Below are 72,089 nucleotides of genomic sequence, written 5' to 3'. Positions count from 1 at the left end.
ACAAGCTCATTTACTTTGTCTGAGAAGGCCGCAACCCTTTGTGATGTGACAGGCAGAGCGTGGAACCTTGGATCTTTTGACTGTACAGCAGGAATTATTTTCTTTAAATGAACAGAGGATGAAGGCAAATAAAATAATATGTGCAAGAATTAAGCCAGATTTAGTTCTATGCTACAGTTGAATAACTTATAGCAATAATAATGTAATACAACAATAAAGGAAAGCCACAATTATACTCCATATGTTTGAGCTCATACCATTCAAGCGCATATAAACTTGCTGAAGAACAGAAACAATGCAGCAAAACATATCATCAAATGACCAAGAACAGAAATTTTGCCATGTGCTAAAACATAGGAATATGCTGACTAACTGCGACAAGAATATGCAATCTGGACCATCAGATAAAAAGTCAAAGAACTCAGGACTTCAAGTGCTACCTAAATAAGAGCAGGGTAGTTGAATTCAGTGATGACTGCAGAACTTGCATCATCGTGCAAGTTCAATCATTAGCGTATTCAGATCTACAGTTGCAATAAGAGAGACAATTGAAGACTCCTGTGTTGCAACCTTAAATGCAAGAAATTTAGAAGCTTGTAACTTGCCTGTTCTAGAACGGCGAAGAGTTTCTTAGACTTGTCTGGTAGATTAGTGAGACGAATGGTTGCAATATCAAGTGCTGCCCTCCCACCCAGGGGTACTCCCGAATTCTCATCAGCAGCCCCTGAGGGTGATTTATCCATGCTAGAACCAAATCCAGAAACAGAGAAGTTTGTTCCAATCCTCGCAAGAGTAGCCCTTAAAGAAGCTTCAAAAACTGAGGTTCTGCTAGTTAAGCAATCAGCAACTGTAAGAACCTGCAAAGCACCCTGGACAATAGACCATTCTTCCTCTTCAGAAACATCCACCGGTCGTGGTGCTTCCTTTTTCTCCAATCCTGAATCTCTTTTTGAGGAATCACTATGTGCGGTATTATCCAGCCCACATACTGTTCTCAGGGACTTTAAAGTTTCTTGTAGATTAGATATGTACTGCAGCATGGTGTCGTCAAGAGCCAGTACCAATTCATCTGCCTCTGATCCGCCAGTGAGACTAATGCATCTCTCAACAGCTGCTTCAAGAAGTACTATCATTTGTGGGATGGATTCCTCCATTCTACGGACAGTTTCACTTAGCTCTATACCCTGTGCACCTACACCACGGGAGATAGCCCCACGGATATCTATGCCTGTCATCGCAGCAGCAAGTACAGCACGCTCCATCTGCCCGTACCTAATGACATGAAAATGGTATGCAGAAAGCGTTATACATCAAAAGCAACAAGTTGTCATAAATACAGGTGCTGACAAGATGCACATAACTTTATTTTCCCTCTCCGTCTTTATTTGATAAAACAACTCAAGCGCTTACCTCACTTTGAAGGTTTCATATGGGGTATAAATAGCTTTTAATGTATTCAGCACAACTCCAAGATCTGATTCTGAAAATAAGTGCTGAATGTTCCTAGCAAAAGTGCCAGTCATGTTGTGCAATTCGATTAGTGCGACAAGATGTTTATTCTGCAACTTGGTGCTTTTTGGTAGGTCACCAGATATAACATCCAGTACACCTGGAGATAGAGAAGATAAATCAATTATCTAAGGAACAAAAATAATACTATGACAAATAAGAAAAAGACTACTGACTTATCAAATAAACAAACAAATATGCAACACATACCTTTTCCAACAGATCTGGTTTCAGGAACAGCATCTCCAGTTGCTACATTAACACGAGAGACAAAACTTGAATTCAACTCACTCATGGTCTCAACAAGTACTTTTGGGACTAGTGATCTGTATTCTTCAGGGAAAGCAGTCGAGCACCTGTGAGTATTAGCATTTTAGAAGACTCGGTTTAAAGACAGAGTTCAGTGGTGCAAGCATTTTTTTTGTGGCCCAGCTTTGTTCAACTAATGTACAAGCACAAGTATTTGTGAACTAAGAACAAAAAAAAAAAGCAGGATCCCGTTGACATACCACTTCCACTCTTGTTCAAGGTAAAGTAGTGTCTCATCATAGAAACTTGGCAGCCAGCTCGAGAATGGGGTACTAGAGATTTCACCACCACGCTTTTCCATCTCTATCCTGTTGGCTCTTTGCTTTAGGTCAAAATCTTCCCAAAGTTTCTTCAGAGGCTTGACATGGATCTTAGTGTATTGCACCTCCAGTGACTTAAACCTCCCAATACGCGTCAATATACCACGAAGATCTTGTACAGCATCAACCTTTCCACCAAAATTGCACAGGGACAGGTTCAAAATAAAATAAAGATGTTTCATGCAGTGCTAACATAAATGAGCTAATTTGCGGAATAGAAACCTTGCGGTTAGAAAGGGCATCCAACAAACGGGGCTGAACCATTTCATCCAGCCTTTCTTCCAATACTTCAAGTTGCTTTCTCACGTTAGCAAACTCTGCAACCTGAAAGCAACACTTACTAAGCTAAATGAATAGGTACTGTAATATGCTTGATTAGGCAGAGACAGGGGAGAGTACAGTACCTCCCCAACTGCTGACAAGCAATGTCTCATGGTTGCCAGGGTTTCTGCAGCTTTTGGAAGATCACCACTCGAAAACACATCCTCAACACTTTGGCTCAACTGAGCTAGTCCAGCTGCATCCTGTCATTCCATCCAACACTCTTATTATAATATCAGAACTCACCACTGAGTAAAACAGGTACTCCAGTGGCATGTGACATGCATGGTCCAAATATACCATTATAACATACCTGCAATGTCGTGTATGCAGCTTCCATGCGTTGTTTCACTGTATCAATTCGTGCTAGCGCAGTTATTGACTCAGCAGATGAGCCCTCAGCCTAGTTTGAGAAATCATCATAACTACTTGGTTAACAACCATATTTCTGAAATGAAGCTGCAACTGCGTATCAAATTTGTTTATGATACATGCACATTTGACGTAATTCTGTTGACATATACTTCTCAACGCTGCCATTAGAAATTACTGAATCAATAATATCAAATTAATTTAGCATGAACTAAATCCAATTGTATTCAACATGAGGCCAAATAAAACGTTGTTGTGGTCATAGAGAGAGATAGATGGATGCATTACAGTCAGAAGTATACACTGCATAGGTGAGTCCACGTTAGGTCATGGAGAAGTTTGACAAAAATCAGCAATCATCTAAGATATTAATCATTCAATTTTGTCTTCAGGTGTGAAAAAATTGTACTTTATTTTTTCTCTATGCTAGACCTTAATGTTTTAAGATAAGAAATATTTTGCCAATTTGAAGCTTCAATTGTGGATTTGGCACTATTTTGTGTACTTTTATCTTCTAACACTACGTTATGAACATACCACATCAACAAAATGGTGTGTATAAGGCGAAGACCACACGGTTGCAAAGATAAAACTGGCTTGACTTGATACAGAATTTGAGATCTAGATCCGACTGTACAAATGGTGCGGATAGCGGAGACCGAATTATCAGCATAACCAAATCATATAACACTATCATGCTCAAAGTGAACCATAGCTAAATCATTCCCAAACCGAATCACAGCATGTGAATTAGCGCATCCGCATGGATGAACTACTCCCTAAACCACTCCAAATTCATCTCGACTTCGCGACAGTACATGCGGTGGCGACGCGTGAGATCCAGATCCGACTAGGAACAGCAGCGAGGGGTAGGGAATGGCGGTCAGGCGGGCACCTACCTGGGAGAGGGACTGGAGGACGGACGCGACGTGGGCGCGCAGCGCGACGGCGTCCTCGCGGAGCCTGAGCGCGTCGCGGCACGCGAGCGGGACGCGGCGGAGCGCGTCGGCGCTGTCCCGCTCGAGCGCGGCCCCGGCGTCGTCGGCGGCGGCGCGGAGCCGCTCCTCGGCGTCGGCGAGGAAGCGGTCGAGCGGCTCCGACGGGTGCCGCGCGTCCAGCGCCGCGTTGATCCACCGCTTCGGGTCGAACCCCTCCGCCCCGAACTCCGACGCGTCCACCACCACCATTCTCGGCGCCGCGCACCGAGCCGCGCGGGTCTCCCGCTGGGCCGCTAGGACGGCCGCTCCGCCTTCCTCCCCGGCGCGCGGTGGCTCGTCGGCGATTTGAACGGGATTCGTGCTCCGGGAGTTTGCTGCTGCTCGGCTCCGCGCGCCCTCACTTGTCACCGAAGTAACGACCACGATGGCACGGGGACATTTCACTTGCGTTTTCTCATGGGGAAAACGGATTCCTTGGGCGTCTTGTGCACAATTCGCAGGCAGAGTCGTGCAGTCCGTTTTCCCTCAGGGAAAGCAGAAATTAAAAACGATAAGACATGTCCAATATTTGTTTTTTCTCTTTATATGATGCAAAATTATCTCATGCTCAATTCATGAATTTCAATTTTAAATTCATCCCATCTAACTTTCTAAGAGGTCCATTTTGTCGCGCCACCAATATTTTTAGGATGAACCGGTGTCATGGCCCACCTACTAGTGGCACTGAGCCTTTACTAGTGGTGTGGCAACATAAAGGAAGCCACCAAGATAATATGATCTACAGGCTATTTTCTACCAGTGTTAAATGCCGCTATAATATGGAGTTTGAAATGCTATCCTTCACATTGAATTGAACTAGACCAACTTTGTCTCGGTGAAAGATTGGTGGCTCTCCACTGTCAACGCCTACGACACTAGGCGAACGGCCATGGCGTCCCTCCTTGTGTTGGTATCTTGAGAAATTTGAAATTAATGGAATAAGGGTTTTTGGCAATGTGCACTCCATACTGACCGATGTTTCCAGGATGATCAAATCCGAGGCCACCATCTGGTGCAAAATAATTGTAAACCTCAACAGCTATATTAGAAATCGATAAGCCTCGCAACCCTTTTCCGCCTTGTTATTTTACAGTTGTAACACCTTGTTATGTTTGCCTTCTTGGCTTGTTCTTGCAAACTCTTGAGGCAAAGCTTTTACCTCCGTTTAGAAAAACAAAGAAACATCCACACATCACTGTTCAAACAGCAAGTTCAGAGGTAGAGAGCGAGTTGCAGATTTCACGGTGCACCAGCGGTGAACAGAAGGAAATCAAAACAACAAACGACAGGGACACTGAACTGTATAAACCGGTGAACTTCAAAATGACCACGCCTCAGGTGAAATTTCAACAAGATATGGCCAATAATGTTAAGGCAGATCCACATTTCAGAACTCGCATTGCATAAGGTGCATTACATTACAGTGAATTGTACACCCGGCTGGATTATCCAGCTTATTATTGCCGAAACAACTCACCAGTATCTTAAGCATTACACGATAATACATATTTACATCAACGCACACATATCGATGTATACACAAAAACCATCTTGAGCTATTATGCCCCACCCTAGGGAAAAGAATTGCTTGGAGCACACAAAACTGGCTACCTACACCAACTTGATGAGCAAAACTAGCCTAGGGTTAGAGCATATCACTGCAAGCTATACAAATGTCACTGAAACAACACACCAAACATCCATAGAAGTCCCAGACCAGCCGTCTGTGAGTCCATTACAAGGAGAGCACAGGTGTCTTGCGAAACGAACAACTGAAGCTTCTATGGCGAGCAGGCTGATGCTCACTCACTTGTTACCCTGAAAATGTGAAGGCTCTTTGTTGAGATGCAGTATATAATATGTCACAACACATATATATGTAGAGGGACTGAAGTGTTACATGGATGGCAGATGGTGACTCTGAGATCCAAGACTTCCCATGCTTCCGGACTTGGTATCGTCTTCATCACAACCATACGACGAGAGCAAATTCCGCTACAATCAGAGGTGAATGAATCAATCAGATTTTCAGAACAGCACATCAGAACAAATCCATCGATGGTTCGATTTTCAAAGTGTATCAACATGTGGTGTATAACGAGGGTATCGTTGGAGACCAAAAAAAGTAACATGTTTTCAGAGTTATCTAGTAATATATGTTCTGTGTATTGCTTAAATGATCATACAGTATTACAAAATTATGGCAATCAATCATCACTCATCAATGTGGTCCGACCCCTCCCCGGACCCCACGCAAAGCAGGAGCTTCATGCACCGGGCTGCCCAATCATCACTCATCAATGAAATGCTAGAGAACAGATGGACGTTCTTCAGCACAAGTTAATAGTTCACAAGTTAATAGTCTACAGTCTAATGAATTACCTAGTTAATTAACATTTTTGAAAAAATTATCTACTACAAACATGGAACAAAATTTCAGCTAAAGAAACATGGAACACTGGCTAGAAGACCATTTCAATTATTTCTGTGAAGTGCAGAAATAGAATACCAAAGAGTTACACGGTAACAAGATGGTGATATTAATATCTGAAAACACTATTATCACCGGAATCACTGAGCTGACTAAAAGGAATGGCAAACCATAATTACAGTACTGTAGAAGCATTTGAACACACCATAAGATGCTGAAAGAGAAGACAAAGCTTACATGGGCCTCAAAGTCTGGGCTAGTCAAGTTCATCGATAGATTTCTCATCAGCAGCAGTACCTGCAGATTAGTCCACTCAACAGATCAATATTTATCACCAGTGAAACAACAAAGTTAGTGCAAACAAATACAATAATCATATTCATAGTGATGAGATACATGAATGGGTAACAATGAAATGCAGTAAACGTGAAACTAAACCAAAAGGGAAGAAATGACTCAGGAGTCAGGACTCAGGACAGTGTAAAAAATAAGGCAAGGAGAACAGAGGTCAAACACAAATGCATGCAGTCAAAAAACAATATTGTGTATCTGGATGATTTTATCAACTGGTTTTTTATCAACGAAATTGGGTTGATATTTCTTAAATCTGCAAGAGCACTGTGAAATGTTAGAACCATGACACTTATCTAACATCATCACTGCAAGATTTTGTGAACTCTAGAACATTGTAAGTGATATTTTATGTTCAAACCATGCTCTCAAAGAGAGTTGCAAAGTTCACAACAGCACCTCAACATTGCACTCTATTTACTATCATTATCATATATAATCAAAAGGCATGACTACTGACTCTTCTTTGAGTCAACAACTGTTTCATACACAATAACGAAAGTAGCAAAAGGAGACTGTAATAAGACATAAGAGGCATAGAGAAGATAGTGCCATTTAAATAGGAAGGCATATAATTGTGAAATGGCAAAGCTTTTTAAAAGTAGACACTCCAGAAGACATACCGTTTCCACATCAATTGGATCCATCGCCTTTAACCTCTGCAAATGTCCACTCTTATCTGGATCGAATACGCTTCCAAGGAAGTTGTATACTTGTGCAAAATCTGGCATAGCTGGGTGTGTAACCACGGAGCAACAAAAGTAAGGATACAGTGATAGAAGCCGACTCTAGTTTCCCAACGATATCTCTACTACAGGGGATATTTATCATTGCATTAAAGTACTCCCTCCGATCCCAAAAAAGTGTCCCATGGCTATTATAATTTCGTTTTACAATTAAGCCCTTCCGAAATCACAAAAACCTGTTCCTCATGAAAGTCGTTCCTCCACGCACGCTAGCTTCCACGTTCTGGCCGGTTCGATCTACTCCAGCTCGCTGCCGCCGGATCTGGTCCAGCTCGATTCTGGCCGGATCGGTCAAACAGAAGTGCTAGCTCCTCCTCCGGCCAGTTCCCACGCCACCTCCTCCAGCCAAGACGAGATGTGGTCGGGATCTGGCTAACCGTGGAGAGGCGAGCGAGCTCGACATGGATGGTATCGGGAACTCGAGCGCCGGATTAAGCTGCTGCTTCGGCTCCCTGCCGGCACGTACGGGTCCGCCACGGCGAGGAAGGCGCAGCTGCGGGGGGAGCGAAGATGCAGCCTCACGGCCACTGGATCCAGCGTGTCCGGTCTCACAGCAATCGGATCCAACCTCGCCGACGCCGGATCTGGTGATTTGTCATCGGGTTGGACCATGAAGTCAGCCGCTTCGCGGTGTGGAGCTCGGCGAGCCGAAGCCCGAAGGTGGAGGAGAGCAGAGAGGGAGAGCAAGAGCGGAGGGTGGTGGGGCGAATGCGGGGAGCGGGTGCGGGTTACGACGAGAGCTGAGGTTGGATTGCGGGATGACGACAGAATAAATTTAAGGGCCTGTTTTGCAAAATGAACCGACCGACATTTTTTTCGGATCGGAGGGAGTATCATATATGTTGAGAACTAAGCTGATGGCCTAGATAACTGTTGCCAGGATGGATTTGCATAGTGTACGCTGCATAATTGAAAACTCACCACGGAGTGGAGGAGGCGCATTTTCTTGTTCAACTGCTTCAGAAGTTGGCCAGGTCCCAGATTGGCTCTCTATGCTACTAGAGCAGTTATTTGTTGCAGCAGCACCTGGACATATCAAAATTGCAGACCTTAGCATTTCCTCCACGAGCCATTAGTATTCAATCAAGAAAATGACAATAGTACATAACAGACCTTGCGTATGACTTCCACTCAAAGGTTGAACAAGAGCATTGTCCCAGGAAGGTGCCACAGCATTTGCATTGTTGTTTGGAACAACCATAGATGCATCCATAGACATAACAGCATCCTGATCCTGATGATGATGAGGAGGAGGAGGAGGTAGTTGTTGTGACACAGCAGCTTGCGATGCTGCAGGGGTTACATAAATTTTAGTCTTCTCAAAAACAAAAAGTTACGCTTGAGATGCAAATGGCAAGTACCACCTTTAGAGGCTTTCTGTGGATATGGGTGGGCCGCCTTACGCTTCGGCCGGGGTGGGGGCAAATGCTCCCCTGTACCATTCTTCTGAACCTTTAAGAAGTACTTCTGCGCATGACTCCTTATCTGCAACAGGGAATGCGCAGTATGTCAAGAGGATTTAGCTCAATGATATTATTAAATATTCTACTTCGTATTATAGTAAGTTTGTCATCTAGTACTCAACACTTCAAATAGAACTCAACTCGTTTCACTTAAAGGTGTGTGTTGCACTGAAGGGCATAACTAGAAGTCTAAAACATTCAATATTGATCAAATTGTGCAGTAAACATTTGGAACGGCAGGTAAAAGGAAATACTATGATAGCTACTACAAACTATACCTGTATCACAGTTTTTGAGCCAACAAATGCTTCTATCTTTTTCCAATCACGATCAAACCTATAGCAGAAAAAAAGGGAGAGGCAGAATTTTAAGTTAGTTATATGCTCGCTCACTTCTATAACTAACAGGACTAAACAGACAAAAAAGAAGAGGCCATTTTGAGTTAGTCATATGCTCGCTTACTCCTATAACTAACGGGACATAAACTACTGCAGCTGAATCCAGGTTTTTCTGCTGTTTCCAGCTGCGCAGATACAGCATCTACTCCAAACAAACCCAAAAGTAGCTAAAATATGGCAGTGCGAGTAAATAATCAAGCACCCGCATCCCATAACCCTGGGTTGGGGTGACAACAATTGGACATTAATCACATCCATCTCAAATCCCTTGAAACAACAAGCAGCCAATGGAGCACGCATATATCAGACTAAACGGCGCACCTACTGCTTCCCCTTACCTAGCTCCAACATTGTTACCACATTTCAGCCTGAAAGTGAATCTAAACCCAAGACCCTGTGAACTACCCAAAACGCTAGTCATGGATGGAAGTGCCGGGGCAAGTTTAACGAAAAATCCCACCATTCAATTCGGCCAATAAGCCAGCCAAACCAGCAATCGAATCGCTCCACTGGAGAAAAAAAGTTTCAAGATGGTAGAAAAAGGGAGAGGCAGATTTTAAGTTAGTTATATGCTCACTCACTCCTATAACTAACAGGGCTAAAGACAGCTAGTAACAGAAAAAAAGAAGGAAGAGACTATTCTAAGTTAGTTATATGCTCACTCACTCCTATAACTAACGGGACTAAAGACAGCTAACAGCAAAAAAGAAGGAAGAGACCATTCTAAGTTAGTTATACGCTCGCAAACTCCTATAACTAACGGGACTAAAGACAGCTAACAGCAAAAAAGAAGGAAGAAACCATTCTAAGTTAGTTATATGCTCGCTCACTCCTATTACTAACAGGACTAAAGACAGCTAAGAGCAACAAAGAAGGAAGAGACCATTCTAAGTTAGTTATATGCTCGCTCACTCCTATTACTAACCGGACTAAAGACAGCTACCAGAAAAAAAGAAGGAAGAGGCCATTCTAAGCAACAGGACTAAACACAAACTATTGAAGCTGAACCCCTTAATCAGATAGATACAGTATTCCTGCTCTTGGTAGCTGTAGACATACATCATCTACTCTAAACAGACGGAGAAGTAGCTAAAATCATTATGCCATAACGTGGGGTCACAGTAAATAACCAAGCGCCCGCATCCCGTAATCCCGGGTTTACAGCAATTGGGCATTGATCAGATCTGAAATCCGTTGAAACCGCAAGCAAGGCAATGGAGCGCGCATATGGCAGACTGAACGGCGCACCTGCTGCTGCTTCCCCTTGCCTAGCTGCGTCATTCTTCCTACCACATTTCAGCCAGGAAATGAATGTAAACCCACGATTTTGTGAAGTACCCAAAATGATGGAAGTGCCCGGGGCAAGTTCAACGGGTTGTGCGAAAATCCCGCCGTTCGATTCGGCCAACTAGCAAGCCGTGCCAGCAATCGAATCGCAAGTTTGGAGATACTGGTAAAAATTCGACCTTGAGCTGAGCAGATGCACGGACCGAATAAATCCCCACGGCCGACACACACGAGACGCGCGGAGAAACGTAACCGCCGAATCCCAATCCGACGGAAGACCAGCGGACTCACTGAACGCTGAGCAAGAGTAGAGGGAAGATTTGGGGAACTCACAGCTGCAGCGCCTCGAGGAACTTGTCGTGCTCGGGCTCCGTCCAGCTCTCCCTGGACTTGGTGATGGTGTATGGCTTCCTCACCTTGGTGGCCTCCGCCGCCGCCGACGCGGTCGGCACGGCCATCGGCGCCGCCAGCTGCTCCTGCTTCTGCTTCTTCCCTCCCCCTCCGCCCCCGTCCCCGCCGCCGCCCCCGACGGACACCGCGGCCGCGGCCTCGAGCGGGTTGGGAGCGGTGCTCATCGACACCATCCGCCGGCGGGCCGCGAATCCGAGTCGGAGCTGCGGGTAGGAGTAGCTAGGGTTTCCGCGCGCGACGAGATGCGGCTGCTGGTGGTGGTGGTGGGGAGATGGAATGGAATGGGTGGGGTCTGGAGCGGGACGGGTCACACTTTGCTGGTGTGGTGTGGCGCGCGTGTCAGAGAGAAATGGGCCTGGATAGTACGATGCGATGCGGGTCGACGGCTGCCTCTGTACGCTTCGGGGTTGTTCGGCTGCGGTCCGTAGGGTGGCCCGTGGCCACAAGCGTGTCCTGGTCGGTCGGCTCGCGTTCCCCGATGCTACACGTGTACCGGTGGCGTGCGGCCGCGGCGCCGGGAATGGTCCGCCTCCGAAAGTCTCTTGGGAGCCTCTTCGTTTCCGTCTGCGCGCGGTGGCCAGCCGTAAGAGCATCTCCAGCGGCGCGATGCATCCGAAATGTCCGTGGGCGTCCGTTTGTGTCGCCTGGCGGACGGGGAAATGGTCATGTGTCCGTTTGCGTTCGGGGTTGGCTCCAGCGGGACGACGTATTTTCGGGCGTAGGCCAGAATTCAACAAAGATGAAATACCGTCGACGTTGCACGAAAATACAGCCGCAAATTGAGGGCTGAAACAAGTTCATCACACTTTGCAGCTCGTACGGCGCAAAGTGGAGCAAAAGGGGCACAACAAGGTCTGAACAGCAATTAAAAAAAGTCCAAAAGGAGGCCAAGGTGTTGGGCGCATGGCGCCGGCGATCAGGCGTATCGCGCGCGGATTTCGGCGCGCCTCTTCATGAACCATGCCCTGGTGTCGTCGTCGACGCCGCTCAAGTCGGCAAGCATGATCCTTGTGTCTTCTACACGTAATTTGGCCTTAGCGTCTGCCTTTTTGGCCTCGATGTCCAGCCTTTGGACATCGAGGACCTCCTTGGCGAGGTTCTGGTAGATGGCAGTTGCGGCCTCTTTTACCAAACGACTCTTATCGTCCCTAGCAGCCAAGGCGGCAAGATTCCCATCCATTATCTTCTCCATGCTCTAGGTGAACGCAATGGCCTGCGCCTCCCGGACAAGATCGGCCTTGGTAGCCTTATGGCCTCGTGGACGAGGTGGAAGGGTTGGACATCCTTGATCGTCGTCTTTGCCATCGAGGTTGATCGCTGTCCCATTCCTCACAGCTTCGTTGTAGAACGCAAAGTTTGTCATCCACTTGTTGGCGTCCTTGAGAACGTCCCGGCAATGGACCATATGGAAGCCCTTCTTATGCGTCGCCCTGAACTTCTCCAAGGCGCGGGATACCTGCAATCATAGCCGCCAATGATGTGCATAAAAGGATGCAAATTGTGTAGAATGATGATGGTTGTATCGTGTTCACCACTGTCAGGACGCCAATGCCGCTTACGGGGTTGTTAATAGCATGTTCGACCGCCGAGCAGAACCTGCTTATCTCTTGTTTGATGTAGTTCCATCTTTTCCGGAGGGACTCTTCCGTCCGAGGGCCTGTGATATGATAGGGCGGGTGCATCCTGGTCTCGTTGTACTGCTGCAAGACCTTGGCCCAATAGACCTTGCCCTTTTGTTGGGCGCCATTGATACAATCATGGGTCGTAGCCAGCCACGCTTCACACAAACACTTATCCTCGTCGTCGACGAAGCCTTGTGTCCTCAAGCTCTTGCCCTTCTTCTTCGTCGCAATGTCCGTGGGGATAGGCTGTGTTGGCGCGTCGTCGAAGTCGTCGACGGACACGGGTGTTGGCTGCGTCTGCTGGGTGGCGAACAGGCGTGCGGTCTCGATGTCCTCCGCATCTTGCGTTGTTGGCCAGTCATCATGCTCGCCTATCCCGGCCCGATCATCGCGAACGAAGCCGCCGCCGTAGATAATTTTCTGCATGTCTGAATCATGGTGGTCCTTCCAATAGTCCTACGAACGATCGGACATCAGACGCATGATACACGACACTCGCACACATTGACAGAGCTCACGTACCGGGTCGTCCATTGTAACAACCCAAATTTTCAAACAAAGAAGAAATTCAATTTCCCTTTTTCCAAATTTTGGAACCAACAAAAAACTTTTATTAATTTAAGTTTGATACCTAGTGATCATACTTATATGTTGTGATCTTGCCATAATTGTTTGTTGAAGTATTTTTGAAATAACCTAAAACCCTAAACCCTAACTTTCTCAAAACCAAATAAGAACCAATAGTAAGAAACAAAAAGAAAACAAAAAGACCTATGTGGGCATATAGCCCTAATATGCAAACTTTGACTAGTACCCCTCTTACCCTTCTAAATGATGGGGAAACTTTGCTAAACCCCACTAAACCCTAAACCTCACCCCTCTTTTCACCATCTAAGCTAAAACAAAATAAAAAGAAATAAAATAAGAAAAGGGCCTATGTGCCTATGGCTATTTTGGTAAAACTTTTACCTAGACCTTTCTACCTTGTGTAGATGTTTTGAAAACATTAAATCAACCCTACCTAGTGCCCAACAAATCAAATCCAAGGTGAAAAGAAAATATTGTAAAAGGAAAATAAAAATGCCATAGAGGCATATGAGAGTAAAGAGCCAATTTTTGAAATTAAGAACCTTGACCCTAAGGCTTGTTGTGAATGGTTGGATCACTCCTCTATACCATTTCAACAATCAACAACATCAATTGGGTCAAGAGAAATCAAATCAAATCAAAGAAAAATCAAAACCCATGTGACATGTGATAATGGTCACTTGTGTCATTTTTAACAACATACCCACTTTGAGCCTTTTTATTTAGAGATTCTTAAACCAAACCCTAACCACTCTTTGCACCTCATCCAAGACCTCATCAAGATGAACATTTTTGTTGTTGACCATCAGAGTTGACTCTGCCTACATTGACCAATATAAAGGTGACAAGTAGCAACCATGAAACAAAAACAAGATCTTACCCAATTTGGCTTTTTGCAAATCAACTCAATTTTGAGCACCACCACCACAATTATACTTCAAATATTATATGATAACACTCCACCAAAATTCTTTGAAAAAATTGAAAGTTGATTTCTTTCGGCCATATCATCAAACACCTTGTGTGCACACCCTAGATATATGCCCATGCTGGATTTTGGAGCTGGACCAAGTCCAACCTGACCACCTCTGCATCCCTGCACCTCTCCTCTACATCACCATCCACTTGCACCTTAGTCAAAGAAAAGAAATGATCAATGCCAAAACCATGCCGGCCACCATGACACCCACATGCTCACCTCCTCTCCTCTCCCATCTAGACTACATCAGCATGTCCTCTAGCTCGTCCTCACCTTGCTGATCATGACCATGCACGCGCTGACCCCAGGAGACGCTGGCACTGGCCATGATGCGACGTGCCCAGGACGACCAGTACACGCCAGAGCGTGCACGGACCTGCCTCGGAGCGCGCCAGAGTGTCGCTTGCCCCCGTCAGCGCTGACCTCTGCTCGCCCTGCCCTCTCTCACCCCCAACCACCACGGTCCCAGCTACCTCCAGGACATGGCCGTTTGGCCCAGAGCACACTGTATCCGTCGTAACGATCGACGACCATCCGCCGCAGTGACGACGGACGCGGACATCACACCACTATGCTTGACCACCATTTGTTGTTCCACGGCCTCAGTGACGATCGCCGTGACGCAGTGAGCACGCCCCTGCCCTCGCCCATGCTCCTCCCCCTCTGTAGCATCATCCCGATCGTCGACCCGGCCATGCCCGCTGCCCTCCTCGCTCCCCTATAAAATGTGACCTCCCCCGCTCCATTTGAGCACACTCTCCAGCTCTCCTCCTTCCTCTGCCCCTCCGCCACCAGTCCCCCGTCCCAATTCCTCCCTCCGTCGCCGGAATCGAGCCGGAGCTTGTCGCAACCCGCCGCAGAAGGAGACGATGACTCCGAGCCTCCCCCGACAAACCAAGGCCACCACTCGACTCCCCGTTCCACCCGGAGTCGTTTGCCCCCGTCGCCAGCCCCGGAGCACCCCTGCATCGCCGTCGCCCGACCCTCCTGCAGCCTAGGGTTCCGACGACTCGTCGGAGGAGGTGAGCCGCTCGATCCCGTTAACGCCTCAGATAGCGCCACGTAGCCCCACCTGTTTTTCCTTTTTTAAAACACAGCCCGCGTGTGCAAGACACACTGCTGGGCCGACCCTCTCCCTTTCTCTCCCGTTGGCCCGTTTAGTTTCCCGCCAAGGCCCACCTGTTTGAATTGCGTTTATTTGTTTAAAACCAAATTCAAATACCGGTGTCCTGTTCAAAAGTAAATAGAAAAATATCTACTTGGCCAAATTTCACAAACTTTATATCTCTGGAAAGCTGAGCAAATTATCTACACAACTACACTAGTCCCAACCCTAGATGTTGTGTAGAATTAAAGTGACAAAATAAACAAGGCAGGGCCTTTGGTGACTTCAAACAATTATTAAAAATCAACCAAAAATGCTATTAAGTTGTTTTCAACTCTCATAGCTCACATTTTACTTACACTAATTGTTTCTGCAAAAATATGGCATGGTTACTTTGAGTGATCATGGCCTAGTTTAATTAGAGGACTATATGGCTATTCTAGTCAAATGGTATGGTCCAAAACTATTTATAAATCATATGGGAGCTTTTCTCTCATTTTACACTTGTCACAAACATTTCAAAATGAGATAGAGACCCTGGTCTATTAGGTCTCATGTGAAATTGTTTGATGATCTTAAATCATTACTATGTTAGGATTAAATTGCATGAGGTGCTTCACCTCATTTAAATCATTTTCTTAAATGATGAGTATGAAGAGGTTGACTTTGGTCAACCTAGGTCATATATTATTCATGAAGGAAATTAAATTTTAATAAGATAATGAGAGGAAATTATTTCTCTAAAGAAGGAAAAGAAACACCTCAAGTAGTAGTTTTAATGAGAGGAAATTATTTTTCTTAAATAAGAAAACAAAGTCCACCAACCTAGTATTAATGTGTGATGCTAGCCTAAGTTTGTGTGACTCATGTGTGTGCCTAGTCTACTACTTAAGTTTGGTATGATGATTGTATACCTCGTATTCGATTTTAGACGCTCGTACCGAGGAGTATCAAGAGGAGTAGGAGGTCTACTTCCAAGGAGAAGAAGACCACTTTGACCAATTCCCCAACCAAGGCAAGATAATACTCTTGCAAAGTGCAAAGCTCACCAAGAGCAAGGCATCATCCCTTTTACTTTATGTTAATGATCCCATCCTAAGTTTTTACTTTACAAGCTTTATTACTTTTTGATTTATCAAAGTACTTTTTGCTTTATGATTCACTTGGTTAGTATTGGATTAGTACAAGAGTATCAAAGTAAGCCTATAAGCAAAGCAAACTACATAGCACCCCTCACCCCTAGTTGCTAGTGCTAAATTAAAAATGACTACTCTAGATGGGAACATGTGTTGGTGAAATGATGGTGAAAACGTTGGAATGATGAGTCATCTCCATTGAAAGATTTTGAAGGTGAATATGACTTGAATTTGACTTGGTGAATTTGATAAAAACTGATGATTGAGTTGGATGTGATACCATTCCAATTCTTGAGTACCCCCACAATACCTGATTATGGGTAAGGCTTAGCTGGAAATTTATGTGTCTTAGTATGGGTTCCCTCTAAACAAGCGTCATAGAGGTTATGCCGAGGCTGCCTCCGTTGAAAGTGAAATGACGTGAAATGAGGTCAATGTACGACCCAAGCCCTGTGCAGTTCTCGGGATAACAGTTGGCTATCACCGGGAGGCCAAGCTCATGGGGAGAGGTGCCTATACTAGGATGTGTAAGTGAAAGGTTAATGGTTGATGATCCGCGTACTGAGTTACGATGATTCGGGGTTATCCCTGACGGATGTAATCAAATGTTGTGGCACAAGTATGCAACCTCTGCAGAGTGTAAACCTATTCGAATAGTCGCGTCCGCGGTCATGGACAGTTGGAAAGGCCATACTGTTTCCGTCATCAGAAATTTATCTCTTTTTGACTTGTGAATTGAACTTGAAAGGTGACTTTGAATTTGAATCACAACAGAGTTGTGGGAATGACACTAATGTTCCCACTTGAGTTAGTTAGCACATGAGGTGCCTTTATTAAAAATGTTTATGAACTAAAATTGGCTTTATGCAAATAACCCTAGAGCTTAGAACACTCTCAATAGAAATGTTAGTGCTTTTACATCAGTATTAGTTTGTGAGTACTTGAAAGTACTCACGGCTGTGTCCCTGGCTATTCAAATGGCCAGACTATGAAGAGGAGCAGAACTACCAAGGTGACGACCAGCAGGACGCCTACGACAACTAGGGAATCTTCTGACGTCAGACGTTGGCCTGTGGATTAGATAGTCCACTTCCGTTACGCTTCCGCCATGCAATATGTTCGTTGATCATTAGATCAACTATTTGTGTAATATTGGATCATGTGATATCTATTTGTAAGACGACTATGGATGTAATGAATGATGACTTATGATATTCAACTATTATGTCTTGCAACAACAATATTCCTGGGATTGCGATGTATGGCATAATAGGCATCTGGACTTAAAAATCTAGGTGTTGACAAGTTGGTATCAGAGCCATTGTTTGACCTTAGGAGACCCTAGTTAGAATGGACGTCTGCAAAACTTAGTTTCAAAACCAAAGAAGTGAATATTTGTGAAAAACTTATTCTCACTCTTATCCTTGAGATCTTTTTCAAAATGAGAAATTCATGCTCTACTTTTCCTTGCCATCCTACATAAAATTTTGCACACTTGACTACTTCTCTAACTTACTCCTCCTCCTTGTTCATAGATGGAGCACAAATGGGATTTCTATCAGCTTGGTCATGGAGGAGACCTGATGTTCGAAAAGGATTTGAAGCAACTAGTGGAATATCTAGGACGCCCGTATCCCTAGTTCTTCGGAACACCCCTCAAAAATCACTTGGGAGGACCACCTCGGTGGGAAGTTTCTGCAGATCTACGAAGAAATCTTGGAGCCCCAATCTGGGAAACCATATGGTTTTCTATAACGGGAAACACTTGGAAGGAAGGACTAGTCAGAGCCATGCAAGAAGCAATTGCCCGTCTGTGCGGACAGAATATGAACATGCTCAAGAATACCCGCTTCATTTACTACCCAAGACATGATCCCATGGGAAGACCAATAACCATGCCCCCGCACCCGGAGATGAACCACTATGTTGCCTACCTCAACTTCATGTTGTACAAGACCCGCAAGGAGTTGGAAAACGCCCTCGCCTTTCGCCAAGCACATTACCCGTGAAGACGAAGAATCCCCCCCTGAAGAGTAGTATCATTAAAGCACTTTCGTAGGTGTGAGTTGTATCAGGATCCCCTTGTATCGTAGAACGATGAATGGTTCTTCAAACCAACGGTGTGTTAGCTTTGTAATATGTGATGCTTGGTATGAATGAAAAAGTGTTGTTGGTTTTACCCCCGCAACACTACTCAAATTTTCAAGTTATGAACTTTTTTAAACTTTAACAAAACAAACCATAGAAATTTCCCTCTTATCTTATCATCTACCTCACTGTTCAGATGGCCCCACCAACCCGCAGCACCAACCAAGACACAATGATGCAGATGCTGCAGATGATGATGGCAGACCGAGAAGCCGAGAGAGCTGAACGACAAGCCAATATTGTCGCACTGCAACAGATAGCCCAGAACAATCAAGGTCATGGAAACCACGATCACCCTGGATCGAAGCTGAAGAACTTTCAGAACACCAACCCTCCGATGTTCAGCAAGACAGAAGAGCCATTAGATGCTGATGACTGGTTCCAGACCATGGAGAACAACCTCGAAGTTGCGGGAGTAGAATCCGCAGAAAAAGTATTGTTCGCCACTCACTACCTGTCAGGACCTGCAAGAGCCTAGTGGACAGGTGCCCGCGCAATGAATGCCGGACAAATGATGACCTGGGAAGACTTCAAGCTGAAGTTTAGCAAGTATCACGTGCCCCAAGGATTGATCAAAAAGATGAGAGACGAGTTCCGGGAACTCAAACAAGGAAGGATGTCCGTGGTAGAATACCGCGACAGGTTTCTTACTCTGTCAAGGTACGCCCCGGATGAGACCGACACCAACGAGAAAAGGAAGGAGAGATTTCTGAACGGACTACACGACGAGATGCAAACTGTGTTAGTGAACATTCCGTTCGCTGACTTGGAAGCCCTGGTGGACTCATCCATACAGATGGAAGGAAAGCTGCATCAAGCCAACGAGAACCGCAAGAGAAGAATGATGAACCAGAATGGACCCCACCATACCCAGAAGTACCGCAACAACTCCTCTGGAGGATTCACCCCAAGACACAACAAGCCAACTACTCAGACTTATCGCCCCAACTACACCAACAACAACGGAGGACCCCCGAAGCCCGGAGGCAACAACACCAACAACCCCAGCAACAACAATAACAACCACAACAACAACAACAATGGGAACAACAACAACACCAACACTGGCCCGAGGACTGGAAGCAATGCCATTCCCGTCACTCCCAAAGACAAATCAACTGTAAACTGCTATGAATGTGGAGTGGTGGGTCACTACTCCAACGAGTGCCCCAAGAAGCTTGCCAAGATTGCCGCCAATACCGCAGCACCTGCTCAAAGCCGCCGCTTTGCGGTGAAGAAGAAACCGTAACAACAACAACGGCCATCTCTACCACATGATCGCCATCGAAGCCTGTGAAGCGCCTGTGCCGTGCCAAGTATGTTCTCCTGTTAATCTCATTGCTCAATCTCTCTTAGGAACCTAACTTTTCTTAAAATCTCGGGATGAGATTTGATTAAGGGGGAAGGGTTTGTAACATCCCAAATTTTCAAACAAAGAAGAAATTCAATTTCCCTTTTTCCAAATTTTGGAACCAACAAAAAACTTTTATTAATTTAAGTTTGATACCTAGTGATCATACTTATATGTTGTGATCTTGCCATAATTGTTTGTTGAAGTATTTTTGAAATAACCTAAAACCCTAAACCCTAACTTTCTCAAAACCAAATAAGAACCAATAGGAAGAAACAAAAAGAAAACAAAAAGACCTATGTGGGCATATAGCCCTAATATGCAAACTTTGACTAGTACCCCTCTTACCCTTCTAAATGATGTGGAAACTTTGCTAAACCCCACTAAACCCTAAACCTCACCCCTCTTTTCACCATCTAAGCTAAAACAAAATAAAAAGAAATAAAATAAGAAAAGGGCCTATGTGCCTATGGCTATTTTGGTAAAACTTTTACCTAGACCTTTCTACCTTGTGTAGATGTTTTGAAAACATTAAATCAACCCTACCTAGTGCCCAACAAATCAAATCCAAGGTGAAAAGAAAATATTGTAAAAGGAAAATAAAAATTCCATAGAGGCATACGAGAGTAAAGAGACAATTTGTGAAATTAAGAACCTTGACCCTAAGGCTTGTTGTGAATGGTTGGATCACTCCTCTATACCATTTCAACAATCAACAACATCAATTGGGTCAAGAAAAATCAAATCAAATCAAATAAAAGAAAAATCAAAACCCATGTGACATGTGATAATGGTCACTTGTGTCATTTTTAACAACATACCCACTTTGAGCCTTTTTATTTAGAGATTCTTAAACCAAACCCTAACCACTCTTTGCACCTCATCCAAGACCTCATCAAGATGAACATTTTTGTTGTTGACCATCAGAGTTGACTCTGCCTACATTGACCAATATAAAGGTGACAAGTAGCAACCATGAAACAAAAACAAGATCTTACCCAATTTGGCTTTTTGCAAATCAACTCAATTTTGAGCACCACCACCATAATTATACTTCAAATATTATATGATAACACTCCACCAAAATTCTTTGAAAAATTTGAAAGTTGATTTCTTTCGGCCATATCATCAAACACCTTGTGTGCACACCCTAGATATATGCCCATGCTGGATTTTGGAGGTGGACTGATACGTCTCCAACATATCGATAATTTCTTATGTTCCATGCTTGTTTTATGACAATACCTACATGTCTTATACATACTTTATGTCATATTTATGCATTTTCCGGTACTAACCTATTAACGAGATGCCGAAGAACCAGTTGCTGTCTTCTGCTGTTTTTGCTTTCAGAAATCCTAGTAAGGAAATATTCTTGGAATTGGACGAAATCAACGCCCAGGGTCTTATTTTTCCACGAAGCTTCCAGAAGTCCGAAAGGGAAACGAAGTGGGGCGACGAGGCGCCGACACAACAGGGCGGCGCGGCCAGGGCTTGGGCCGCGCGGCCCTGGCGTGTGGGGCCCTCGTGACGCCCCCTGACCTACCCTTCCGCCTACTCATTGCCTTCGTCGCGAATATCCCAGTACCGAGAGCCACGATACGGAAAACCTTCCAGAGACGCCGTCGCCGCCAATCCCATCTCGGGGGATTCAGGAGATCGCCTCCGGCACCCTGCCGGAGAGGGGAATCATCTCCCGGAGGACTCTTCACCGCCATGATCGCCTCCGGAGTGATGTGTGAGTAGTTCACCCCTGGACTATGGGTCCATAGCAGTAGCTAGATGGTTGTCTTCTCCTCATTGTGCTATCATTGTTCGATCTTGTGAGCTGCCTAACATGATCAAGATCATCTATTTGTAATGCTACATGTTGCGTTTGTTGGGATCCGATGAATATGGAATGCTATGTTATGTTGATTATCAATCTATCACCTATGTGTTGTTTATGATCTTGCATGCTCTCCGTTATTAGTAGAGGCTCTGGCCAAGTCGTTACTTGTAACTCCAAGAGGGAGTATTTATGTTCGATAGTGGGTTCATGCCTCCATTCAATCTGGGACAAGTGATGTAAAAGTTCTAAGGTTGTGGATGTGCTGTTGCCACTAGGGATAAAACATCAATGCTTTGTCTAAGGATATTTGTGTTGATTACATTACGCGCCATACTTAATGCAATTGTCTGTTGTTTGCAACTTAATACTTGAAGGGGTGCGGACGCTAACCCGAAGGTGGACTTTTTAGGCATAGATGCATGCTGGATAGCGGTCTATGTACTTTGTCGTAATGCCCAATTGAATTTCACACTACTCATCATAATATGTATGTGCATTGTCATGCCATCTTTATTTGTCAATTGCCCAACTGTAATTTGTTCACCCAACATGCTATTTCTTATCGGAGAGACACCACTAGTGATCTGTGGACCCCGGTCCATTCTTTACATCGAATACAATCTACTGCAATACTTGTTCTTACTGTTCTCTGCAAACATCATCATCCACACTATACATCTAATCCTTCGTTACAGCAAGCCGGTGAGATTGACAACCTCACTGTCACGTTGGGGCAAAGTATTTTGGTTGTGTTGTGCAGGTTCCACGTTGGCGCCGGAATCCCTGGTGTTGCGCCACACTACACTCCGCCACCATCAACCTTCAACGCGATAAACCTTGGTTTCTTACTGAGGGAAAACTTGCTGCTGTACGCATCACACCTTCCTCTTGGGGTTCCCAACGGACGCGTGTTGTACGCGTATCAAGCTCTTTTTCTGGCGCCGTTGCCGGGGAGATCAAGACACGCTGCAAGGGGAGTCTCCACTTCCAATCTCTTTACTTTGTTTTTGTCTTGATTTATTTTATTTACTGCTTTGTTTGCTACATTATATCAAAATACAAAAAAAATAGTTACTTGCTTTACTTTATTTACTATCTTGTTTGCGTTCTCCATATTAAAAACACAAAAAATAGTTACTTGCATTTATTTTATCTAGTTTGCTTTATTTACTATTGCTAAAATGGGTACTCCTGAAAATACTAAGTTGTGTGACTTCACAAACACAAATAATAATGATTTCTTATGCACACCTATTGCTCCACCTGCTACTACAACAGAATTCTTTGAAATTAAACCTGCTTTATTAAATCTTGTTATGAGAGAGCAATTTTCTGGTGTTAGTTCTGATGATCCTGCTGCCCATCTTAATAATTTTGTTGAACTATGTGAAATGCAAAAGTATAAAGATGTAGATGGTGACATTATAAAATTAAAATTGTTTCCTTTCTCGTTAAGAGGAAGAGCTAAAGATTGGTTGCTATCTTTGCCTAAGAATAGTATTGATTCATGGACTAAATGTACGGATGCTTTCATTGGTAGATATTATCCTCCTACTAAAATTATATCTTTGAGAAGTAGCATAATGGATTTTAAGAAATTGGATAATGAGCATGTTGCTCAAGCATGGGAAAGAATGAAATCTTTGGTTAAGAATTGCCCTACCCATGGACTGACTACTTGGATGATCATCAAAACATTTTATGCAGAATTGAATTTTTCTTCGAGGAACCTATTGGATTCAGCTGCTGGAGGTACTTTTATGTCCATCACTCTAGGCGCCGCAACAAAGGTTCTTGATAATATGATGATCAATTACTCTGAATGGCACACGGAAAGAGCTCCACAAGGTAAGAAGGTAAATTCTGTTGAAGAAACCTCTTCCTTGAGTGATAAGATTGATGCTATTATGTCTATGCTTGTGAATGGTAGATCAAATGTTGATCCTAATAATGTTCCTTTAGCTTCATTTTGGTTGCCCAAGAAGAACATATTGATGTGAACTTCATTAAAAATAATAATTTCAACAACAATGCTTATCGGAATAATTCTAGTAACAACTATAGGCCATATCCTTATAATAATGGTAAGGGTTATGGTAATTCTTATGGGAATTCTTACAACAATAATAGGAATTTAACCCCTGGACTTGAAGCCATGCTTAAAGAATTTATTAGTACACAAACTGCTTTTAACAAATCTGTTGAAGAAAAGCTTGGGAAAATTGATATTCTTGCTTCTAAAGTTGATAGTCTTGCTGCTGATGTTGACCTTTTGAAATTGAAAGTTATGCCTAATGAAAATAAAGATATTAAGTCATTTGCTACAGCAAACTCCATCCAAGTTCAAATTAATGAGAATATAAGATTGATGGCCGAATTGCGTGCTAGGTGGGAAAAAGAAGAAGATGCTAAAGAGAATAATATAGCTAAAGTTTGGACTATTACCACCACTAGCAATGCTAATTCTTCACATGTTGACACACCTCCTACTATCAATGGTAAACTAATTGGTGTTGGCAATGTTTCTACTCCTAATGCAAAGCTTGCAAAACTGCCTGAAACTGCTAAAACTGCCGAAACTGCTTGTGATAAAACTGCTGATTTTTTTTCAAATGTTGGGGAACATGATACCATTGCTTTAGATCATAATGGTTTAGATTTTGATGATTGTCACATCTATGAATTTATAAAGTTCTTACAAAAACTTGCTAAGAGTCCCAATGCTAGTGCTATAAATTTGGCCTTTACAAAATATATTACAAATGCTCTCATAAAAGCTAGAGAAGAGAAATTAAATCGTGAAACTTCTATTCCTAGGAAGTTAGAAGATGGTTGGGAGCCCATCATTAAGATGAAGGTCGATGATTTTGATTGTAATGCTTTATGTGATCTTGGTGCAAGTATTTCCGTTATGCCTAGGAAAATCTATAATATGCTTGACTTGCCACCATTGAAAAATTGTTATTTGGATGTGAATCTTGCTGATAATTCTACAAAGAAACCTTTGGGGAGGATTGATAATGTTCGCATTACGGTTAAAAATAACCTTGTCCCCATTGATTTTGTTGTGTTGGATATTGAATGCAATGCATCTTGTCCCATTATATTGGGAAGACCTTTTCTTCGAACTGTAGGTGTTATTATTGATATGAAAGAAGGTAATATTAAATATCAATTTCCTCTCAAGAAAGGTATGGAACACTTCCCTAGAAAGAGAATGAAGTTACCTTTTGATTCTACCATTAGAACAAATTATGATGTTGATGCTTCATCTCTTGATAACACTTGATTCACACTTTCTGCGCCTAGCTGAAAGGCGTTAAAGAAAAGCGCTTATGGGAGACAACCCATGATTTTACTTCTGCACTTTTGTTTTATATTTGAGTCTTGGAAGTTGTTACTACTGTAGCAATATCTCCTTATCTTTATTTTGTTGCATTGTTGTGCCAAGTAAAGTCTTTGATAGTAAGGTTCATACTAGATTTGGATTACTGCGCAGAAACAGATTTCTTGCTGTCACGAATTTGAGTAGTATTCTATGTAGGTAACTCAGAAAAATCTGCCAATTTACGTGAGTAATCCTCAGATACGTACGCAACTTTCATTAAATTTGAGCATTCTCATTTGAGCAAGTCTGGTACCTCTAAAAAATTCGTCTTTACGGACTATTCTGTTTTGACAGATTCTGCCTTTTATTTCGCATTGCCTGTTTTGCTATGTTTGATGGATTTGTTTATTCCATTAACTTTCAGTAGCTTTGTGCAATGTCCAGAAGTGTTAAGAATGATTATGTCACCTCTGAACATGTGAATTTTTGATTATGCACTAACCCTCTAATGAGTTTGTTTTGAGTTTGGTGTGGAGGAAGTTTTCAAGGATCAAGAGAGGAGGATGATACAATATGATCAAGGAGAGTGAAAGCTCTAAGCTTGGGGATGACCCCGTGGTTCATCCCTGCATATTTCAAGAAGACTCAAGCATCTAAGCTTGGGGATGCCCAAGGCATCCCCTTCTTCATCGACAACATTATCAGGTACCTCTAGTGAAACTATATTTTTATTTCATCACATCTTATGTGCTTTACTTGGAGCGTCTGTTTGTTTTTGTTTTGTTTGAATAAATTGGATCCTAGCATTCATTGTGTGGGAGAGAGACACGCTCCGCTGTTGCATATGAACACATATGTTCTTAGCTTTATTCTTAATGTTCATGGCGAAGGTTGAAACTGCTTCGTTAATTGTTGTATGGTTGGAAACAGAAAATGCTACATGTGGTAATTAGTATAATGTCTTGAATAATTTGATACTTGGCAATTGTTGTGCTCATATGGATCATGTTTAAGCTCTTGCATCATATACTTTGCACTTATTAGTGAAGAAATACATAGAGCTTGCTAAAATTTGGTTTGCATGATTGGTCTCTCTAAGGTCTAGATATTTTCTAGTAAGGGTTTGAACAACAAGGAAGACAGTGTAGAGTTTTATAATGCTTGCAATATGTTCTTATGTAAGTTTTGTTGTACCAGTTCATACTTGTGTTTGTTTCAAACAACTTTGCTAGCCTAAGCCTTGTATTGAGAGGGATTACTTCTCATGCATCCAAAATCCTTGAGCCAAAAACTATGTCATTTGTGTCCACCATACCTACCTACTACATGGTATTTCTCTGCCATTCCAAAGTAAATTGCTTGAGTGCTATCTTTAAACACTTCAAAAGTTATTACCTCTTATTTGTGTCAATGTTTTATAGCTCATGAGGAAGTATGTGGTGTTTATCTTTCAATCTTGTTGGGCAACTTTCACCAATGAACTAGTGGCTTCATCCGCTTATCCAATAATTTTGTAAAAAGAGCTGGCAATGGGGTTCCCAGCCCCAATTAATTAACCTTCATAATTTTACAAAAAAAGACACTCCTCCATGGTATGTGATTGTTGGACGGCACCCGAGGATTCGGTTAGCCATGGCTTGAGAAAGCAAAGGTGGGGATTAGTGTCATCTAAATAAAAATAAAATAAAAAGACACTCCTTCATGGTATGAGATTGTTGGCAGGCACCCGAGGATTCGGTTAGCCATGGTTTGTGAAATCAAAGGTTGGAAGGAGTGTCACCCAAAAATAAAAAAATTCATGGGAGCCGCTCTTTGAAGGTCTGTCTGGCAAGGGGGTTAGAGTGCCCACTACCATTCGTTGACAACAACAAACACCTCTCAAAACTTTACTTTTATGCTCTCTTTATGATTTCAAAATAAAAGCTCTAGCACAAATATAGCAATCCCTGCTTCCCTCTACGAAGGGCCTTTCTTCTACTTTTATGTTGAGTCAGTTTACCTATTTCCTTCCATCTTAGAAGCAAACACTTGTGTTAACTGTGCATTGATTCTTACATGCTTGCATATTTGCATTTATTATATTACTTTGTATTGACAATTATCCATGAGATATACATGTTACAAGTTGAAAGCAACCGCTGAAACTTATATCTTCCTTTGTGTTGCTTCAATGCCTTTACTTTGAATCTATTGCTTTATGAGTTAACTCTTATGCAAGACTTATTGATGCTTGTCTTGAAAGTACTATTCATGAAAAGTCTTTGCTATATGGTTCAGTTGTTTAATCATTGTCTTTACCATTGCTTCGAATCACTTCATTCATTACATATGCTTACAATAGTATCGATCAAGATTATGATAGCATGTCACTTCAGAAATTATCTTTGTTATCGTTTACCTACTCGAGGACGAGTAGGAACTAAGCTTGGGGATGCTGATACGTCTCCAACGTATCGATAATTTCTTATGTTCCATGCTTGTTTTATGACAATACCTACATGTTTTATACATACTTTATGTCATATTTATGCATTTTCCGGCACTAACCTATTAACGAGATGCCGAAGAGCCAGTTGTTGTTTTCTGCTGTTTTTGGTTTCAGAAATCCTAGTAAGGAAATATTCTCGGAATTGGACGAAATTAACGCCCAGGGTCTTATTTTTTCACGAAGCTTCCAGAAGTCCGAAAGGGAAACGAAGTGGGGCGACGAGGCACCGACACAACAGGGCGGCGCGGCCAGGGCTTGGGCCGCGCGGCCCTGGCGTGTGGGCCCCTCGTGACGCCCCCAGACCTACCCTTCCGCCTACTTATAGCCTTCGTCGCGAATATCCCAGTACCGAGAGCCACGATACAGAAAACCTTCCAGAGACGCCGCCGCCGCCAATCCCATCTCGGGGGATTCAGGAGATCGCCTCCGGCACCCTGCCGGAGAGGGGAATCATCTCCCGGAGGACTCTTCACCGCCATGATCGCCTCCGGAGTGATGTGTGAGTAGTTCACCCCTAGACTATGGGTCCATAGAAGTAGCTAGATGGTTGTCTTCTCCTCATTGTGCTATCATTGTTCGATCTTGTGAGTTGCCTAACATGATCAAGATCATCTATTAGTAATGCTACATGTTGCGTTTGTTAGGATTTGATGAATATGGAATGCTATGTTGTGTTGATTATCAATCTATCACACATGTGTTGTTTATGATCTTGCATGCTCTCCGTTATTAGTAGAGGCTCTGGCCAAGTCGTTACTTGTAACTCCAAGAGGGAGTATTTATGCTCGATAGTGGGTTCATGCCTCCATTAAATCTGGGACAATGACATAAAGTTCTAAGGTTGTGGATGTGCTGTTGCCACTAGGGATAAAACATCAATGCTTTGTCTAAGGATATTTGTGTTGATTACATTACGCGCCATACTTAATGCAATTGTCTGTTGTTTGCAACTTAATACTGGAAGGGGTGCGGACGCTAACCCGAAGGTGGACTTTTTAGGCATAGATGCATGCTGGATAGCGGTCTATGTACTTTGTCGTAATGCTCAATTGAATTTCACACTACTCATCATAATATGTATGTGCATTGTCATGCCATCTTTATTTTTCAATTGCCCAACTGTAATTTGTTCACCCAACATGCTATTTCTTATCGGAGAGACACCACTAGTGAACTATGGACCCGGTCCATTCTTTACATCGAATACAATCTACTGCAATACTTGTTCTTACTGTTCTCTGTAAACATCATCATCCTGTAGGATAACGTTGCATAGAAAACAAAAAAATTCCTATCGCGAACACGCAATCCAAGCCAAGATGCAATCTAGAAGACGGTAGCAACGAGGGGATGATCAAGACTAACCCTTGAAGAGATTCCAAAGCCTATAAGAGTAGGCTCTTATTGCTGCGGTAGACGATCACTTGCCGCTTGCAAAAGCGCGTAGAAGATCTTGATCACTATCGCTTCCGGCGCCACGAACGGGCAGCACCTCCGTACTCGGTCACACGTTCGGTTGTTGATGAAGACGACGTCCACCTCCCCGTTCCAGCGGGCAGCGGAAGTAGTAGCTCCTCTTGAATCCGACAGCACGACGGCGTGGTGTCGGTGGTGGTGGAGAAATCCGGCGGAGCTTCGCTAAGCGTGCGGGATGTGGTGGAGGAGAGAGGCCGCTAGGGTTTGGGAGAGGGGGGCGCCGACCACTAAGGGGTGAGGCCACCTTGGTGGTTCTTTGGTGGCCGGCCCCCTCCCCTTGGTCCCTCATTATATAGGTGGAACCCCAAGTGTTGGTCTCCAAGTCTTCGAATAAGACCCGAACCAAAAACCTTCCATATGGTGTGGAAACCTACCCAAGCTAGGACTCCCATTAGAGGTGGAAGTTCCACCTCCCATATGGGGGGGTGGCCGGCCCCCTAAGGGGGAGTCCACTTGGGACTCCACCCCCACTAGGGTTGGCCGGCCATGGAGGTGGAGTCCCATGTGGACTCCACCTTCCTTGGTGGTTTCTTCCGGACTTTTCTAGAACCTTCTAGAACCTTCCATAGAACCTTCCGCATCATTTTAATTCACATAAAATGACATCCTATAGATGAATCTTATTCTCCGGACCATTCCGGAACTCCTCGTGATGTCCGGGATCTCATCCGGGACTCCGAACAAATATTCAAACTCCATTCCATATTCAAGTTCTACCATTTCAACATCCAACTTTAAGTGTGTCACCCTACGGTTCGTGAACTATGCGGACATGGTTGAGTACTCACTCCGACCAATAACCAATAGCGGGATCTGGAGATCCATAATGGCTCCCACATATTCAACGATGACTTCAGTGATCGAATGAACCATTCACATACGATACCAATTCCCTTTGTCACGCGATATTTTACTTGTCCGAGGTTTGATCATCGGTATCACTCTATACCTTGTTCAACCTCGTCTCCTGACAAGTACTCTTTACTCGTATCGTGGTATGTGGTCTCTTATGAACTCATTCATATGCTTGCAAGACATTAGACGACATTCCACCGAGAGGGCCCAGAGTATATCTATCCGTCATCGGGATGGACAAATCCCACTGTTGATCCATATGCCTCAACTCATACTTTCCGGATACTTAATCCCACCTTTATAACCACCCATTTACGCAGTGGCGTTTGGTGTAATCAAAGTACCTTTCCGGTATAAGTGATTTACATGATCTCATGGTCATAAGGACTAGGTAACTATGTATCGAAAGCTTATAGCAAATAACTTAATGACGAGATCTTATGCTACGCTTAATTGGGTGTGTCCATTACATCATTCATACAATGATATAACCTTGTTATTAATAACATCCAATGTTCATGATTATGAAACTAATCATCCATTAATCAACAAGCTAGTTAAGAGGCATACTAGGGACTTCTTTGTTTGTCTACATATCACACATGTACTAATGTTTCGGTTAATACAATTATAGCATGACATATAAACATTTATCATAAACATAAAGATATAAATAATAACCACTTTATTATTGCCTCTAGGGCATATCTCCTTCAGTCTCCCACTTGCACTAGAGTCAATAATCTAGTTTACATTTGTAAAGATATAACACCTTGGCCTTCTGGTGTTTTATCATGTTTTGCTCACGGGAGAGGTTTTAGTCAATGGATCTGACATGCTCAGAAACGTATGTATTTTGTAATTCATTTGCGTCTCAACGCATCACTCATTTCCAAATGAGTCGGCATTAAATATGTTTGGTCTTCTGGTGGAACCTTAATTCCGCGGTCTGAAATATGTTACTAATATTGTCACACACAATATAGCTTCAAAGTTCTGACTCTGTCGGAACTACACCAAGTTCTCAAAGAACCTCTTGACTTTAACATCCTTTGTCATTGTCAAAACAATGACATATTCTGCCTTCTTTTGTAGAATCCGTCATAATATTTAGAACTCTTCTAAATCTAGCATAGACAACCTCTAGCTCATCGTGCTACCTTTTAAACAACACTTAGTCTAATTTGACATTGAAATTTTATTTTCATATGTGACAAAACAAATATCGGTGCAACATCTTACAGCGATTTGTTTGTCATTTCCCATACAAAACTATATATATATCCTTAGTTCTTCTAAAGTACTCAAGAATATTCTTACTGTCGTCCAATGATCATCATATGAATCATTCTGGTATATGCTCATAACACTTTATAGCACATGACATCTGATTGTGTACATATTATTCGTGATCTAGAATCACTCATGTGTTTTTACTCATTGAGTGTCTGATACACTCAAGTCTTGTTAAAACTTAACATGACAAGAATATTTTCTTAATATTTTTATATTGAACTATTTCAATATCCATTCTATGTACTTTGACTTGAACATATTATGTGTTTCAAACTATCTTCATAGATCTTGACACAAAATTTGTTTCAGTCCATATCACTTTCATTGAAGTTTATTTTTCAATGAAACCTTTTAATCAAGTATGTAATTACATTATTTATAACCAACTATATGTCTTCTACATAAGTATTATAAATATGTCTCAGCGCTCCCACTTAATTTCTTGCAAATGCAAGCCTCTTCATCGTCTCTGATGAAATCAAAAACTTTTTGACTATTTCATCCAGTGAAGATTCAAACTCCGCTATACTTACTTCATCAAATTGAAGTTTGTATACATATCTAGTATTCCACGGACCAGCAAAACTCTTGGTTGTATCTTGTATACACCTTTTAATACATACTTCTGATAAGTAATGTATTTTGCCATCCTACTAGCATATCTCATAAAAGAAATATGTAGTGATTACTAGAATAATCCACATAGACTATAAGCATTGCTACGGAAGATCTAATCTTATCGTAGTCAACTCTTTGAACTTTGTCGTAAACAATTTTTCGACAAGTCGAGCTTCTTTAAGGATATTCCATCCAAGTCTATCAATTTTATAGATCCATTTACTTTCAAAAAGTATTTATCTATCTTGGATTTCATGGCGTATAGCCATTTTAACGGAGTCAGGGCCCATCATAACTTCTTTGTTTGTAGTTGGTTTATCATTGTTCAAAATCAATCCTTTGTTCACAAATCATTTATTTGATCACAAAGTAAACCATACCTACAAGGTTCAATATGTACTTCGATCTCCATGGCTAAAACACTTTGTAGTCATGGGAGCCATGATCGTCGTGGCCGCTTCCGAAACCAATTCCGATGCTGCGCTACTCTGATCATTATGCTCAGTTTTATAAACCTTATCAAATTATATTGTCCTCCCACTCAAATACTTCACTAGAAACAATTTCTCGAAAATAAGAAACATTGACAAACACTTTTGTTTTTGTCTCGTGGGAAGAATTCCCAATTAAATCTCTGGGATAACCAACAAAGACATTCATCCGATTTTGGTTGTAAACTCTTAGACCAAAATTTAAAGAAAAGACTATTAGGGTTTATACCCATACCATAACTTGTATGGTGTCATTTCAACGGATCATGATGATGCTCTATTTAGTGTAAAAGCGGTAGTCACTAAAGCATAATCCACAAAAATATAATGGCGTCATTATATTTTATCTCATCATTAATCCAACAAGGTTTGGATACATCTCTCGGATATTATATCATCATTATGATACTCCAAGAAATGTGAGTTGTAGAACAATTTCATGACTCTCTTAGATGTTCGCTAAAACTCGTAATTCAAATATTTTCACTATGATCCAATCATAGATATTTGATTTTTCTATTACGATGATTTCCACTTCATGCTGAAATTTATTTGAATCCATTCAAATGTTTCAAACTTCTTCCTTATTGAATATATCCACATATATACTCAATTCATTGTTGAAAGTTTTCATGAAGTAGAAGAATCTCCCGCACACAACTATGCTCAGTGAACCACATACATCATTATGTATTTTTTTTTCACTAAGTTTGTTGCCCGTTCAACTCTTGGCCTATGAACGGTATTTTAATCATTCTCTTTAGAAAAGATTTGCAAGCGCCAAATGATTCAAAAATCAAATGACTCCAAAAAATCCATTTGCATGGAGTTCCTTCATGCGTTCCTTTCTAACATGACCTAAATGGCGGTTCCACAAATAAGTGGAATTCAAATCATTTGCCTTATGGCATTTTAGCGTCAGTGTTATGTATGTGTGTTTCACCATTAAGATTTATAATAACTTATCCATCGTACATGGAGTAATGTCATAATTTAAACAACTCATTGTTTTCATTTGACCAGAGCAAAATAAAAATTATTAAGTTCTTTATTATAAATTCTAAGGGCTAGATAGAATGCTAACGATGAACATAATAACACTTTATTTTGTTCTAGACGTGCATTCCTATCATATTCCTTGTCAATCACTTAGGCCATTGTATTCTTGTATTGCGTTGTTTTGTATGACACTTCATACCAACCAATATAGTACTAATACCCAAGAATTTCATAGTGTGACCTAACTAGGAATACTACCATAACATGTATATCATTTATATACACCTGAGCTAGCCTTTCTAGTCTTTTCTTTCTTTCTGCCAAAATATCTTTTGCAGTTTCTCTTTTAGCTTTCCTCATTATTCAGAAAAACACTTCAACATCAATAACTTCTAGGTTTGTTGGTCTAATACCAATAACCTTGAGGTTTTTACTTTGAAGTTGATCATCATATGACAAGTGTTCTAGATTTCACTATTAGTAACTTTGTAATACGATGAACAATTTCACTCATAATTTTATCCATTGTATCATGATGACTTTCCGAGACCATGTCTGTACATGCTAGGCTCGTAAAGTTTTAACCTTGGTATTCGCATGTGCAAATCTGGCTTGCACCCGTTGTATGCACACGTAGAATCTATCACACCCGATCATCACGTGATGCTTCGAAACGACGAGTCTTAGCAATGATGCATACTAAGGATGATAACTTCATGGATATGCGAATATTATTAGTGCCCCAATAGTTGGAGGATTGTGACGCCTGGCGTCTTCAACCTTCTGTTATCACCAGATTTTGGACAAATCCAGAGGTGGGCCGTAAGAGAGATGGGCTTGGAAGACTACACGTGGAAGATCTCTGAAGCGGCCTTGCACGGAGAATTTGGGCTAGTTTGCCCGTGTATCTTTAATTATAGCAGATTATGTTTTAGATCAAGATTAGAGTTTGTATCGTGCACGGTGGGATATTCCCACGTTAGAAAGTCCCCTGGACTATAAATATGTATCTAGGGTTTATGGAATAAACAACAACACAACGTTCACCCCAAAACAAACCAATCTCGACGCATCGCCAACTCCTTCGTCTCGAGGGTTTCAATCAGGTAAGCGACATGCTGCCTAGATCGCATCTTGCGATCTAGGCAGCACAAGCTCCACGTTGTTCATGCGCGTCTGCATCGAAGCGTCTTTGATGGCGGGCAACGTAGTTATCATAGATGTGTTAGGGTTAGCATAGTTCTCCGTATAACATGCTTACGTAGTGCAACCCTTGCATGTCTAGCCGCCCTCACACCTATCTCGGTGTGGGGGCGGCACCGCTTGTTCATTATTTAGTAGATCTGATCCGTTCCGATTGCTCCTTGCTCTGCAAGGAATAGTGTAATATCTGCAATAGTTAGGCCTGACAACGGGGGGGAGGATCCAGCGGCACGTAGGGTGGCGTTCGCAAGTCCTAAACAGGATGTTCCGAGGATCAACGCCATGTTGGTTTTTTGGCCTTGTTTAGGATCGGCTTACGAGCACCGTGCGTGGCCGCGAGGCCCAACCTGGAGTAGGATGATCCGATTATGCGGTGAAAACCCTAAATTGTCGTAGATCTCATTAGCTTTATCTTGATCAAGCAGGATCACCAAGTATTCGTGCACCCCGTACGAATCATGGGTGGATCGGCTCTTTGAGCCGATTCACAGGATAACCTGAGAGCCGATCGAGGCTCTCATTTAATGTTTACGTGTATGCCATGCAGGAACTAAGCGAGGCATCCCCATCACCTTCCTGACCAGGTATAGGTCAGGTGGCACGCCCTTGCACTTCGCATCGCCGCGTGTGACCAGAAGAGCATTGCGGGCCGTCGCTCGGAGGGGTCTCAGCCAGCCGCAGCTCTAGGCTCTTCCCGGCTCTACCTGTGTTGACAGGCCGCTGCCCGCCGGTGGGTTTTGGCAGTCAACACATTCTGGCACGCCCGGTGGGACAATCGTCTACATCAACCGCATCGCCATCTACATCTGAGATGGCGGAAAGCGCTCCGGTCAAGTACGAGGATCTGCCCGATGAGCTCAAGGAGAAACATGACGAGATCAAGGCAGCCCTCGAAGCCGAACTCATCGGCTCCTTTGAGAAGACCCGTGCGCACGGTATCGAGCTCAATGAAAACACACGTCCGTTGCCTGGCGACAACATAGTGGATCTCAGCCACTCCATATGCAAGCCAGAGTTCCCCTTTGGTGTCAACATGGCGGGGCTTGCAAGCCGCCATGGCGAAGATGAAGCAGAAAGCAGCCACTCCCGTGGCAAGGATAAAGAGGAGGCCGATCCGCGCGACCGGCCCGAGATGATGACAGACGGTACACGACGGAGAGGAGGAAGTGAGAAGCGTGCGGTATCAACATCCACTTTCCGAGCATCTCCTCGACAAATATGAGCAACGGTACGACCGACGTCGGCGCTACGACGTAGATGATGAGAGAAATTGTCGGTCTGATGCAGAGGACAGGAGGTACCGTCAGCATGATAGAAACAACGACGGGTACAATCGTCACGCTGGAGGAAGGTCAAAGGGGCAAGATGACATGGATAGGCACTGGGACTGCCCTTTCTTCAAACATTGCTGGGACTCAGGAGTGAGCCGATTGCCAACAATCGAGAACTGCGCCGAGAATGCAAACAAAGGAAGAAGTATGCAGCTAACGTGTCCGTGTTCTGCTGCCTAGGGCCTCTCCCGCCTCGGGACAAGCGTGCTGAATCCACTCGGATGGAAGATCTCGAGGAACTAGAGGACGATGGTGAAGAAGATAAGTATCATCGGCCTGTGTGGTGCCCCGATGGGCTCGGCCGTTCCCAAAAACGAAGGGTTCGGCGTCTGCGTGGGCTGGAAGAAGCCGAAAGATTGTACCGCACACGTTGAGGAAGGCACGACCTGATCCGGCCGCCAGATTGAGCGAACCCCGGACGAAGAAGGTCGGCCGCAAAGAAGAGAGTTGCGCCCCCAGCACAAGAAAGCCGATGAAGATACATCGGCTGGCCCAAACATGGTCTTCATCCTTCCAACGGAGTTTAGTGCTCCACGGGTATATGAGGCACCGTGGCACAATCGGATTTGCCCACGGCCGGTCATCTTTGAAAAGCCACGAGAAAGAAGCTACGGACATCCGAAGGCCCCGTACTTGCGAGGTTACATCGATGGGAGGCCTGTAAATAAGATGCCGGTGGACACCGGAGCGGCAACAACATCATGCCATACTCTATGCTACGTCGGCTGGGACGCTCTAGCTCAGATCTAATCAAGACCAATGTGACATTGAGCGATTTCAACGGCCAAGCATCTGACGCACAAGGTGTTCTGAACGTGGATCTGACCGTAGGAAGGAAAACTGTCCCTACAACGTTCTTCATCGTCGATAGCACGAGCCCTTATGCCGTTCGCTTAGGGAGAGATTGGATCCATGCCAACTGCTGCATTCCCTCCACGATGCACCAATGCATAATACAGTGGGATGGAGATGAGGTAGAGGTCGTCCAGGCCGATGACTCAGCCGAGATTTCAACGGCTGGCATGAACGCATGGGAAGCAGCAGGCCAAGAACCCCTCTCAGGTATCAATTTGGACGACTGCGAGCGCATCGACGTGACGAAGGGAAGAGTTAAGCTGGTTTTATCCACTGGCCTGACCATGTGGCTGAGGCAAAGCGACGAGCAAACGCGATGAGGCTGATCCTTGTGATCGGCCCCAAAAGTCTATGAAGGGACGTTACAGAACCTTCAGTCAGCGCTTCAATCGATATGGAGGCCGATTCCAGCAATCGGCCAGAGTTATCTTTACCACATGTTCTGCTTGTGCTCAATATCGATCTACTGGGCAGCGGCTACATCGGCGGGTGAAAGCCAGCACGAATCCTTGCGGAGCCGACGTGCAAGTGCAGTGCCCTAGCTAATCATAAAGCCGACATCTGCAGTCACCTGGCAGATTCGGCTCGGGGGGCATATAGTCAGATGGACATATGCAGATAAACGTGTGCAGACATGCGTGCAGTGGAATATCGGGGGCCGATTCATTCTAAAAAATCGGCCAATAAAAAAAAACAAAACGAAAGGTTTAGCCGATGCAGATACGTGGCCATCGACTCAAGAAGTGAGTCACGAAGAGAGATTCTAATGGAAGAGCTCCTCAGTTGAGTGGCTTGATGACTTCGGTTTTCTCTTCAAGAACCTCTGGTTTCTTTTTTGCGAGTAATGTGCAGATCAGGTTAAGGATGGGATGCATCAGATCCACCACAGGGAAGGAGCCGATCTGACATGCAAGGCGCGAAAAATAGACTGAAGAAGCCCGGGGGGCAGCTCACCCTGAAGGTTCTCTGCTTTGGGGAGCCGATTTTGTTGAAATCGGCTAACTCTGCGTAGGCGGCGCATTCGGCTGATCCATTACCGTTCTCGCCTCGACTGAGACTCGGGGGGGCAGCTGGCTGGTGACTGCTCTGTTTTGGAAAGCCGATTGGAGTCGCATCGACTGGCCCTGCATTGTGATCTCCTCTGAACCGGGGTAGGAGGCCGTCAGTTTTTACAAGTTGGACCGTCTTGTCGCTGCAAGGGGAAGAAAGGGATTAGATTCTCAAAATAGCCGATGAATAGTCATCGGCTAAGGGATTGCGAAAAATTGTGGTCAGATACCAAATCGCAGCCTGAAGTTGAGAAGTTCTTGGCCTACGAGCTTATCGACATGAGGGACCGGCTTCATGGGCGTCCAAAAGGAAAAAATCGATACATTGCTATCGGTTTTGACAAGGCAGGCGGAAGGAATGAAATTGGGGCAGTTGAAGGATGAATCAAAAGAACAATTTCATTAATTCAGAGGAGCGGCTTTACAAGAAAGAGCCGATTGGCTCTCAAAAGAGGGATCTAGTACCTAGCGCACTACTACTACTAGTCCTATTCTACTAGTCGTCGCTGTCCTCGTCGTCACCGCCGTCGATGTCGTCGGCGCTGCTCCCAGGGAGCTCCTCGTCGCTGCTACCCCAGCCCGTGGCTGGAGCCTCTTCCTCCTTGTCATCATCATCGTCCTCGCTGTCTGCCCAGGAGCGGAAGCGCTTGGTTGGCGGGTATCCGGCGGAAGAGGAAGATTCATCTTCCTCCTCCTCTTCTTCTTCTTCGTCGTCATCTTCATCCTCGCTGTCCGCCCACATACGGGAGCGTTTCTTCAGCGGGAGCTTGGCGGAGGGGAAGGTCTCGGCCTTCGCTACTTCTCCTTCTTTCTTCTCATTATTGGAGGGGAGGGGGTTCACCTCGGAATGAGGCTTGTCCTCGTTCTTCTTCGGCGAGAATGGGGGGAAGAGGTTTGAGAAGGAGGAGGAAGAGGAAGACATGGCTGAGGGAGAAGAGGGTTTTTTGGGTGCCGATGGCTAGACAGAGGAAGGGGATGAAGGAAGCTAGTTGATCGGCACAGTTAAATAATGAGAAGCCTGGTGGAAATTTAATGTCATTACAGTTTCCAAGGAGATGACGCCGGAGCTATCGAATTTTGCAGAGAAGCTGAGAAGACAGGGCATAATGATAACGGATACTGCAACAACTCTGCTCTGCTACGACATGACCCGACGAAAGAAAGCATAATGATTTTGGAAAAATTATTTCCAAAACCAGGGGGGCATGTGTTATCACCAGATTTTGGACAAATCCAGAGGTGGGCCGTAAGAGAGATGGGCTTGGAAGACTACACGTGGAAGATCTCTGAAGCGGCCTTGCACGGAGAATTTGGGCTAGTTTGCCCGTGTATCTTTAATTATAGCAGATTATGTTTTAGATCAAGATTAGAGTTTGTATCGTGCACGGTGGGATATTCCCACGTTAGAAAGTCCCCTGGACTATAAATATGTATCTAGGGTTTATGGAATAAACAACAACACAACGTTCACCCCAAAACAAACCAATCTCGGCGCATCGCCAACTCCTTCGTCTCGAGGGTTTCAATCGGAGTAGCGACATGCTGCCTAGATCGCATCTTGCGATCTAGGCAGCACAAGCTCCACGTTGTTCATGCGTTGCCCGTACTGAAGCGTCTTTGATGGCGGGCAACGTAGTTATCATAGATGTGTTAGGGTTAGCATAGTTCTCCGTATAACATGCTTACGTAGTGCAACCCTTGCATGTCTAGCCGCCCTCACACCTATCTCAGGTGTGGGGGCGGCACCCTGCTTGTTCATTATTTAGTAGATCTGATCCGTTACGATTGCTCCTTGCTCTGCAAGGATTAGTTTAATATCTGCAATAGTTAGGCCTTACAAAGGGGGGGAGGATCCAGCGGCATGTAGGGTGGCGTTCGCAAGTCCTAAACAGGATGTTCCGAGGATCAACGCCATGTTGGTTTTTTGGCCTTGTTTAGGATCGGCTTACGAGCACCGTGCGTGGCCGCGAGGCCCAACCTGGAGTAGGATGATCCGATTATGCGGTGAAAACCCTAAATCGTCGTAGATCTCATTAGCTTTATCTTGATCAAGCAGGATCACCAAGTATTCGTGCACCCCGTACGAATCATGGGTGGATCGGCTCTTTGAGCCGATTCACAGGATAACCTGAGAGCCGATCGAGGCTCTCATTTAATGTTTACGTGTATGCCATGCAGGAACTAAGCGAGGCATCCCCATCACCTTCCTGACCAGGTATAGGTCAGGTGGCACGCCCTTGCACTTCGCATCGCCGCGTGTGACCAGAAGAGCATTGCGGGCCGTCGCTCGGAGGGGTCTCAGCCAGCCGCAGCTCTAGGCTCTTCCCGGCTCTACCTGTGTTGACAGGCCGCTGCCCGCCGGTGGGTTTTGGCAGTCAACACCTTCATACATTCCCATAAAACTTATGAGTTTATGTAGTCTCACCAAATTATATTCTATCATCTTGCAATAAGGTCTTAGATATCACATATATCTCATACCTTGATTATTTCTGAAAACTAAATTTTCAGCTCCTTACTTTTCAAACAGATTTGAACTTCAAGTTTTACGGAGACAAGATAACTTTGGGTACTAATTGAAACCATAGCTCTTTGAATCAACAATGTGAGGTTTACTAAAAGTTTGCAATAGGACTTAATCAATTCTTGATTCTTTAACAATACGGTACCAATCCGTAAAGTTTCTTGTCAGATTTTAACAGTATTTCTATCTCAATTACAAGACTAGCGCATAGTAGTAAACGGATGCCAATACTACAAAATTAATTCAAAATACTACTCAGACTATGTTTATGATAATTAGTTCATGTTTTAATCTAATTACTAATGAACTCCCACTTAATACAACATCCCTCATAGTTGTTAAGTGGTACACGATCCAAATCCACTACACCAAAACCGATCATCACATGAGATGATGTAGCTTCAATGGTGAACATCAACATGTTGATCATATCATCCATATGACTCGTATTCAACCTTTCGGTTTCCGTTGTCCCGAGGCCATGTCTGTACATGCTAGGCTCGTCAAGCAAACCCAAGTATTCCGCGTGTGCAACATGGCTTACACCCGTTGTATGTGAACGTTGAATCTATCACATCCGATCATCACGAGATGCTTCGAAACGACGAACTGTACAACGGTGCATACGAGGGGAGAACACTTTATTATCTTGATATTAATGTGAGGGATGATCTTATAATGCTACCGTCGCGATCTAAGCAAAATAAGATGCATAAAGGATTAACATCACATGCAGTTCATATGTGATATGATATGGCCCTTTTGTCTTTGCGCTTTTGATCTTCATCTCCAAAGCACGGACATGATCTCCATCATCTTCGGGCATGATCTCCATCATCGTCGGCGGAAGGCCAAGGTCCATGGCGCCGTCTTCATGGTTGTTCACCTCATGTAGCAACTATTACAACTACTTTGAAATACTACTCAACATGAAATTTAAAGACAACCATAAGGCTCCTGCCGGTTGCCACAATACAATAATGATCATCTCATACATATTCATCATCACATTATGGCCATATCACATTACCAAACCCTGCAAAAACAAGTTAGACGTCTCTAATTTGGTTTGCATATTTTACGTGGTTTAGGGTTTTCGAGTAAGATCTAATCTACCTACGAACATGAACCACAACGGTGATACTAGTGTTGTCAATAGAAGAGTAAATTGAATCTTCACTATAGTAGGAGAGACAGACACCCGCAAAGCCTCTTATGCAATACAAGCTGCATGTCGAACGAGGAACAAGTCTCATGAACGCGGTCATGTAAAGTTAGTCCGAGCCGCTTCATCCCACTATGCCACAAAGATGCAAAGTACTCAAACTAAAGATAACAAGAGCATCAACGCCCACAAAACCATTGTGTTCTACTCGTGCAACCATCTATGCATAGACACGGCTCTGATACCACTGTAGGATAACGTTGCATAGAAAACAAAAAATTTCCTATCGCGAACACGCAATCCAAGCCAAGATGCAATCTAGAAGACGGTAGCAACGAGGGGATGATCAAGACTAACCCTTGAAGAGATTCCAAAGCCTATAAGAGTAGGCTCTTATTGCTGCGGTAGACGATCACTTGCCGCTTGCAAAAGCGCGTAGAAGATCTTGATCACGATCGCTTCCGGCGCCACGAACGGGCAGCACCTCCGTACTCGGTCACACGTTCGGTTGTTGATGAAGACGACGTCCACCTCCCCTGCCGGCGGGCAGCGGAAGTAGTAGCTCCTCTTGAATCCGACAGCACGACGGCGTGGTGTCGGTGGTGGTGGAGAAATCCGGCGGAGCTTCGCTAAGCGTGCGGGATGTGGTGGAGGAGAGAGGCCGCTAGGGTTTGGGAGAGGGGGGCGCCGGCCACTAAGGGGTGCGGCCACCTTGGTGGTTCTTGGGTGGCCGGCCCCCTCCCCTTGGTCCCTCATTATATAGGTGGAACCCCAAGTGTTGGTCTCCAAGTCTTCGAATAAGACCCGAACCAAAAACCTTCCATATGGTGTGGAAACCTACCCAAGCTAGGACTCCCACTAGAGGTGGAAGTTCCACCTCCCATATGGGGGGGTGGCCGGCCCCCTAAGGGGGAGTCCACTTGGGACTCCACCCCCACTAGGGTTGGCCGGCCATGGAGGTGGAGTCCCATGTGGACTCCACCTTCCTTGGTGGTTTCTTCCGGACTTTTCTAGAACCTTCCATAGAACCTTCCGCATCATTTTAATTCACATAAAATGACATCCTATATATGAATCTTATTCTCCGGACCATTCCAGAACTCCTCGTGATGTCCGGGATCTCATCCGGGACTCCGAACAAATATTCGAACTCCATTCCATATTCAAGTTCTACCATTTCAACATCCAACTTTAAGTGTGTCACCCTACGGTTCGTGAACTATGCGGACATGGTTGAGTACTCACTCCGACCAATAACCAATAGCGGGATCTGGAGATCCATAATGGCTCCCACATATTCAACGATGACTTCAGTGATCGAATGAACCATTCACATACGATACCAATTCCCTTTGTCACGTGATATTTTACTTGTCCGAGGTTTGATCATCGGTATCACTCTATACCTTGTTCAACCTCGTCTCCTCACAAGTACTCTTTACTCGTACCGTGGTATGTGGTCTCTTATGAACTCATTCATATGCTTGCAAGACATTAGACGACATTCCACCGAGAGGGCCCAGAGTATATCTATCCGTCATCGGGATGGACAAATCCCACTGTTGATCCATATGCCTCAACTCATACTTTCCGGATACTTAATCCCACCTTTATAACCACCCATTTATGCAGTGGCGTTTGGTGTAATCAAAGTACCTTTCCGGTATAAGTGATTTACATGATCTCATGGTCATAAGGACTAGGTAACTATGTATCGAAAGCTTATAGCAAATAACTTAATGACGAGATCTTATGCTACGCTTAATTGGGTGTGTCCATTACATCATTCATACAATGATATAACCTTGTTATTAATAACATCCAATGTTCATGATTATGAAACTAATCATCCATTAATCAACAAGCTAGTTAAGAGGCATACTAGGGACTTCTTTGTTTGTCTACATATCACACATGTACTAATGTTTCGGTTAATACAATTATAGCATGACATATAAACATTTATCATAAACATAAAGATATAAATAATAACCACTTTATTATTGCCTCTAGGGCATATCTCCTTCACATCCACACTATACATCTAATCCTTTGTTACAGCAAGCCGGTGAGATTGACAACCTCACTGTCACGTTGGGGCAAAGTATTTTGGTTGTGTTGTGCAGGTTCCACGTTGGCGCTGAAATCCCTGGTGTTGCGCCGCACTACACTCCGCCAGCATTAACCTTCAACGTGCTTCTTGGCTCCTACAGGTTCGATAAACCTTGGTTTCTTACTGAGGGAAAACTTGCTGCTGTACGCATCACACCTTCCTCTTGGGGTTCCCAACGGACGTGTGTTGTACGCGTATCATGGACCAAGTCCAACCTGACCACATCTGCACCCCTGCACCTCTCCTCTACCTCACCATCCACTTGCACCTTAGTCAAAGCAAAGAAATGATCAATGCCAAGACCATGCCGGCCACCATGGCACCCATATGCTCACCTCCTCTCCTCTCCCATCTAGACTACCTCAGCATGTCCTCTAGCTCGTCCTCACCTTGCTGATCATGACCATGCACGCGCTGACCCCAGGAGACACTGGCACTGGCCAGGACGCGACGCGCCCAGGACGACCAGTACACGCCAGAGCGTGCACGGACTGCCCCGGAGCGCACCAGAGCGTTGCTTGCCCCCGTCAGCGCTGACCTTTGCTCGCCCTACCCTCTCTCACCCCCAACCACCACGGTCCTAGCTACCTCCAGGACATGGCCGTTTGGCCCAGAGCACACTGTATCCGTCGTCACGATCGACGACCATCCGCCGCAGTGTCGACGGACGTGGACATCACACCACTATGCTTGACCACCATTTGCTGTTCCACGGCCTCAGTGACGATCGCCGTGACACAGTGAGCACGCCCCTGCCCTCGCCCATGCTCCTCCCCCTCTGTAGCATCATTCCGATCGTTGACCCGGCCATGCCCGCTGCCCTCCTCGCTCCCCTATAAAATGCGACCTCCCCCGCTCCATTTGAGCACACTCTCCAGCTCTCCTCCTTCCTCTGCCCCCCCCCCCCCCCGCCACCAGTCCCCCGTCCCAATTACTCCCTCCATCGCCGGAATCGATCCGGAGCTTGCCGCAACCCGCCGCAGAAGGAGACGATGACTCCGAGCCTCCCCCGAAAAACCAAGGCCACCACTCGACTCCCCGTTCCACCCGGAGTCGTTTGCCCCCGTCGCCAGCCCCGGAGCACCCCTGCATCACCGTCGCCCGACCCTCCTGCAGCCTAGGGTTCCGACGACTCGCCGGAGGAGGTGAGCCGCTCGATCCCGTTAACGCCTCAGATAGCGCCACGTAGCCACACCTGTTTTTCCGTTTTTAAAACACAGCCCGCGTGTGCAAGACACACTGCTGGGTGATACGCGTACAGCACGCGTCTGTTGGGAACCCCAAGAGGAAGGTGTGATGCGTACAGCGGCAAGTTTTCCCTCAGTATGAAACCAAGGTTTATCGAACCAGTAGGAGCCAAGAAGCACGTTGAAGGTTGATGGCGGCGAGATGTAGTGCGGCGCAACCCCCGCGATTCCGGCGCCAACGTCGAACCTGCACAACACAAACCAAGTACTTTGCCCCAACGAAACAAATGAGGTTGTCAATCTCACCGGCTTGCTGTAACAAAGGATTAGATGTATAGTGTGGATGATAATTGTTTGCAGAAAACAGAGAACGAGTATTGGCAAGAGATTGTATTTCAGTAAAGAGAATTGGACCGGGGTCCACAGTTCACTAGAGGTGTCTCTCCCATAAGATAAACAACATGTTGGGTGAACAAATTACAGTTGGGCAATTGACAAATAGAGAGGGCATGACCATGCACATACATATTATGATGAGTATTGTGAGATTTAATTGGGCATTACGACAAAGTACATAGACCGCTATCCAGCATGCATCTATGCCTAAAAAGTCCACCTTCAGGTTATCATCCGAACCCCCTCCAGTATTAAGTTGCTAACAACAGACAATTGCATTAAGTATTGCGCGTAATGTAATCAGTAACTACATCCTCGAACATAGCACCAATGTTTTATCCCTAGTGGCAACAGCACATCCATAATCTTAGAGGTTTCTCTCACTCCCCCAGATTCACGGAGACATGAACCCACTATCGAGCATAAATACTCCCTCTTGGAGTTACTAGCATCAACTTGGCCAGAGCATCTACTAATAATGGAGAGCATGCAAGATGATAAACAACACATAGACATGAATTGATAATCAACATAACATAGTATTCTCTATTCATCGGATCCCAACAAACACAACATATAGAATTACAGATAGATGATCTTGATCATGTTCGACAGCTCACAAGACCCGACAATTAAGCACAATGGGGAGAAGACAACCATCTAGCTACTGCTATGGACCCATAGTCCAGGGGTAGACTACTCACACATCACTCCGGAGGCGACCATGGCGGCGTAGAGTCCTCCGGGAGATGATTCCCCTCTCCGGCAGGATGCCGGAGGCGATCTCCTGAATCCCCCGAGATGGGATTGGCGGCGGCGGCGTCTCTGGAAGGTTTTCCGTATCGTGGCTCTCGGTACTGGGGGTTTCGCGATGAAGGCTATTTGTAGGCGGAAGGGCAGGTCAAGGGGCGTCACGAGGGGCCCAGATGACAGGGCCGCGCGGCCAGGACCTAGGCCGCGCCGCCCTGTAGTCTGGCCGCCTCGTGGCCCCACTTCGTCTCCTCTTCGGTCTTCTGGAAGCTTCGTGGCAAAATAGGACACTGGACGTTGATTTCGTCCAATTCCGAGAATATTTCCTTACTAGGATTTCTGAAACCAAAAACAACAGAAACAAAGAATCGGCACTTCGGCATCTTGTTAATAGGTTAGTTCCAGAAAATGCACGAATATGACATAAAGTGTGCATAAAACATGTAGATATCATCAATAATGTGGCATGGAACATAAGAAATTATCGATACGTCGGAGACGTATCAGCATCACCAAGCTTAGTTCCTGCTCGTCCCGAGCAGGTAAACGATAAACAAAGATAATTTCTGGAGTGACATGCCATCATAACCTTGATCATACTATTTGTAAAGCATATGTAGTGAATGCAGCAATCAAAACAATGTATATGACATGAGTAAACAAGTGAATCATATAGCAAAGACTTTTCATGAATAGTACTTCAAGACAAGCATCAATAAGTCTTGCATAAGAGTTAACTCATAAAGCAATAATTCAAAGTAGAGGCATTGAAGCAACACATAGGAAGATTAAGTTTCAGCGGTTGCTTTCAACTTGTAACATGTATATCTCATGGATATTGTCAACATAGAGTAATATAATAAGTGCAATATGCAAGTATGTAGGAATCAATGCACAGTTCACACAAGTGTTTGCTTCTTGAGGTAGAGAGAAATAGGTGAACTGACTCAACATAAAAGTAAAAGAATGGTCCTTCAAAGAGGAAAGCATCGATTGCTATATTTGTGCTAGAGCTTTGATTTTGAAAACAAGAAACAATTTTGTCAACGGTAGTAATAAAGCATATGTATCATGTAAATTATATCTTACAAGTTGCAAGCCTCATGCATAGTATACTAATAGTGCCCGCACCTTGTCCTAATTAGCTTGGACTACCGGGATTATCGCAATGCACATGTTTTAACCAAGTGTCACAAAGGGGTACCTCTATACCGCCTGTACAGAGGTCTAAGGAGAAAGCTCGCATCGGATTTCTCGCTATTGATTATTCTCAACTTAGACATCCATACCGGGACAACATAGACAACAGATAATGGACTCCTCTTTTATGCATAAGCATGTAGCAACAATTAATTTTCTCATTTGAGATTGAGGATATTGTCCAAAACTGAAACTTCCACCATGGATCATGGCTTTAGTTAGCGGCCCAATGTTTTTCTCTAACAATATGCATGCTCTAACCATAAGGTGGTAGATCGCCCTTACTTCAGACAAGACGAACATGCATAGCAACTCACATGATATTCAACAAAGAGTAGTTGATGGCGTCCCCAGTGAACATGGTTATCGCACAACAAGCAACTTAATAAGAGATAAAGTGCATAAGTACATATTCAATACCACAATAGTTTTTAAGCTATTTGTCCCATGAGCTATATATTGTAAAGGTGGAGAATGGAAATTTAAAGGTAGCACTCAAGCAATTTACTTTGGAATGGTGGAGAAATACCATGTAGTAGGTAGGTATGGTGGACACAAGTGGCATAGTGGTTGGCTCAAGTATTTGGATGCATGAGAAGTATTCCCTCTCGATATAAGGTTTAGGCTAGCAAGGCTATTTGAAACAAACACAAGGATGAAGCGGTGCAGCAAAACTCACATAAAATACATATTGAAAACATTATAAGACTCTACACCGTCTTCCTTGTTGTTCAAACTCAATACTAGAAATTATCTAGACTTTAGAGAGACCAAATATGCAAACCAAATTTTAGCATGCTCTATGTATTTCTTCATTAATGGGTGCAAGGTATATGATGCAAGAGCTTAAACATGAGCACAACAATTGCCAAGTATCTCATTATCCAAGACATTTTAGCAATTACTACATGTATCATTTTCCAATTCCAACCATATAACAATTTAACGAAGAAGAAACTTCGCCATGAATATTATGAGTAGAGCCTAAGGACATACTTGTCCATATGCTACAGCGGAGCGTGTCTCTCTCCCACAAAGTGAATGCTAGGATCCATTTTATTAAAACAAAACAAAAACAAAAACAAACCGATGCTCCAAGCAAAGCACATAAGATGTGATGGAATAAAAATATAGTTTCAGGGGAGGAACCTGATAATGTCGTCGATGAAGAAGGGGATGCCTTGGGCATCCCCAAGCTTAGATGCTTGAGTATTCTTGATATATGCAGGGGTGAACCACCGGGGCATCCCCAAGCTTAGAGCTTTCACTCTCCTTGATCATGTTGTATCATCTCCCTCTCTTGATCCTTGAAAACTTCCTCCACACCAAACTTAGAACAACTCATTAGAGGGTTAGTGCACAATCAAAATATACATGTTCAGAGGTGACATAATCATTCTTAACACTTCTGGACATTGCACAAAGCTACTGAAAGTCAACGGAATCGAAATATCCATCGAACATAACAAAACTGGCAATGCGAAATAAAAGGCAGAATCTGTCAAAACAGAACAGTTCGTATTGACGAATTTTATCGAGGCACCAGACTTACTCAAATGAAAATGCTCAAATTGAATGAAAGTTGCGTACATATCTGAGGATCACTCACGTAAACTGGCATAATTTTCTGAGTTACCTACAGAGAATTTTGCCCAGATTCGTGACAGCAAAGAAATCTGTTTCTGCGCAGTAATCCAAATCTACTATGAACTTTACTATCAACGACTTTACTTGGCACAATAAAACACTAAACTAAGATAAGGAGAGGTTGCTACAGTAGTAAACAACTTCCAAGACACAAAATAAAAATAAAGTACTGTAGTAAAAACATGGGTTGTCTCCCATAAGCGCTTTTCTTTAACGCCTTTCAGCTAGGCGCAGAAAGTGTGTATCAAGTATTATCAAGAGATGGAGCATCGTTATCATAAGCTCCCCCATCCGTAGTGGTACTAAGGGCTTTGTCAATTTTAGGCTTATAATAATATTTCTTTGGTGTAGGCACTTTAGAGACATACGTAAACTTTTGCTCCTTACCCACATAAGCTTTCTCCTTAAATTTAAGAGAAGAAAATGTTGAACCCAAGGTTCCCATAGCTTTTTCAAGTTCGTCAATCCTATTGGTTTGCTCATTATGGGCAACACAAGTTCCTAGGACACTAATTCTTTCATCAATTCCTCCTAAGGATTTATCAAGTTCATCAGTTTTATCAAGTAACATTTCCAATTTAGTTTCAACACTTGGAAAAAATTTCTCCATGGTTTCCAATTTTTTCATAACATCTTCAAGAGAGATTTCAGTTTTAACTTCATCAACAGGGGGTATTCCAAATAGACTCTCAATAATGCAGCTAGCTTCTAATGCAGGAGTACTTAGGAAGTTACCTTTCGCGAGACTATCAAGAACATACCTATTCCAGCTAGAGACATCAACATAAAAATTCCTGAGTAGGATAGTGGTGGAGTGTTTCTTAGTGCACCTATTATGGGCATCACTAATTCTATACCAAGCATCTCTTAAACATTCTCCCCCTCGTTGCTTAAACGTACGAACTTCAACTTCAGGATTACTCATTTTAGCAGCAGTAAATAAAGCAAACTAGATAAAGTAAATGCAAGTAACTATTTTTTTTGTGTTTTTGATATAGCAAACAAGATAGCAAATAAAGTAAAACTAGCAACTAATGTTTTTTGTATTTTGATTTAGTGCAGCAAACAAAGTAGTAAATAAAACTAAGCAAGACAAAAACAAAGTAAAGAGATTGGGATGTGGAGACTCCCCTTGCAGCGTGTCTTGATCTCCCCGGCAACGGTGCCAGAAAAAGTTGCTTGATACGCGTACAACACGCGTCCGTTGAGAACCCCAAGAGGAAGGTGTGATGCGTACAGCGGCAAGTTTTCCCTCAGTATGAAACCAAGGTTTATCGAACCAGTAGGAGCCAAGAAGCACGTTGAAGGTTGATGGCGGCGAGATGTAGTGCGGCGCAACACCAGGGATTCCGGCGCCAACGTGGAACCTGCACAACACAAACCAAGTACTTTGCCCCAACGAAACAGCGAGGTTGTCAATCTCACCGGCTTGCTGTAACAAAGGATTAGATGTATAGTGTGGATGATAATTGTTTGCAGAAAACAGTAGAACGAGTATTGCAGTAGATTGTATTTCAGTAAAGAGAATTGGACCGGGGTCCACAGTTCACTAGAGGTGTCTCTCCCATAAGATAAACAGCATGTTGGGTGAACAAATTACAGTTGGGCAATTGACAAATAGAGAGGGCATGACCATGCACATACATATTATGATGAGTATTGTGAGATTTAATTGGGCATTACGACAAAGTACATAGACCGCTATCCAGCATGCATCTATGCCTAAAAAGTCCACCTTCAGGTTATCATCCGAACCCCCTCCAGTATTAAGTTGCTAACAACAGACAATTGCATTAAGTATTGCGCGTAATGTAATCAGTAACTACATCCTCGAACATAGCACCAATGTTTTATCCCTAGTGGCAACAGCACATCCATAATCTTAGAGGTTTCTCTCACTCCCCCAGATTCACGGAGACATGAACCCACTATCGAGCATAAATACTCCCTCTTGGAGTTACTAGCATCAACTTGGCCAGAGCATCTACTAATAATGGAGAGCATGCAAGATCATAAACAACACATAGACATGAATTGATAATCAACATAACATAGTATTCTCTATTCATCGGATCCCAACAAACACAACATATAGAATTACAGATAGATGATCTTGATCATGTTCGGCAGCTCACAAGACCCGACAATTAAGCACAATGGGGAGAAGACAACCATCTAGCTACTGCTATGGACCCATAGTCCAGGGGTAGACTACTCACACATCACTCCGGAGGCGACCATGGCGGCGTAGAGTCCTCCGGGAGATGATTCCCCTCTCCGGCAGGGTGCCGGAGGCGATCTCCTGAATCCCCCGAGATGGGATTGGCGGCGGCGGCGTCTCTGGAAGGTTTTCCGTATCGTGGCTCTCGGTACTGGGGGTTTCGCGACGAAGGCTATTTGTAGGCGGAAGGGCAGGTTAAGGGGCGTCACGAGGGGCCCAGATGACAGGGCCGCGCGGCCAAGACCTAGGCCGCGCCGCCCTGTAGTCTGGCCGCCTCGTGGCCCCACTTCGTCTCCTCTTCGGTCTTCTGGAAGCTTCGTGGCAAAATAGGACACTGGGCGTTGATTTCGTCCAATTCCGAGAATATTTCCTTACTAGGATTTCTGAAACCAAAAACAGCAGAAAACAGCAACTGGCACTTCGGCATCTTGTTAATAGGTTAGTTCCAGAAAATGCACGAATATGACATAAAGTGTGCATAAAACATGTAGATATCATCAATAATGTGGCATGGAACATAAGAAATTATCGATACGTCGGAGACGTATCACTGGGCCGGCCCTCTCCCTTTCTCTCGCGTTGGCCCGTTTAGTTTCCCGCCAAGGCCCACCTGTTTGAATTGCGTTTATTTGTTTAAAACCAAATTCAAATACTGGTGTCCTGTTCAAAAGTCAATAGAAAAATATCTACTTGGCCAAATTTCACAAACTTTATATCTCTGGAAAGATGAGCAAATTATCTACACAACTACACTGGTCCCAACCCTAGATGTTGTGTAGAATTAAAGTGACAAAATAAACAAGGCAAGGCCTTTGGTGACTTCAAACAATTATTAAAAATCAACCAGAAATGCTATTAAGTTGTTTTCAACTCTCATAGCTCACATTTTACTTACACTAATTGTTTCTGCAAAAATATGGCATGGTTACTTTGAGTGATCATGGACTAGTTTAATTAGAGGACTATATGGCTATTCTAGTCAAATGGTATGGTCCAAAACTATTTATAAATCATATGGGAGCTTTTCTCTCATTTAAATCTTGTCACAAACATTTCAAAATAAGATAGAGACCCTGGTCTATTAGGTCTCATGTGAAATTGTTTGATGATCTTAAATCATTACTATGTTAGGATTAAATTGCATGAGGTGCTTCACCTCATTTAAATCATTTTCTTAAATGATGAGTATGAAGAGGTTGACTTTGGTCAACCTAGGTCATATATTATTCATGAAGGAAATTAAATCTTAATAAGATAATGAGAGGAAATTATTTCTCTAAAGAAGGAAAAGAAACACCTCAAGTAGTAGTTTTAATGAGAGGAAATAATTTTTATTAAATAAGAAAACAAAGTCCACCAACCTAGTATTAATGTGTGATGCTAGCCTAAGTTTGTGTGACTCATGTGTGTGCCTAGTCTAGTACTTAAGTTTGGTATGATGATTGTATACCTCGTATTCGATTTTAGACAGTAGTACCGAGGAGTATCAAGAGGAGGAGGAGGTCTACTTCCAAGGAGAAGAAGACCACTTTGACCAATTCCCCAACCAAGGCAAGATAATACTCTTGCAAAGTGCAAAGCTCACCAAGAGCAAGGCATCATCCCTTTTACTTTATGTTAATGATCCCATCCCAAGTTTTTACTTTACAAGCTTTATTACTTTTTGATTTATCAAAGTACTTTTTGCTTTATGATTCACTTGGTTAGTATTGGATTAGTACAAGAGTATCAAAGTTAGCCTAGAAGCAAAGCAACCTACATAGCACCCCTCACCCCTAGTTGCTAGTGCTAAATTAAAAATGACTACTCTAGATGGGAACATGTGTTGGTGAAATGATGGTGAAAATGTTGGAATGATGAGTCATCTCCATTGAAAGATTTTGAAGGTGAATATGACTTGAATTTGACTTGGTGAATTGGATAAAAACTGATGATTGAGTTGGATGCGATACCATTCCAATTCTTGAGTACCCCCACAATACCTGATTATGGGTAAGGCTTAGCTGGAAATTTACGTGTCTTAGTATGGGTTCCCTCTAAACAAGCGTCATAGAGGTTATGCCGAGGCTGCCTCCGTTGAAAGTGAAATGACGTGAAATGAGGTGAATGTACGACCCAAGCCCTGTGCAGTTCCCGGGATAACTGTTGGCTATCACCAGGAGGCCAAGATCATGGGGAGAGGTGCCTATACTAGGATGTGGAAGTGAAAGGTTAATGGTTGATGATCCGCGTACTGAGTTACGATGATTCGGGGTTATCCCTGACGGATGTAATCAAATGTTGTGGCACAAGTGTGCAACCTCTGCAGAGTGTAAACCTATTTGAATAGCCGCGTCCGCGGTCATGGACAGTTGGAAAGGCCATACTGTTTCTGTCATCAGAAATTTATCTCTTTTTGACTTGTGAATTGAACTTGAAAGGTGACTTTGAATTTGAATCACAACAGAGTTGTGGGAATGACACTAATGTTCCCACTTGAGTTAGTTAGCACATGAGGTGGCTTTATTAAAAATGTTTACGAACTAAAATTGGCCTTATGCAAATAACCCTAGAGCTTAGAACACTCTCTATAGAAATGTTAGTGCTTACATCAGTATTAGTTTGCGAGCACTTGAAAGTACTCACGGCTGTGTCCCTGCCTATTCAAATGGCCAGGCTATGAAGAGGAGCAGAACTACCAAGGTGACGACCAGCAGGACGCCTACGACAACTAGGGAATCTTCTGACGTCAGACGTTGGCCTGTGGATTAGATAGTCCACTTTCGTTACGCTTCCGCCATGCAATATGTTCGTTGATCATTAGATCAACTATTTGTGTAATATTGGATCATGTGATCTCTATTTGTAAGACGGCTATGGATGTAATGAATGATGACTTATGATATTCAACTATTATGTCTCGAAACAACAAAATTCCTGGGATTGCGATGTATGGCATAATAGGCATCTGGACTTAAAAATCCGGGTGTTGACATCCATCGTCGGGGCAGGCAGCGCTATTTCGTCGAACAGGTTGCGGGGCTGCGGCATGCTTTCCTTCGGCACCTGCCGTGTCTTCTGTGTCGCGCCCGGGCAGGAGTCACCGCTTCTAGGCGTCCGGTTGAGGTCGGGAACCGGAGCCCCGGTGACGTGGGCATTACCCTTCGGGTAACTGGCATTGCCCTATCCTGTACAGCCCAATAGGAGGCCCACGAAGACAACCGATGGCAAGATGGGCCACTAGGACGGTGCCGAAGAGGATTCCTTGAAGAACAAGACGAAGAGGAGCCAAACAAGGAAAGTTTAGAGCTAGGTCTTTTGTAAACCTAGACGTACCCGGACAGATCTCTTGAGACCTGGCCTCCTATATAAAGGCCAGGAGAGGGGCTGCCGATGGACACGATCAATCTTACCAACTTTAGCCACCAAAAGTCTAGAGCTAGGTCGCCGCAGCACTTAGCCTCTCGACGAGATCACAGCCGAAACCTTCGGCACCCCATTGTAACCCAATATTCTCTTAATCAAGATGAGACAGGCATGACGTAAGGGTTTTACCTCATCGAGGGCCCCGAACCTGGGTAAATTGCTCTCCCCGCTTGTCTGCGAACCGATGTCTCGTGTCAGCCTACATGATTCCATCAACCCTAAGCCCCAATAGGAGGGCATTGTCGAGGAGCACCCTCGTCAATTTGCGCCGTCTGTGGGAATACTGTCGGCACAAGACCCGACATCGGCAGTTCCAATCATGTCGTCGACAGCTTCGTCGACGCCATCGTCACCATCGTCGCCAAGACTAGGAAGCCCGATTCGATTCGGCTCCGACGAATTTACCCCGCACAGCGACTCCTCACGTTCAACCTTCTCAGATCTGCAAGGAAACATGGAGATGACGTTCAGTAGCGTCCACTACAACGTCAACGCGGAAGGAGTCCTTCGACTGCTGGGACCACACGCCCCCAGGTCAACGGGGAAATCACCACCACCGGCCGCAGGGCCAAGCCTGTCATCATCAGTCGATCTCTCGGCTGGCCTGACCGACTCGACGAACTCGTCCTCGCCATCAACCCCCCGGTCGACGTCCTCAATGTCAGTCGGGTCTGATAACCTCTCATCTTCAGAGATGACCTCGTACTACTGTTTAAACTGCGACACTAGGCACGGGTTGGGATCAAGCGACACACCGTTCATCTGCAGCGCCCAGTATTTGTCGGGAGAGGACAGTGTCGACAGCATCGCCAAGAAAGCCACTTGGAAAGCGGCGCGCCATCAAGTCTATGCCACCAATAACGCAAGAAACAGGGGAGATGGAGATCATACTCCCCGATCCAGCAGACGGATAAGTTTTGAAAACAGCGCCAGCAACAACAACAGCGATTACACCATCGCAGAGGAAGAGTGGGCAACAGCCAGGGCAGCCATGCTTAACAACACATCGCTCCCCGCAGAAACCTCGATCGGAACCCTCAACGCCTACCGCGCCATATTGGAAAAGAATCGGGAGCACTTATCAAAAGAGCAGGCCACCCTTGAGAGACGCCTATCCACTGCAGAACAATTTAGTGAGAGGCGGAGAGGTTCGCAAGGAAGCGCCTCCCGAAGCAGTCAAGGCGTAGGCAAGCACCGATCAAGGCTATCCAGGCTTTCGGAAGATGCCAGAGAAATCACGTCGAATCTCACTAAGTCCTTCATGACCACGGATACCGCGGGCATGCCACGGCTAAAACCGTCGCGGGAGCAACCGCCAACCTCGCAGCGTACCTCATCAATCAGCGACCCGAAGGTTCTATGGCTCAAGCTCACCGGGGCACCTTAGAAAGTCTCGCAATATTGGGAGACAACCTGATCCCACGGAAGGAAAAAACCACGGTACAGACCAGTGGCTCAAAGTATCGTTCGAGGGATGCTCGAGACGACATCACCCAGAGCAGAATCGATAAAGCGAGGCGACGACGCGCCGCTAGGGAGGAATACGATAGCGACACCTCAGATGAAAGCCAGGAGAATGACGGCGAGCTAAGGGGAGCCGATTGTTTAAGCTACAAGATCCGCGAGGCGATGCCGCCTAAAAAGTTCAAACCTACCCCTACCGACGCTGCCAAATATGATGGACAACAGGAGCCGAGGTCCTGGATAGACGATTACTTACAAACTGTAATCTTGCACAAGGGGAATCAGATAGCAGCAATGCAGTGCTTACAGCTTTACCTGAAGGATTCGGCACGAGCTTGGCTGAGAGGCCTGCCGAAAGGTTCCATTAAGTCATGGGACGACCTAGTGGACGCTTTCGTTGCCAATTTCCAAGCAACATACAAAAGACCCGTCGGGATCGAGGAATTACGACACTGCCAGCAGAAGCAAAAGGAGTCCATGCGCGCCTACATCGGGAGATTCACCAAGCTCCTAAACGCTGCCGAAGATGTCTCTGTGGATAGATCGATCGATGCTTTCAGCGATGACGTCCGACGTGAAAACTATATAGAGGAGCTCGGGCGCAAGAAGCCAAAAACCATAACCAAGTTAATGGAAATCGCCAACAGTTGGGCTGATGGCGAAGACAACGTATGAAAGCCTCGACAACGCAGTGACGATGAAGACGACGATCAGCCGAAGCACGATTCAGGTGGACGAAGGGACCGCCGTAAGAAAAGAAAGGACCGCAGTTACGACGACAGTAACCTGGTAGCTGCGGGATACTCTGATCGGCGAGACGATCGGTACGACGAGGATTTCCGGAATGGTTCAGAGAATAAGATTCATATATGGGAAGTCACATTACAAATTTGGGAATGGTCCGGTGAATTTATGGAAGGTTCTGGAAGGTTTTAGAATCATCCGGAACAATTCACTATATCGCAAGAAAGAGGAAGATTTTGTAGAGGTAGGCTTGTTATTCGTTCTTGCGTTAGGATTTTTTTATTTTTTATGCTACGAATCTCTACAAAATCTTCCTCTTTCTCTGTATGTGATGATGATCATGGTAGAATGAAGGATCCTGAGGAGGCGGATCATGACGAAGATCGAAGGATAAATTCTTCTCTCTGCCCGGGGATGAACTATGGCAGTTGTGAATGTTTTTTGTGTCTCTTTCCTTCACAGAAGTTTCTTTTGAAGATGTGGAGACGGCGCAGGTGGTACAGTCACTTGGCACGTTCATCGTACCAGTGTGGTTGTTAAAAGGGCAGTGCTAGGAATCCCCCGGGGGATTTAGTTTTCCAGCCCCCTGGTTCCCGTGCTGACACGTGTCCTTTTTGCTGCCGGGTAGCAAAAAAATTCCAATTTTGCTTCAGTGTAGCAAAAAACGGTTCACCCACAAAAATCAAAAGGAAGAGGTTGAGCTCGCCGGAGACCACCGGAGACTCGCCGGAGACCTCGCCGGAGAGCGCGTAGCAAAAAAATATACATTGTAGCAAAAATTTATGCTAATGTAGCAAAATAAAAACAACGCCGCCCAATATCTTGACCAGTTGAAAAGTATTCCGCTATTGTAGCAAAATGGCAAAAAAGTTGTAGCAAAGAAGAAAGGGGCAAGTAGCAAAATCTCTCTGGCTGGACGCAAAATCATGAAACACGACCCTACAGGTAGCACCATGGGGCACGGTTGGTAGCAGAGCCGCACGTCGATTGTAGCATTGTCGCCTATCTACGGCAGCACAACCATCTCAGGTGGTAGCACCACCTCGCCGATGGTAGCACCGCCCACCATCGATGGTAGCATCAATGAGCTTCCATTGTCGCGGCGTTGTCCATCAGTTGTAGCATCTTTTTTTTTTTTGGCTGGCAGCACTGCCGCTCACGGTTGGCCGAGATGGCAGTAGTAGCGACCTCGCAGCTCACCGGCTTTGGACCATCGACGGCGCACAAAACAGCACCACGCAGCACCCATGGTTGTGAAGCCGCACTTTCCTCCTGGCCATATTCCGCTGGCTCAGGCTTGGCCTCGCCGCTCGCGGCCGAGATCGCAGACGAACTGGCGGTGGCGCGCGCACACCTCCTCCCGCGTGAGCGCCCGTCGTGGCCTCCATCTCTGATGACGGTGGGCGCCGGCGGGGGCTCGTGAGGAGGACGAGGGCAGCGTTAGGCCAACGAGGAGGCGGCAGGTGGAGGGGGTCAGGGGAGCCGACAGCCACGCGCAGGGGAGGCGGAGCTCGGCCTCAGCGCCGGCGAGGACGCGGCGTGGAGGCTACAGGACGAGATGGTCAGGGGAGGCGGCAGCGCGCAGGAGTGGCGATGCTCGGCGTGGCGGCCTACGAGGAGGCGGACAGCGACGAGGGCGCGGCAGTTGCAGGCGGAGGAGGTCGGGGAAGGCGGCGGCCACATGTAGGGGAGGCAGAGCAGCAACGACGGCGGCGGTGCCAAAATCACCGGCGTGCAGCGGTGGCCACGTAGAGGGCGTCCTGGCCGCTTCCCACAACGGGAGTACGGCGGCGGCGGCGACGCTCGGTATCTCTCCAAGGCGGACATTGAAATCGAATGGAGATGAGGAAGAGATAGCTGCACGTGGGTGGGGCCCACCAGGAATCAATTGGTTTCTACGCAACCACAGGGACACGCGTCGTTCGTACAAGCCGGAGGCTACGATGCGTGCCATCCCCCGGGGGTATTGCATCATTTTCCTTGTTAAAATATATGCTGCGTGGGATGTCAGTCTTACCAATTAAAGACTTGCTTGATTTCCTCTAAATCTTAACTTATTACTTGATCAGAATGCTCTGGGCAACCATTAACCACTCTATAGTTTGGAAACCTTGCACACCATTCTGGGTTTGCCACAGCCCTATCAAGACGCTCACGTATATAGCCATCAACTCGATAATTATTATTTCTCCATGTGAAAACATCACCCTCAAAACCAAGATCATTCAAATTACAAAAATTTAAGGCATTGCGAAAACGTTCCATTTGAGCTTGGGGCTTGGGTACACCACCTTGCTTCTCAAAACTATACAAAATTTCATTAAAATCTCCAATGCAAACCCATGGGAGTCTCTCTTGAAGGTGTAAACTTCGAAGCAGTCGCCAAGTTTCCTCTCTCTTGTCCACCTTTGGTTCACCATAAATACCGGTGAATCTCCATTTGAAGCCATCTTCCTCCGTGATATCCACATCAATATGCATGCGATCCATCCCTCGCAAGCTCAGATTTATTTCCCTTTTCCAAAACATTGCGAAACCACCACTTTTTCCTTCACACTCCTTGAACACCATATGAGGCATTCTAAGTGTATACCGAAGCTTCTCAATTCCTTTCTTTCCCAATTTTGTTTCACACAAGACCACGAACAGCTGGCCCATTCCCCATACCCCGGCCGTTCCATCCACCGAGCTTCATTGGGACCCGCGGAGCTGTCCCTGCAGCCCCGCTTCAAAAGAGTTTGTTGATTCCTCGCCCGCTAAATTTTTTTTAGTTCTTTTATTTTTCTGGAGAACTAGGAAAGATGCCCGTGCGTTGCACCGGGAGAGAAACACGGATGATACCGAACTTCTTCCCTGATGAATTACCTACGAGGCTACGATATTTTTCTACCTGCTACGTGAGATCATGTTGTCCGTTGTTTGCTTATTCCCTTTCCAATCATGCCGACGGTGAATAGTACGTTATCTCTAGCATAAATCCACAGAGAGACTGTCATGTAAATGTATATCTAGAAGATGATTTTAATTCCACCCTACATATTTAGTGCCATGTATTTTAATACTATCCTATAACTACCTTTGCAGCTACAAGTGGTCGGTTTCATCTGGGCAAACTCGCAATTATGTATTAAACTATAAGCTTTAGTAGTGGCAACAAATACAATAAAAATATATGTGCACAGTAACAACAGATCTCAGCAAGGAACTTCACATACATGTATAATTCAGCCAGCACACAGTGTTAAAATTCAGCGATTAGGCTGGAGCAAAATTCAGCTAGTAGTAATAAGCCAAACAGAAACTTTTGTGTTTCGTTGGTTCATCGATGAGGCTGTAGTAAAATTCAGCTAGTAGCTTCAGGTTAAATTCAACCTGCAGCATCCGAAGAACGGCATTGTTGATGAATTACGCTGGACTTGCTGTTAGCCGTGTTTGGGACCTCCAGCAACACTGAGTTATCCCGTATGACACTACACCGACCGTCATGGCGATAGCTGGTATGCATCTCCTCCTTCCCTCCTAGTGTGAGTCTTCTGCATGCGTATGTTTTGAGTTGCCTTCGGATGCTAGATTTATAGTTAATGCCTTCCTTGATGTGATCTGCTCGGTAGGTGCCATGTTCTTCCTGTGTGGGATACTTCTGAATTTTGATCTTCTATTTTACTCTGCACAAAATCCGTAATTCCGTCTAGACGCCACACGTAACCGTGGATGTACGTGGCTGATTCCTCGTCGATACGCGCTACGGGACCCTTGCTGACGGGGGCGGTGACATGGCGATCGGCTTCAACGCGGGAGCTCGCCACCGACCAGGAGGGCCGGATTTAGACCAAGTGCGTCATGGTGCAGGCATCCCATCCGTCATCGACGCCGGCATGAAACAGCTGACCAACCAGATCCCAGTACCTAGCCGGGAATCGCCTTCACGGGCAGGTCCCCGTTGCGCTCGCAACCTCGTCGGTCCGGCCGATTGCCCCCAGTCTTGGCCCGGCCGAAGACGTGCTCGGCGGTAAAAGAACGTTTGGTGTGCCCAGACACGAACGTTCACGGTTCAGCTGGGATTCGAGTCTTTTTATTGTGGAACGAGCAAAGTGGACTCCTTGTCGGGCACGATTGCTTGTAAGTCGTACATGATACGGAGAATATAGGAAAGGTCGGATCGATGGCAATCTGCAGATCGTCCGTGACATGCAGAACGTAAAAAGTCCGCTCCCAGCGCTGGGCGATAGCTCTTGACCGGGCCAGACCACACCAAATATAGATCGGTGTAAGGAAATTGTGATGGCTCTCTCATTTTCCTCGTGAAACACGATTTTCTGCCGAGACACGAAGACAACAAAAAAGGATGCTTAGACGAAGCGTTTTTTTAAACTTGCCGGTGGCATTTGGGGTAATTTAAACGAAAAAATAGGGGTAATAAAAGACGGACGAACAAGAAACCTTATTTTCTTTATTATTAGGTATAGATTCAGTCTTCGTTTTCTTTTACAGGACGAATGGCCCAGACATGACTCTTTCCAAGCCTGCGCAGGGGCATCTTGTCCAGCCCACGTAGATACACATACAGCCCATGTGCTGAAACTGCGGGAACAGGGACGCTGGGATGGAGAGGTCGCGGCCGCGCAGACTATGGGAGAATATAAGAACGACGTGACCTCAGGAGAAGAGAGCAAAATCATGTAGTGGGGTGTTACTATTTAGAGATAAAAGATTACTTGATTTTCTTCCTAAAATGGGTATTTACTGAACGTATCATCAAAGCACATGGAAATGCAAGGTTCGTTGTATTGTGGCACTTTGTATGTTAGTTAGAAAACAAAAAACCAATGAATCCAAATAAAAACAATATAAAAGCACTTCGGAAAGCACTTTGCCCTGGGACTCCTTTCGAGAAGATAGAGGAGCCGATGGTGAGAGGAGGCGTGCTATTTTTGATGAAATATATGTTTCCGCAGTTTTTGATTCACCGTAAATATGTTTTCCTTCTGATCGAGGAGCCTAGGAGGCAAAGAGGCAGATGTCTAGATCTCCACTGTTTGATACTCCTAGGCCTCCAAATTCTTAAGAAACTAGCGTCAAATGGCCAAGCGTATTTTCATGTGGCCTTTAAAATCACTCCATAAGATTACCATTTGTGTCTATAATATGTATATGGCGCACCTGGGGGCAAGAACACGTACTGGAATCCCGCCGTTTGAGCCCGGTCCGGTAGAACTTTCACCGGCTGTACCGCAGGAATCCAAGAAGGAAATTTCCCGAATGTACCCGTCCCAGCTGCTAGCTGCCCTGCTGAGATCTGTTGATGAGATCGAGCTAGTACGTACATCAAATGACGAGTTAACTAAGATAATCTCCCCCTAACTTGCGTGAGCTAGTAGCAAAGCACATGCATGGATATGCATGACAACCAGTATGCACATGCAGCTTCGTGTCGCAAGTGAGCCGTCACATGCGTAGAGTACACACATAAGCCATGGCATGGCCTGATTCGATCCGACAACTCCATTAAAACAAGAAACAAGAGAGGCAAAAGGACAATGGTCTCAACATGGTCTATCTCCATCGTGGTTCGGCTGCACGTTAGCGTGATGCTGTAGCTGTCCTTCCATCGAGCGACTATAAATAGACGCAGATGCATCGAGCCCATCCATCATCCACTCTTACTGCTAGCTCTCTAGTACACCACCACACTCAGACTAAGCTCGATCTGCATCACATCCATCCATGGCGTCTGTGAAGTTCCCCGCCGCCGCGCTCGCCGTCGTCCTCCTCTTATGTGCGGCGATGACGGCGACGGCGTACCAGCCCAAGCCCACGCCCACGCCCAAGCCCAACCCCATGCCCAAGCCGGAGCCCGAGGACTGCAAGAGGCAGGCCGAGTACTTCAAGAACTGCCTCCGCCTGGGCCTAGGCGAGAAGTGCTGTGGCAACGAGCGCGTCATCCCGGTGGCGGAGCGCAAGTGCTACTGCCAGGTGGAGCGGGAGGCGGAGATCGAATGCGCGATCGGGCGACGCTGCGGCGGGATCGCCGGGAAAGTCAAGGTCGCCGAGATGAAGCTCTCCTGCCTCGAGAACCTCCACTGCAAGCGCGCGTGATAGCAGCACTATGCCTACCGGATTTTCTGGCTGGTTATGCTTAGCGCACGTATTTCAATATGTATCATCCTTCCTTGTGTATCGACTCGACCTCCGAGTGTTCTGTGTGCGCTTAGCCGTGCCATTCCTATGTAAACTATGCTGCTGCTGTTTCTGAACAGCATCATCGTTGGACGTTTCTATCATGAACTTGTCTATCTTTATTAATTATTATGGATATGTACAATCTTCTTCTCCGGGGCGTGCATCTCGAAAATGTGTGTACTCGCTTGGTTTTTATTTAGGCTAGCCATAGTGCTAGTATCATAGATCCTAGCCCCACCAAAAATACTGATGTGGCAGATAATCTCCATCTCCATCTCCATCTCCATCTCCACTACTTTAAAAAAGCGAGAGCGTCCCATCCAACCAATCCTAACCCTTCAATTGAAATATCCAAAGGCTGAAATCTGTTGCATCTTTGATGCGAGCAGACCAGCAGACCACGTCTGCTCCACCCCTCCACTGAAAAAAAAAACGCAAACGTGCCTAACCACACCTCCTGCTCACGATCCATGATTTCCTTTTTTTCCTCAGATCACGTAACTGAAGCTGTGCGCCCGCAGACGCAAGCCCTACGCACGCCGAAGACAGCACCGTCGCCGTCGCGGCCTGTCGCCGCCGCGCTTGTTCCTGCCAGCCGCCAAGCTTAATCCTGCACGATGCGTACGACACCTCGCGCACGGCCGCTTTGCTCTGCACCGTCGGGCGCTGATCCAGCTGCCATGCGGGGCCATCCACCGTCATGTCTCCTGCACCACGCTTCGCGCATGGCCATTGCTGCGAACCGCCAGCGCCGATCGCCGCTTACGCGCTTAGCCGTCGCGTCCACTGCACTAGCCTCCAACCGCTGCCAAGGCTTCATCTCTGAATGCTTCTTTTGAACTCTGCAAAATCAAGGTTTGATTTCAAAATTACAGAACGATGACATCTACTTTCTCATGTTATCTTGGTATTACTGGTCATTCTGGATTTTTAAACCACAACCATAATTGTTCGATTAATCAGATCATAATGTCATCTTCTAGCCACAATCCATTCCAAAGATCATAATGTCATCTTCCAGCCATAATCCATTCCATGACATACAACCAACAGGAAAGAACAAGGTAATTAACAAGAACCTAAATATGCCAACGTCAATTAACCACCATTTTCTTTGATGGGGTCTGTGTGTATCTTAATGCTCCTACTATCAAGCGATCAACAAGGTAGTGTGTTGTGTCTAATATGTGTCATTGTTACTCTACACACCTCTTACCATCGTATATATTGGGCTGTTGTAGAGTTTGCAACATTTACCTTCCCAATCATGTATTCTCACAAGGCCAGATGAAAGTTGCATAGTCAACGGGTGTGTCAAGAAATACGAAACGGATTTTGGCCAATCCAAACAAGGAAGTTGATAAATCCGGGAAAAGCACCAAAAACATTATTTGTACATATGTTTTGGAGGGGTGAGGCAGTACGCTCTTCTATGGTTTAAGTTGCATCTCTGTTTTACGATAAATCCGGAAAAGCACCAAAATCAAGGGGTGTGTAACTACTTTTGATGCTAACATTATTTGTTTTCTCGATTGCAGGTCTTAGTTATGATAACCTATGGACATTGAAGATGCATAGCGTGCAGATGATCATGCTTTTCGAACCTTGTTGTTAAAATGGTTGCAAAACAAACCACCAAATTTTACAGCCCCAAAGTAGCAACTACATAGAGCATGGCGAAAATAAAAGCCACATCAATATCATTCTCAAGTCATGGAATGTACAAACAGGAAACTAGGAGCATACAACAATCATAATAAAAGAATATGAAGGTAACAGGACAGACATACCTAGAAAATTTGCAATTGTTACCACGGTGGCGGACCAATCAAAGCACCATGAAGTGAGCCGCTGACCTGTATCGCCAACAATGGTGAAATGGCAAGGAAATTACATGAGGTCAAACCTGATGAGATAGTTATAGAAGTTTAGCATAGTGTACAGTAAATCATTACCACAAGGCCAGTTAATTTGCACTGATGACAGGTTGTACCATATTGTACAACTAAAAACAACTAAATGCTATCTCTATTGCAGTTCTCCACATTTAGTGATTTCGCCTACAACTGACTAGAATATACTGTATATGTAAAACTGCATTCCTTATATTATGTTTGCATCATTATCTTATTTTAGTTTCCTCATATATAGAAATATCCTGACCTTTATTTCTCATTTCTAATTTGCACAGTTAGAATTTTGTTTATGCAGCATATGTTGTTGCAGCTTCACATCCTCATCGCTCAATTAAGGTAAGTGTGGTTCGACTGATAATTTCTTTTACAACATTGGATCTTGGGAATTAAAAGAGCCAACCAGGCTACTGATGCTGTTACACCTCTATATTGTTTAAATAAATCCTAACTTACTTAGTAGTAAAAGTAAGCTCTTGTAGGGAACGAACGAATCATGTATTTCCACAGCCCAACAAACTCTTTCATGCAGGAGAATGTGAAATGCTTTTGCAGAATAGCACTTTAATTTTGATGGCCCCGTTAAACTCGCCTCTTGAATTCTCTGGTAAATATTGAGGTTCACACTTTGATTTAGAATAGTTACCAGCAGTCGATGCAGGGTTGATGGAGGCTTTTAAAAAGACTCCGGTTTACTGCCAATTGTTGAGGCGATGGCATCAGTAATGCTAGACTGCTTAAATTTCTCCCTGTGATTACCCAGCCTAGGAAAGTACTTTATTTCACAGTTGAACAGCACAACTGTATAGAAAAATAGGTACAACATTATACAAGCTCATGACCCGAGTTATCATCTTCTTGGATAAAAACTCACTTCAAAGACACGATACCGAAATCGCTTAAAATATTGTCGGTACAAGAAGTAATCTTGGTACTGTCTATATGTCACACTATCTATCAGTATTGTTTTTCAGTTCATGTTCTTACTTATATCATTTATTCGGGAACGTCAAAATTCTTAGCTGATAGTCAGTTCATTGCCACTACTGACTCTAGAGTCTAGACTAGCAGGCAAATTGAACGGAGAAAAGAAAAATGGTCAGAAAGTCATATTGGTACAGTGGATGCATGTCCAAACTACCTTAAACCATATACAACTCATTATTATATTTTTACTTTTATTAACTTTTGATGATGTAGGAAAATGTGCACTCTATGATAAATTGGGCATGGCCATTGCCATGGGTTTGACTCATACAGCCGAAATTAGAAATCTATGAACAACTAAGTGCTATGGATGGACTTTTGAGTTCTCAAGCCGTAAAAAAACACACTTTCCACATTCATATAATCATGTCATGATTTAAGGTTTCGGATGAACACTGGTGAGCAGATGGGTAGCTGCGCACGCATTGAGAGACCGACGCGTGGCTAACACCGTTTGTTTCTCTGTGAGGCGTGTCAGCATTGTTAAGACCCCACCGCTGCATGTGACTGGTTTGGCCTGAAAAGGAATCTCCAACAGTGAGCCATGCAAGGCAAAAGATAACACCTCGATCCATCCAAACCAGCCTGCATTCTTAATATATCTAACAAGTGCATGCACGTAATGGTGTGGGCTCCATTAGCATGTCTGCATTGGAGACACACAAAAGAAAAGGCACTGGAGCCTGGAGGCTCATGCCTTCACCGAAATGACTGGAGGCCTCGAATGTGGTCATGCCATGCTGCCTAGCTATTCTTCGATCAATTGCAATAGAGCTGATACGTATGTACGAACGCCATGACCACGTACTTGCAGCTCGACGACGGCTCGGACGAGAAGCCCGTGAGCAACTGAGCAAGGACCGGCCGGTGGCGAGGAAGCGGGAAGTATTGTAATCCATACAAGCCAGCTGACGTGATTATGCATGTAGTACATGAAGAGCGAGTTTGCACCTTGAGCTGGCCGACAACACCTGCAGCCGGCCTCCTCGATCGCCGCCATACTCTTTCTTTTCACGCGTCAAACCATTAGCTCGGTCAAGGTTTCCTCCTAACAAACGTACTTCACCTGCAAGGAGCAGGTCGCATGCCATAGCTTTCTCGTCAGGAGAACACGTGAGGCCAGTTCAAGCCGCAAAAGCAGATTCCACACCGTTTGGTCGCCGTCAGTGATGGCAGAATCTCAAAGCAAATCCAGTGGTAGAGGGACTATGCGTAGCTACCCATCTGCTCACCGAATCCACTCTCTTTAAGGTTTTCATATTGATAAGATGTACACCATCTACATGTAGTTGGAGGGCTTCTAGGGTAGCCTAAACTCATGGTTTACCTTCCCTTTCCTATCATTGAAGAATTGAATGCTATCTCTCATATCTAAGCTACAGATTTTATCATACTAACCAGTTTACCAAGTATTCCTAATCATGAAGTTGCACGAACACCAAATAATCCCATCACCAACAGAGATATGCAGCACACAATATATGCAAGCGACCTGGTGCCCATAGTATCAAACATGCATATATAGAGTTCCACAACTGACAACTTGATTAGTGCAGTACATGGCACTGCACAAGCTCTCCAAGCATATAAGCAAGCATGATACCAATCCAATTCATGAATCAAAGTACAATCGAGGGAGTAAATAGAAGATTACCCTTAAGCATTGGAGATGCACGGAATCGGTAGTCCCAGAGCAGGGCATCCTCGACGGCGTCCCTCTGCTCTTGCTGCGATTCACCGGCGCTTGTCCCACGGGAGGAGGAGTCCGGCACCGTGGATCCCTCAAACGCCCCACGAATCAGATGGAGACCTCCGCCGGCTTCTAGCTCGGCGTCGTCTGACCTGCCGCGAGCATGCCGAGATTGGCGCCTTCTGCTCTACACGCGTTTTTTTTAAATAATACGATTTAATTATTTAATTGCATGACTATCACACGTTTTCAAAAAATTACAAAACTGTGACTCGGTCGGACTGCCGCAGGCCGATCGGACAGGAGCACACCGACTGGGTGTCGGCCGGTGCGGCACATCAAATCACCTGACTCGTTGGTGGGTCAGTAGCTGACCAACTGGACAACTACAGACCAATTGGCCTCCTACAAACCGATCGGCTTGCTACCATCCGATTATTTGCATGGATGGTTTTGTTTGAAGTACGCTTAGAGTTGGCAGGGATGTAGCTAAAGGTACTCATACATAGTTCGTACATAATGTCTGATACATAGATGATTCATACATAAATGTCAGAATATCTGAGACTATGGACGGCGTCTGGGGTTTCGTGGGGGCGGCGTAGCACGGGGTGTCCAACCGAACATGTCCGGGTCCTGGTGATGCGAGCAGGGATTCAGGACCCGGACTTGGGGTCGTACTGCGTATCCTGTGTGGGCTCTGGTGGAGGAGTCTGCTGATACGTCTCCGACGTATCGATAATTTCTTATGTTCCATGCCACATTATTGATGTTATCTACATGTTTTATGCACACTTTATGTCATATTCGTGCATTTTCTGGAACTAACCTATTAACAAGATGCCGAAGTGCCAGTTCCTGTTTTCTGCTGTTTTTGGTTTCAGAAATCCTAGTAACGAAATATTCTCGGAATCGGACGAAATCAACGCCCAAGTTCCTATTTTCATCGGAAGCATCCAGAACACCCGGGAAGGATCAGAGGGGAGCCCTGGGGGCCCCACACCACACCCCGGCGCGGCCAGGGGGGGGGGCCGCGCCCCCCTATAGTGTGGGCCCCCCAGAAGCCCTCCTGCGCCGCCTCTTCGCCTATATAAAGCCCCTGACCTAAAAACCTCGACACGTTCGACGAAAACCACAGAAACCTTCCAGAGCCGCCGCCATCGCGAGGCCAAGATCTGGGGGACAGGAGTCTCTGTTCCGGCACGCTGCCGGAGCGGGGAAGTGCCCCCGGAAGGCTTCTCCATCGACACCGCTGCCATCTCCACCGCCATCTTCATCACCGTTGCTGCTCCCATGAGGAGGGAGTAGTTCTCCATCGAGGCTCGGGGCTGTACCGGTAGCTATGTGGTTAATCTCTCTCCCATGTACCTCAATACAATAATCTCATGAGCTGCTTTACATGATTGAGATTCATATGAGTTTTGTATCACTACTATCTATGTGCTACTCTAGCAAAGTTATTAAAGTAGTTCTATTCCTCCTGCACGTGTGTAAAGGTGACAGTGTGTGCACCGTGTTAGTACTTGGTTTATGCTATGATCATGATCTCTTGTAGATTGAGAAGTTAAATATTGCTATGATAATATTGATGTGATCTATTCCTCCTACATATGCATGAAGGTGACAGTGTGCATGCTATGTTAGTACTTGGTTTAGTCTATTGATCTATCTTACACTATAAGGTTACTTAAACATGAGCATTATTGTGGAGCTTGTTAACTCCGGCATTGAGGGTTCGTGTAATCCTACGCAATGTGTTCATCATCCAACAAGAGTGTAGAGTATGCATTTATCTATTCTGTTATGTGATAAATGTTGAGAGTGTCCACTAGTGAAAGTGTAATCCCTAGGCCTTGTTCCTAAATACTGCTGCGTTACTACTGCTTGTTTACTGTTTTACTGTGTTACTACTGCTGCAATACTACCACCATCAACTACACGCCCGCAAGCTATTTTCTGGCACCGTTGCTACTGCTCATATACATTCATACCACATGTATTTCACTATCTCTTCGCCGAACTAGTGCACCTATTAGGTGTGTTGGGGACACAAGAGACTTCTTGCTTTGTGGTTGCAGGGTTGCATGAGAGGGATATCTTTGACCTCTTCCTCCCTGAGTTCGATAAACCTTGGGTATCCACTTAAGGGAAAACTTGCTGCTGTTCTACAAACTTCTGCTCTTGGAGGCCCAACACTGTCTACAGGAAAGGAGGGGGAACGTAGACATCAAGCTAATTTCTGGCGCCGTTGCCGGGGAGGAAAGGTAAAAGGTACTCACACTCCGGACCTCGGCTACCAAACTATTTTCCGTCGTCGTAAGTACTCGAAGCTATTTCCTTTAGATCCTGCAATTGCAACTTTTTGTTTCTTGTTTACACTAGTAAGGCATAATGGAAAACATCTGTGAGCTTTTTATTCTATTTCCTGAGTCAAGACATGAATGGTTTAATGCGAAAATTAAAAAACCTATGGAATCTTATTTGCATGCTAGTAGCAATGATATTAGTATGAACGCTTTGAACACCATTGTTGCTAATGATATGGAAAATTCTAAGCTTGGGGAAGCTGGCTTTGATGAGCATGATATTTTTAGTCCCCGAAGCATTGAGGAGAAAATTTTCTTTGATGATACTTTGCCTCCTATTTATGATGATTATAATGATATTGGTCTTTTAGTGCCGCCTACTATGGAGAGTAATTTTTATGATGATAATACTATGCCTCCTACACTTGATGAGAATAATAATGATAGCTACTTTGTTGAATTTGCTCCTACTACAATTAATAAGAATAACTATGCTTATGTTGGGAGTAGTAATAATTTTATGCATGAGACTCATGATAAGAATGCTTTATGTGATAGTTATATTGTTGAGTTTGCTCATGACACTACTGAAAGTTATTATGAGAGAGGAAAATATGGTTGTAGAAATTTTCATGTTACTAAAATACCTCTCTATGTGCTGAAATTTTTGAAGCTACACTTGTTTTATCTTCCTATGCTTGTTACTTTGCTCTTCATGAACTTGTTTATTTACAAGATTCTTATACATAGGAAGCATGTTAGACTTAAATGTGTTTTGAATTTGCCTCTTGATGCTCTCTTTTGCTTCAAATACTATTTCTTGCGAGTGCATCATCAAAACTGCTGAGTCCATCTTAATGGCTATAAAGAAAAGAACTTCTTGGGAGATAACCCATGTGTTATTTTGCTACAGTACTTTGTTTTATATTTGTGTCTTGGAAGTTGTTTACTACTGTAGCAACCTCTCCTTATCTTAGTTTTGTGTTTTGTTGTGCCAAGTTGAGCCGTTGATAGAAAAGTAAGTACTAGATTTGGATTACTGCGCAGTTCCAGATTTCTTTGCTGTCACGAATCTGGGTCCACCTCCCTGTAGGTAGCTCAGAAAATTAAGACAATTTACGTGCATGATCCTCAGATATGTACGCAACTTTCATTCAATTTGAGCATTTTCATTTGAGCAAGTCTGGTGCCATTTTAAAATTCGTCAATACGAACTGTTCTGTTTTGACAGATTCTGCCTTTTATTTCGCATTGCCTCTTTTGCTATGTTGGATGAATTTCTTTGATCCACTAATGTCCAGTAGCATTATGCAATGTCCAGAAGTGTTAAGAATGATTGTGTCACCTCTGAATATGTCAATTTATATTGTGCACTAACCCTCTAATGAGTTGTTTCGAGTTTGGTGTGGAGGAAGTTTTCAAGGATCAAGAGAGGAGTATGATGCAACATGATCAAGGAGAGTGAAAGCTCTAAGCTTGGGGATGCCCCGGTGGTTCACCCCTGCATATATCAAGAAGACTCAAGCGTCTAAGCTTGGGGATGCCCAAGGCATCCCCTTCTTCATCGACAACACTATCAGGTTCCTCCCCTGAAACTATATTTTTATTCCATCACATCTTATGTGCTTTTTCTTGGAGCGTCGGTTTGTTTTGTTTTTGTTTTGTTTGAATAAAATGGATCCTAGCATTCACTTTATGGGAGAGAGACACGCTCCGCTGTAGCATATGGACAAGTATGTCCTTGGTTTCTACTCATAGTATTCATGGCGAAGTTTCTCCTTCGTTAAATTGTTATATGGTTGGAATTGGAAAATGATACATGTAGTAATTGCTATTAATGTCTTGGGTAATGTGATACTTGGCAATTGTTGTGCTCATGATTAAGCTCTTGCATCATATGCTTTGCACCCATTAATGAAGAAATACATAGAGCATGCTAAAATTTGGTTTGCATAATTGGTCTCTCTAAGGTCTAGATAATTTCTAGTATTGAGTTTGAACAACAAGGAAGACGGTGTAGAGTCTTATAATGTTTTCAATATGTCTTTTATGTAAGTTTTGCTGTACTAGTTTATCCTTGTGTTTGTTTCAAATAACCTTGCTAGCCTAAACCTTGTATCGAGAGGGAATACTTCTCATGCATCCAAAAGACTTGAGCCAACCACTATGCCATTTGTGTCCACCATACCTACCTACTACATGGTATTTTCCGCCATTCCAAAGTAAATTGCTTGAGTGCTACCTTTAAAATTCCATCATTCACCTTTGCAATATATAGCTCATGGGACAAATAGCTTAAAAACTATTGTGGTATTGAATATGTAATTATGCACTTTATCTCTTATTAAGTTGCTTGTTGTGCGATAACCATGTTCACTGGGGACGCCATCAACTACTCTTTGTTGAATTTCATGTGAGTTGCTATGCATGTTCGTCTTGTCTGAAGTAAGAGAGATCTACCACCTTATGGTTAAGCATGCATATTGTTAGAGAAGAACATTGGGCCGCTAACTAAAGCCATGATCCATGGTGGAAGTTTCAGTTTTGGACATA

General features: G+C 44.5%; 3 protein-coding genes across 3 annotated transcripts in view; 1 reads left to right on the top strand and 2 right to left on the bottom strand.

Annotated features, from left to right (window-relative positions):
• The window catches only part of LOC127312009 (conserved oligomeric Golgi complex subunit 7), a 5,210-nt gene extending 1,042 nt beyond the window's left edge, over positions 1 to 4,168 (bottom strand). Inside the window, exons 1-9 of the mRNA XM_051342487.2 lie at positions 3,731 to 4,168; positions 2,773 to 2,862; positions 2,543 to 2,662; positions 2,361 to 2,462; positions 2,019 to 2,266; positions 1,720 to 1,865; positions 1,411 to 1,609; positions 606 to 1,272; positions 1 to 80 (exon numbers count right to left, since the gene is read on the bottom strand). The exon at positions 1 to 80 is cut by the window's left edge and continues 253 nt beyond it. Coding sequence (XP_051198447.1) covers positions 1 to 80; positions 606 to 1,272; positions 1,411 to 1,609; positions 1,720 to 1,865; positions 2,019 to 2,266; positions 2,361 to 2,462; positions 2,543 to 2,662; positions 2,773 to 2,862; positions 3,731 to 4,018 — 1,940 coding nt within the window. The 5' untranslated portion in view covers positions 4,019 to 4,168. The remainder of the gene's footprint in view (positions 81 to 605; positions 1,273 to 1,410; positions 1,610 to 1,719; positions 1,866 to 2,018; positions 2,267 to 2,360; positions 2,463 to 2,542; positions 2,663 to 2,772; positions 2,863 to 3,730) is intronic.
• A 1,009-nt stretch (positions 4,169 to 5,177) lies between these two features.
• LOC127312011 (protein REVEILLE 8) lies at positions 5,178 to 11,147 on the bottom strand. The gene is made up of 9 exons (XM_051342490.2): positions 10,818 to 11,147; positions 9,078 to 9,135; positions 8,701 to 8,821; positions 8,450 to 8,626; positions 8,258 to 8,362; positions 7,214 to 7,323; positions 6,477 to 6,536; positions 5,709 to 5,803; positions 5,178 to 5,626 (listed from the first exon to the last, which is right to left on the bottom strand). The coding sequence occupies exons 1-9, from the start codon at positions 11,066 to 11,068 to the stop codon at positions 5,611 to 5,613; spliced, it is 993 nt and encodes a 330-aa protein (XP_051198450.1). The 5' UTR covers positions 11,069 to 11,147; the 3' UTR covers positions 5,178 to 5,610.
• A 50,946-nt stretch (positions 11,148 to 62,093) lies between these two features.
• Positions 62,094 to 62,793, top strand: LOC127312012 (uncharacterized). The gene has a single exon (XM_051342491.2). The coding sequence runs from the start codon at positions 62,185 to 62,187 to the stop codon at positions 62,554 to 62,556; it is 372 nt and encodes a 123-aa protein (XP_051198451.1). The 5' UTR covers positions 62,094 to 62,184; the 3' UTR covers positions 62,557 to 62,793.
• Positions 62,794 to 72,089: the final 9,296 nt, after the last annotated feature.

This window comes from Lolium perenne, chromosome 7, assembly GCF_019359855.2.
Source record: "Lolium perenne isolate Kyuss_39 chromosome 7, Kyuss_2.0, whole genome shotgun sequence".
NCBI lineage: Eukaryota > Viridiplantae > Streptophyta > Magnoliopsida > Poales > Poaceae > Lolium > Lolium perenne.
The sequence above is the reverse complement of the archived record's forward strand: the minus strand, read 5'-3'. Positions and strand labels throughout refer to the sequence as shown.

Bases quoted from the DNA above. Each gene is read 5' to 3' on its own strand.
- LOC127312011 (XM_051342490.2), bottom strand. From the start codon at position 11,068: ATGGTGTCGATGAGCACCGCTCCCAACCCGCTCGAGGCCGCGGCCGCG. The intron at 8,363-8,449 runs GTCTGTTATGTA...TGATATGTCCAG, and splicing joins GAGTGGAAGTCATACGCAAG to GTGCTGCTGCAACAAATAAC. The intron at 6,537-7,213 runs GTATGTCTTCTG...ACTAATCTGCAG, and splicing joins ATCCAATTGATGTGGAAACG to GTACTGCTGCTGATGAGAAA.
- LOC127312012 (XM_051342491.2), top strand. From the start codon at position 62,185: ATGGCGTCTGTGAAGTTCCCCGCCGCCGCGCTCGCCGTCGTCCTCCTC.